Below are 63,542 nucleotides of genomic sequence, written 5' to 3'. Positions count from 1 at the left end.
TTTGTGACCCAAGATATGATCTATCCTGGAGAATGTTCCATGAGCACTTGAGAAAAATGTGTATTCTGTTGTTTTTGGGTGGAATGTCCTAGAAATATCAATTAAGTCCATCTTGTTTAATGTATCATTTAAAGCTTGTGTTTCCTTATTTTGTTTTCATTTTGGATGATCTGTCCATTGGTGAAAGTGGGGTGTTAAAGTCCCCTACTATGATTGTGTTACTGTCGATTTCCCCTTTTATGGCTGTTAGTATTTGCCTTATGTATTGAGGTGCTCCTATGTTGGGTGCATAAATATTTACAATTGTTATACCTTCCTCTTGGATCGATCCCTTGATCATTATATATATATATAGTGTCCTTCTTTGTCTCTTGTAATAGTCTTTATTTTAAAATGTATTTTGTCTGATATGAGAATTGCTACTCCAGCTTTCTTTTGATTTCCATTTGCATGGAATATCTTTTTCCATCCCCTCACTTTCAGTCTGTATGTGTCCTTAGGTCTGAAGTGGGTCTCTTGTAGACAGCATATATATGGGTCTTGTTTTTGTATCCATTCAGCCAGTCTGTGTCTTTTGGTGGGAGCATTTAATCCATTTACATTTAAGGTAATTATCTATATGTATGTTCTTATTCCCATTTTCTTAAATGTTTTGGGTTTGTTATTGTAGGTGTTTTCCTTCTCTTGTGTTTCTTGCCTAGAGAAGTTCCTTTAGCATTTGTTGTAAAGCTGGTTTGGTGGTGCTGAACTCTCTCAGCTTTTGCTTGTCTGTAAAGGTTTTAATTTCTCCATCAAATCTGAATGAGATCCTTGCTGGGTAGATTAGTCTTGGTTGTAGGTTTTTCTCCTTCATCACTTTAAGTATGTCCTGCCACTCCCTTCTGGCTTGCAGAGTTTCTGCTGAAAGATCAGCTGTTAACCTTATGGGGATTCCCTTGTGTGTTATTTGTTGTTTTTCCCTTGCTGCTTTTAATATGTTTTCTTTATATTTAATTTTTGACAGTTTGATTAATATGTGTCTTGGCGTGTTTCTCCTTGGATTATCCTGTATGGGACTCTTTGTGCTTCCAGGACTTGATTAACTATTTCCTTTCCCATATTAGGGAAGTTTTCAACTATAATCTCTTCAACTATTTTCTCAGTCCCTTTCTTTTTCTCTTCTTCTTCTGGGACCCCTATAATTCGAATGTTGGTGCGTTTAATGTTGTCCCAGAGGTCTCTGAGACTGTCCTCAGTTCTTTTCATTCTTTTTTCTTTATCCTGCTCTGCAGTAGTTATTTCCACCATTTTATCTTCCAGGTCACTTATCCGTTCTTCTGCCTCAGTTATTCTGCTATTGATCCCTTCTAGAGTATTTTTAATTTCATTTATTGTGTTTTTCATCATTGCTTGGTTCCTCTTTAGTTCTTCTACGTCCTTGTTAAAGGTTTCTTGCATTTTGTCTATTCTATTTCCAAGATTTTGGATCATCCTTACTATCATTATTCTGAATTCTTTTTCAGGTAGACTACCTATTTCCTCTTCATTTGTTAGGCCTGGTGTGTTTTGACCCTGCTCCTTCATCTGCTGTGTGTTTTTCTGTCGTCTCATTTTGCTTATCTTACTGTGTTTGGGGTCTCCTTTTTGCAGGCTGCAGGTTCGTAGTTCCCGTTGTTTTTGGTATCTGTCCCCAGTGGCTAAGGTTGGTTCAGTGGGTTGTGTAGGCTTCCTGGTGGAGGGAACTAGTGCCTGTGTTCTGGTGGATGAGGCTGGATCTTGTCTTTCTGGTGGGCACGTCCACATCTGGTGGTGTGTTTTGGGGTGTCTGTGGCCTTACTGTGATTTTAGGCAGCCTCTCTGCTAATGGATGGGGCTGTGTTCCTGTCTTGCTAGTTGTTTGGCATAGGGTGTCCAGCGCTGTAGCTTGCTGGTCGTTGAGTGAAGCTGGGTCTTGATGTTGAGATGGAGATCTCTGAGAGATTTTCACCATTTGGTATTTCGTGGAGCTGGGAGGTCTCTTGTGTACCAGTGTCCTGAAGTTGGCTCTCCCACCTCAGAGAAACAGCCCTGATGCCTGGCTGGAGCACCAAGAGCCTTTCGTCCAGACGGCTCAGAGTAAAAGGGATAAAAAATAGAAAGAAAGAAAGAGGATATAATATAGTGAAGTAAAATAAAGCTATTATAAAGCAAAGCTATACAGACAAAATCTCACCCAGAAGCATATACATATACACTCACAAAAAAAGGAAAAGGGGAAAAATTAATATATCCTGCTCCCAAAGTCCACCTCCTGAATTTGGGATGATTCGTTGTCTATTCAGGTATTCAACAGATGCAGGCACATCAAGTTGTTTGTGGAGATTTAATCCGCTGCTCCTGAGGCTGCTGGTAGAGATTTCCCTTTCTCTTCTTTGTTTGCACAGCTCCCGGGGTTCAGCTTTGGATTTGGCCCCGCCTCGGCGTGTAGGTCGCCTGAGGGCGTCTGTTCTTCGCTCAGACAGGACGGGGTTAAAGGAGCAGCTGATTCGGGGGCTCTGGCTCACTCAGGCCGCGGGGAGGGAGGGGTACAGAGGACGCGGGGCGAGCCTGCGGCGGCAGAGGCCTACGTCACGTTGCAGCAGCCTGAGGCGCTCCGTGCCTTCTCCCGGGAAAGTTGTCCCCGGATCACAGGACCCTGGCAGTGGCGGGCTGCACAGGCTTCTGGGAGGGGCGGTGTGGAGAGTGACCTGTGCTTGCACACAGGCTTCTTGGTGGCGGCAGCAGCAGCCTTAGCGTCTCATGCCCGTCTCTGGGGTCCGTGCTGATTGCCGCGGCTCGCGCCCGTTTCTGGAGCTCGTTTAGGCGGCGCTCTGAATCCCCTCTCCTTGCGCGCCGTGAAACAAAGAGGCAGGAAAAAGTCTCTTGCCTCTTCGGCAGCTGCAGACTTTTTCCCGGACTCCCTCCCGCTAGCACCGAAGCCCGAGCCTCAGCTCCCAGCCCCGCCCGCCCTGGCGGGTGAGCAGACAAGCCTCTCGGGCTGGTGAGTGCTGCTCGGCGCCGAGCCTCTGTGCGGGAGTCTCTCCGCTTTGCCCTCCGCACCCCTGTGGCTGCGCTCTCCTCCGCGGCTCCGAAGCTTCCCCCCTCTGCCACCCGCAGTCTCCGCCCGCGAAGGGGCTTCCTAGTATGTGGGAACCTTTCCTCCTTCATGGCTCCCTCCCACTGGTGCAGGTCCCGTCCCTATTCTTTTGTCTCTGTTATTTTTTCTTTTGCTCTACCCAAGTACGTGGGGAGTTTCTTGCCTTTTGGGAGGTCTGACGTTTTCTGCCAGCGTTCAGTGGGTGTTCTGTAGGAGAAGTTCCACGTGTAGATGTACTTCTAATGTATCTGTGGGAAGGAAGGTGATCTCCGCGTCTTACTCTTCCGCCATCTTCTCTCATCCCCTAATAATGGCAGGTGGATTCTTAACCACTGCGCCACCAGGGAAGCCCTGAATATCCTTGTGTCTGTATTTTCTTGTTGTTACTGGTGTATTTTAAGAGGAAGGCCCTAGAAATGGTACTGCTGGGTCAAAGGGGAAATAACAAATCTAGTTTTGCCAGATATTGACAAATTCACCTTCCATTTTGCATTCTCACAATGTTTAAGAGTGTCTGTTACCACACAGCCTTGTCAACAGTATACTGTCAAGCTTTAGAATGTTTGCTAACCTCATAGATGAGAAATGGTATCTCACTGTAGTTTTTTTAAACAACAGCTGTATTGAGGTACAATTCACATACCATACAATTCACCCATTTGAAATGTACAATGGTTTTTAGTGTTTTCACAGAGCTGTGCCATCATCACGGTAATCAACTTTAGAACATTTTCATCACCCCAAAAAGAAACCCCGTACCCATTAGTAGTCCCTCCTCATTGTCCCCTCGCCAAAGTCCCTGGCAACCTCTCAACTCCTTCCTGACTCTAAGGAGTTGCCTATTCTGGACATTTCATATATGTGATATTTTGGTCTGGCTTCTTTCATTTAGCTTTATGTTTTCAAGGTTCGTCCATGTGGTAGTGTGTGTGTCAGTACCTCATTCCTTTTTATGGCAGAACACTTCTACAATGTGGAAAGACCACATTGTGTTCATCCATTCATCAGTTGATGGACATTTGGGTTGTTTCTGCTTTTTGGCTATTGTGAATAATGCTGCTGTGAACATCTGTGTACAAGGTTTTTGTTTTTTTGGTTTTTTTGGTTTTTTTAATTGAAGTATAGTTGATTTACAATGTTGTGCCCATCTCTGCTGTACAGCAAAGTGTCTCAGTTATACCATGTAGACATTCTTTGTTTATATCCTTTTCCATTATGGTTTATCACAGGGTATTGAATATAGTTCTCTCTGCTGTACAGTAGGACCTTGTTGTTTAGCCATCCTACATATAATAGTTTACATCTGCTAACCCCAAACTCCCAGTCCTTGCCTCCCCTCCCCACCCCTTGGCAACCGCAAGTCTGTTCTCTATGTCTGTGAGTCTGTTTCTGTTTTGTAGATAAGTTCATTTGTGCCATATTTTAGATTCCACATATAAGTGATATCATATGTTATTTGTCTTACTCTTTTTGACTTCACTTAATATGGTAATCTCTGGTTGCATCCATGTTGCTGCAAATGGCATTGTTTCATTCCTTTTTGAGTACTATTCCATTGTATATATGTACCACATCTTCTTTATCCATTTATCTGTCATTGGACATTTAGGTTGTTTCCATGTCTTGACTATTGTGAATAGCGCTGCTGTGAACATAGGGGTGCATGTATCTTTTTGAATTATAGTTTTGTCCAGGTATATGCCCAGGAGTGGGATTGCTGGATCATATGGTGATTCTGTGTTTAATCTTCTGGGGAACCTCCATACTGTTCTCCATAGTGGCTGCACCAACTTACATTCCCACCAACAGTGTAGAAGGGGGTTCCCTTTTCTCCACACCCTCTCCAGCATTTGTTATTTGTAGACTTTTTAATGATGGCCATTCTGACTGGTGTGAGGTAGCGCCTCATTGTAGTTTTGATTTGCATTCCTCTAATAATTAGTGATGTCGAGCATTTTTTCATGTGCCTACTGGCCATCTTTATGTCTTCTTTGGAGAAATGTCTATTAAGCTCTTCTGCCCATTTTTTGATTGGGTTGTTTTACGTGGTTGTATGTTTTCACTTCTCTTGGGTAGATCCCTAGGAGTGGAATGACTGGGTCATATGGTAACTCTATGTTTAGTCTTTTGAAAAACTGTCAGACTTTTTCCAAAGTGACTTCAATGTCTGACATTCCCACCAGCAGTGTACGAGGGTTCCAATGTCTCCGCAGCTTCAGTAACGCTTGTTGTTCTCTTTTTGATCGCAGCCATCCTAGTTGATGTTCTCAGTGTAGTTTTAATTTGCACTCTTAGTATGAGTGAATTTGAGTATCTTTTCACATGTTTAAGGGCCATTTTAGTATCCTTTTAGGTGAATTGTCAATTCATGTCTTTGGCTTGTTTCTATATGGGAATTTTGGACTTTTCTCCCCTCTCATTTTGAAAGTTCTCTCTATATTAGAAATATTAGTACTTTATCTGTGAGGTATGTTGCAAATATTTTCTTCTTTTGTGGTGTTTTTAGCAGCATTACTCATAATAGCCTCACACTGTGAATGGACATTTAAAATGTGGTCTGTCCATTACTGGGATACTGTTCAGCAATAAAAAGGAAGGAACTATGGATACATGCTATGACGTAAATGAACTTCAAAAACCTGATGCCCAATGAAAGAAGCCAGACACAGGAGACCACATGCTATATGATGTCGTTTATATAAAATATCCAGAAAAGGTAGATATATAGAGACAGAAAGTAGATTAGTGGTTGCCTGGCTCAGGGGACCAGAGTGCAAAATGGGATCAACAGTAAATGTGCATGAGGGATCTTGGGTGATGAGAAGGTTCTGAACTGATTTGTGGCAGTGTCGCACAGCTCGGTAAATTTACTAAAACACCATTGAACTGTACACTTGAAATAGGTATGTTATATGATATCTAAAACATACCTCAATAAAATTTTTAAAAAATTATATTTTTAGATAGTCAAATTTATCAACCTCTTCTTTCATTGCATCTGGGTTTTGAGTCAAGTTGGGAAAGCTCTTCCCTACACTTGGGCCATTGAAGTAATTCACCCTGTTTTCTTCCAATACTTGTATGGTTTCTTTCTCTCTCTTTAAAATCTAGATCTCTCACCCATTTGGAGTTTGTTCTTGCGTGTGCTGGGAGATAGGGATCTAGTTTTATCTTTTCCCAAATGGGTATCCTGTGGCCCCAACATTTATTCAAAAGTTCACCTTTGCCCAGTGATTGATTTGAGATGCCACTTCTACCATATACTAAATTTCTGTATGTACTTCAGTCTATTTCTAGACTTTCTGTTCTGTTCCATTGGTTTGTCTATCAGTGCATCAATACCATACTGTTTTTTTTTTTTTTAGTGGGACATTTTATTTTTTATTTTTTTAATAGATCTTTATTGGAGTATAATTGCCTCACAATACTGTGTTAGTTTCTGTTGCACAACAAAGCGAATCAGCCATATGCATACATATATCCCCACATCCCCTCCCTCTTGAGCCTCCCTCCCACCCCCCTATCCCACCCCCGTAGGTCATCGCAAAGCACCAAGCCGATCTCCCTGTGCTATGCTGCTGCTTCCCACCAGTCAACTATTTTACATTCAGTAGTGTATATATGTTGATGCTACTCTCACTTCGCCCCAGCTTCGCCCTCCCATCCCATTTCCTCAAGTCCATTTTCTGTGTCTACCTTTTTATTCCTGCCCTGCAACTAGGTTCATCGGTACCTTTTTTTTTTTAGATTCCATATATATGTTAGCATAAACCATACTGTTTTAATCATAGAGGCTTTATGTTTTAATATCTGGTAGAGCTAGTTCACCCTTGTAACTTTTCCTTTTCACTGTTTTCTTAGTTTTTCATATATAAACTTTAGGATCAACCTGTCTAGCTCCATAAAAACATTTTTATTTTCATCAGGATCAGATTAAATTTGTTAATTAACTTAGGAAGAACTGACATTTTTATGATGTTGTTGTGGGTTGAATTTTGTCCACCAAAAAGATATGTTGAAGTTCTAACCCCTGGTACCACACAATGTGACCTCATTTGGAAATAGGGTCGTTGCAGATGTAATTAGTTAAGATGAGGTCATACTGTAGTGGGCCCAGTACTAAGGGTGGGCCCTTAGTCCAATATGACTGTTCTTATAAAAAGGGATTCTGCCTCGTCTAGCATACAAATACAGGCTTGAGTTTCCAGCCTGCTGGCCTGTGCCCACAATCACATGAACCAGCTCCTTAAAACAAATGTGCATGTATATATGTGTGTGTATATGTATTTTTCATATATTCTCTGGAGCACACCGACTGATATACATGTTGTTTTTCTATTCAAAAAGATGTCTTTTCATTTGTCTATTTTTGTGTCTTTTAAGAGTGGTTCAAAACTGAAACTTGTTTTCTATAGCCATGGTTTGAGATGTATGTAACATTCTGGGCTTGTATGTTCTTTCCTTGGGTTTCTTGAAAATGCTGTTCCACCCTCGCAGTACTTTGCATATTACACATGAGAAGTCTGATGCTAGGCAACTTTTCTTATTCATATAAATAACTTGACCTTGTGCCTGGAAGCCCTGAAGATCTTTTGTCTTAAAAGTCTAAAATTTTAATAAGATATGTCTCAGAGTTGATAGATTAATGTCAATTTTCTGAAGTACATGGTGGGCCATTTCAATATGTAGATTTAAATTTTCTCTTATTTCTTGGATTAGAGTTTTAAAAAAAGTTAATGTCACCAAAGATTAGACATATTGAGATCATGTGCCTCCTGACATCATGAGCAAATATCAAACCAACAATCTTATAGAGAGACATTCTATAAAATCACTGGCCATTACTTTTTCAAAAGTGCACCAGTGGTCCAGTGGTTAGGATTCAGCACTTTCACTTGCTGGGGCCCCGGGTTCAATCCCTGGTTGGGGAACTGAGACTAGGAAGACAGGACAACTAAATGCGAAATGCGCTCCTGAACTGCATCTGGGGCCAGTAAAAGGTCACTAGAGTAGGACAACTGACATAATTTACTAATCAAAGTTTGTTCCTATTATTTGCAACCAAGAAACTAGCCAGTACATATCAGTGGTACAATGATGGGCCCAAGCAGAGTTCCTTGAATTTGGTACTATTATTATAGTTTATATTAAGCATTCACAAACCTTTGAGCATGTTATCCCGCTGAATGCTGACTTTCACAAACCTGGAGTATTACCATCCCCATTATATAGATGAAAAACTTTGATTCAGAGAGGATTAAGGGATTTGCCCAAGATTGTTCAGCTAGTAAGTGGTGAATCGGATAACTGAATTCATCTTTATTTCAGTCACAGTGCTTCTTAACTAATGCCTTTTTCTGACAACTCCTTATTTTTCCAGGAAACCACTGCATAGTCACTCTGTCATGAAAAGGCTGGAAAGAAACCTACCTGAAGCCAAGGTTGGAAGGCCTGATGCCACTGCATGTTTTGGAAATTGTTGATCACCCATTAAAAAGTAAGTTTATGGCTTCCATATTATTTGGTACTAGTGAAAATGGATTCAGGATAGCATTCCTTCACAAAAGACAGCCAAAGAAAGTAAAAAATCAATTCTCTATTATTCTTAACAGAATTAGGCCATAAGCAGTATCTGCCACATGTAGAATCTCAGATATTTTATAAACCTGGAATATTCCACCAATTAGATATAAAGTGACTGGGTTTTCTCTTTCAGTGTCAGTGGAATAGTCTGCCATGAGCCTGACTTTCCTGCCTCTCACACAAATCTTGACATCATGATTTATGTTCCTGAACAAATTAGACTTAATTTAAGAGCAAATCATCAGCAACAGGTATAATAATCTTGGCAGAACATTTATTTTAATTAATTGCTTTCTGCCTACCATAGATGGAAGGGTGCTGATGCCATTTACCCTGTAAGGATTAGTGCTGTCATGTTATTAATTTTTTTTCTTCTAGAACATAGTCTCATCAGTTTTAAATTACAAAGGCACTGGTTTACTTCATATTTCATCATAACAGTCTAACTTCTGTGGCAATATTTATGTAAGAAACTTGTGAAAGAAAAATGAATTTTAACTGCTCTGCAGCATTGTAGATCCCTGTTCCCCAGACATAGGCCCTGTTGGGTTCCGTGGGGGTCAGAGTGTTTCCGGGCTAGGTTGCTGAAAATGCCCTCACCCTCATAAACTTGGCAGGGGGTAGTGATGGAGGAGAACACTTGAGTGATTTTAGGACCATTAGTTTTTCTCTCCTGTGGAGTTATTAGCTTCACTATTTATAGTTCAATGAGAGGCAAAAAGAAAACAAAAACTTCCTCCACTCTATGGAAGTTTAACACTGTAACTGTCAATGGTATCCTGCAGGATAAATAGACTCCGTCTTCTCAAACATGTTATTTAGAAATGATTTGATGTTCTTTGCAAAGAAGAGGCAGACACAGCTAATACTAAACCCAAGTAGGGGGTTCCCAGGGGCAGGGCAGCACAACTCTCTTACTAAAGTAACTTAGCTACATAATCATGAAGTTTAAAATTCTAATTGGGTAAGCTATAAGAATTTAAAACTGTATCCCTTAAGCCTTTACCTTATTAGTTCTTCATACTGTAATCAATTAGTTGTATATTCACCTTTTTAAATGCTATAGGAAAATTTAAGCCTTCCTTACCTGAAGTCTAGTGTGAATTTATCACATACTCTATATAAATTCAGTAACAAGCATAGTAACTGAAACGTCTTCCTCAATTGGTAATGAATCTCAGGAGGCAGTGAGAATAATAATAAAAGTTTGTGTAACAAAACAGCCAATTTTAATTAGATTAAAACCCTTTTCAGTTAGGTTTTTACAATATAAAATATAATAGATTTAATATTGAAACGACACAAATTTGGAATCATTATTAACTTTATTTGCCACTCTTTATAGACATTGGTCCACTTCCACATGAAAAGTAGGGAGCATCTACTTCCACTTAACATTCTATAGAACGATGTTGTACTGCAAACCAGAGTAACTTACTTACAAAAGGGGAAAAATTAAATCATGCCCCAAGATGTCCCCCAAATGTTTTTGTGTGTAACTCCACAAAGCTAGTTCCTTCTTAGATCAATGTAGTATCTTTAATATCCACACCTGACCATTCGGATCACCAAACTTTCAGAAGAGGTTAAAAAACAGCTATAGTCTGTCAATCAGATGGAAGTCCAAATCTAAGTAAGTGACTATATAAGCACATACATAGACATACGTAGTTTAGAGCTGCTTGAAGTTAAAAACCTTTACTTTACTCGTTTCAGATTAAGATGTTTATGTTCATAGTATATAACAGTCCAGTTATCACTTTCACCTGTCCTGTGTAAGGAAGTAAGTTAAGCATTTCAAAGTCAGTGCATTTTCCCAACATAAATAACACAAACTGTTATTTCAGTGCATGTTTCCAAATATTAAATGGAATGAAATTCCTATTAAATGGTTATAGCAATCATAGTATTTTGAGCATATTATGGAACCTGTATCACACAAATCAACTCACATCAATACTATATGATTAATTCACTCTAAAAGAACATCATCTCACAGGCACATAAAAGCGAGAACACAATCTGCTTTTTTATAAATTTATACTATCTACTTTACACTAAAAGATTTATTATAACGAAACAGCCAATTTCCAAACCCCTTTTCTAAGTTGGCATAAGGAAAGTTCAATCCATTCGAATCTTCTGGTTTGTCATCCTATAAATGATGCTATCATATCCAGGATCCATGTTCCAAATATTGTAAGAGGTGATAATCACAGCCAAGGCCAAGGCGATCATTATCCAGAGTATCATGTTGAAAACCACTGGATATTCAAAATTATACTTATATGCGAGGTTATAGGTACTTGATGGGTCCTTCTACAGTAAAGAAAAGAAAATCACAGAGGGAAGAATGTTAAGTTAGGAAATTATCCCAATTTGCTAGCTATGATTCATTTATCTAACAAAGTATATTAATAAGTGGCATAAGAGCTCCCTATATTAGGAGGAACCAAGAAGGGGGAGCCTTCAAAGAGAAGGTTAGCACACTGTTGGTGGAAGTATATACAGTGCTCCAACTGCTTGCAACGCCAGTAAACTTGACAGTGTGCGTATACTGTGATCCAGCCAGTGCATGCCCTAGGGAACACGTCTAGATGTACCAAGACATGTGCAAGGACATCCAGCAACGGGATGAATAAATGTGGCACATCCAGTGGAACATATAGTAGTAGTTCAGGTCATTTTACTGCTATGTTTATCAACTTGCGTGGCTCTTAAAAACAATACTGAGCCTTTGCTCAGAGAAAAATACATATAGTGTGATTCCATTTATAGAAAATTCAATTACAGGCAAAACCAAACATTATTTAAGGATAAATACATATGTATTAAAACTGTAAAGAAAAGCCAGGGACTGGTTAACATAATATTCAGGAGAGCAATTACCTCTAGATGGGGAGGGTAAAGGAATAAGACAAGAGGGAGCTTCAGAAGAACAAGTATTCTCTTCAGCTTTATAACGTTAAATTTTTAAAATTCTTTAACTAGTATTACATGTTACATACTTTGTACGCTGTGTGTGGAGGGTGTGTCCTGCCAGGGAGGTTTTACATTCGCTTCCGCTGGAGGCCACCGGTCTTACCAGCCTGGGGCTGAGGTTTGTGTTAATTTCTTGGCCTGAGGCTTCCTAGAACTTGCGGATAGTATAAATTTGAGCCTCAAACCCACATGAAGGTGGCCCTGTGGTTAAGGATTCCCTAGGAGACATTCCACCCCCAGCACATACCCCGACTGCACAGCCCCCAAGCTGCCTTCCTGTCTCCTTCTGCTGGCAGGCGGGCTGTTTTCTAGTCTCGCTGCGGGCACGGCCCTTTCAGGGTCCCAGCTTCACGGGGAGGCGTCAGTTCCAACTCCCCACAGAGAGCCAGTTGCTCAGTAACCCAACTGGAAATGTTCCCAGGGCAGCCTGACTAACAAACACAGTGCTCCAGTTCCCTTTCTGCAGTTGCTCCTTAAGAGTTTCCCTTACTTTCTGGAGAGTTAAACTGTGCACTCAAGAGGGTGTTTACTTTTTATCCACTAATTCTAGATGCTCTGTAGTCCAGAAAATTTTTCGGTTTGTCTAGCCTGCCATGCTGTCTTAAACAGAGGTCCTTCCGCTCCTGTTAAGGATGAAAACAAGTCACGTCTAGATTATCTTGAACACATTACTTTTGAGCATCTCACTCTAAGTCCCACACAGCGATTGATAAAACTGAGGAGAGTGCTGGCTGCAAAATGGACCCAAAGGAGAGTGTCCATAAACGACTGGGAATCCGCCTGCTCTGAGAGATGAAGCCAGCTGAAGCCAGCTGTAAGTAATGTTCTTGGCCGTGCGCGCACACGCACTTGTTATATATACTAGAGCTGGCACCCTTGCCTATGATCCTCTAAATGCTTAAAAATCAAAGCAAGATCCAGGTCAAAAAATTGTATTATAAAGAGTGTACGTAGCTGGAAAATGGGAGACTGTACCACAAAGACGATGTACCTCTGAGAAAAGCAGACTCCACAAGTTGAGAGCGCCACACCACTCCCTCATGTTAACTTCTGAGGTCTCCTTGTAATACCCATATTTGAATTATCTTATGGGCTCTGACACATTTGCTTTTATCCCTAACAAAGTCTCGCATCCCTAACAAAGTCTTGCATTATCTGATTACAACCCCAAAGAACTGAGCATCACTGGCAAAACACACATACCTACGTGAATAAGAAACCTACGTTTTAATTGTTTTTTCAGATTTACTGACTGCTCATTCATATTGCCCACAAGTGATACAGGATTTAGTGGGTTTTTTAGAGTTAATTTTACAATTTTAAAGCAGGATCTAAAAACATACTCACCGCTTGTTTTGCCTCAAGGATAGTCCTAGTCTTCCTCGCAAGGGATGTGTCGAACGATCTGACAGTCACTAACTCTACCACTGCATTCCCACTGTAGAGATTGTACATGTCATCTGCAAACTGAAGAGTTACTGACATTACTATGAATCTCAAAATACACACCTATTAAAATTTTTGTAAAGCTGCTGTGCACCTACAAGAACAAATACAATTACCTACTGGCTCATGAAATACACTGTGTCTTAAAATAGGCAAGTCTTAAAGGTTTTGATGATGTTAAAATATTCAGAAAAGTGTTAAGATTCAACATATAAACGTTCAAAATAAAATTACTTCCAGAAAGAAGGGTCACTGAATTTGTTGGTGTATAAACTGGGGGCAGGGAAGTAGGAAAAATGAAATCTTTGTTGTCTCTGGTTGATCACAAACATCTACGAAGATTTAACTATGAAGCCTCACTGAAGAGCTGCAGGTGAATAACGTCAAGGGCAGAAGAAAACTAGCATTTACTAGTATCTACTAAATGTCTGGTACTGTGCTAAGTGTTCTCCTTCGATTATTTCATAGGGATTAGAGTTTCAGGGAAGATGAAAGTTCTGGCGATGGATGGTGGTACAGTTGCCCAACAATGTGAATGTACTTAGCGCCACAGAGCTGTACACTTAGAAATGGTTAAATGGGAAATTTATGTTAGATATATTTTACCATGCCAAAAAGAAAAAGAAAAAAGTACTGTGCTAGAGTTATTGATCATTTCCTATGCTGCCTATGCCAGCATTAGAAAGAGAGACATCCCTGGGATTTCCCTGGTGGTCCAGTGGTTAGGACTTGGCACTTCCACTGCCAGGGCCCGGGTTCAATCCCTGGTCGAGGAACTAAGATCCTGCCAGCCGCTCGGCAAGGCCAAAAAAAAAAAAAAAAAAAAAAAGACAGACATCCCAACATACACCTGTGACCTACTCCATCCTCGGTCACTGAAATTAGAGGGCCCTCAAAGAAGGTGAGTAAAAGACTTCAATCAATAGTATTTCACTAAGCAGATTTTTCCCATTAGGAGGCTAAAAGTCAAATGCTCATACTCTAACTGCTCACACCCCATTGATGGTTTACCTTTTGTAGAGCATCAACAAGGATCTTAGAAGCATCTCTAAATTGTTCGGAGTCTTCCCCGTAACGTTTCCCAATTTCGTCCAAACCTGCCAGCTCCAGTGAGTATAAGTCAGGAGAATGATCCTTGGCTAGATGCTTATGTCGAGACAACTTAGGAGAAAAAACAAACAAAAGGAAATAGATGAAGAATTGTCAAACACAGCCAGTTGGAGTTTTACACCTAACTAAACTAGGCAGAAGCACCCCAGGGTACCACAATAGTCTAGAACGGTGGCAAACAGAACTGGTTTAAATGGGAGTTTCTGATAAAACAAATCCAACACAAATCTCATTTTTAGGAGCAGTTATAATAAAAGCTCTTTTAAAAATTTCTTAGTTTAAAAACCTCAGATACGGGCCAGGGTATGAGAGAACAGATGGTTGGACCAGTTTGATCCCAGGAGAGATGAGCCATCAGTGCTCACAGAGCAGACATCTCCCACACCACCAGCACTGCTACACTTCCACACTCCCCAAACCAACCCCACTGAGAGTTTGGCCAGCAACTTCAGAAGATAGCACACGGGTAAGATTTTCTATTTCATCATAGGAGGGTTTTTAAAAAAAAATCACCAAAAAAAAAAAAGAATACACTACAGGCATATATATTCTCTTCCTGACTTGGTCGACTGTGTTATTAGTCCAAACTGTTTAAGTCTTAATGTCTGACAAGAAATCAACAGGTCAGGACCACAGCCAGGGTGGCCTTACTCCTAAGCCTGTGTTCTTGGAAGATATATTAATACTTACTATCCCTCCTAAAGGTAGAAATGCAAAGTAATTTGTTAACATGAGATGAGTTCAAAATTCCCAACACCACCACTGCTTTCTCAACTTTCATGGAATCATAAATCTAGGGCATACTTAAACTTTTTGACCGGTTTCACTATCATTCAAGGACTCTCTAGAAATGTCTTCTGGAACCAGAATAAATGGAACGGAAAAATTTGAGAAGCCTACTTACCAAACTTGAAATATCATGTAGCACTTGCAGTTCAGAAAGAAAAAGCAGATCAACCTGCAGAGAGCAGAAAGAAATGAGCATTATTTTAAATATGCATCTAAGATCTATATTTGCCATCTATCAATCAAATAAGGCACAGGATATTACAGACATTAAGTACATGAGTGAATTTATGCAACAACTGTCCTCCATTTGCTAGGTTCATTTCAACTGAAAATGCTTATAAAACAGTATTTCCTAACAAAAAGGTGATAGTCATTCTCCAGCACAGTGACTACCACTCAAATAGCTTTATTTTTTTTTAAGGAATGCTTTTTTGTGTGTTTTATTTTTTTTTTAATTTATTTATTGTATTTATTTATTTTTGGCTGCATTGGATCTTCCCGGACCAGGGCTCGAACCCGTGTCCCCTGCATTGGCAGGCGGATTCTTAACCACTGCGCCACCGGGGAAGTCCCAGTAGCTTTATTTTTGATAAAGCTGTGAAAAAGCATCTAAACTGGTTTTCCCTCAGGGCATCAGAATATTCTGGCGCACTGCAACGAGGTCCTGCCAATAGCCTACTTTGCTCACATCCCTTGAAGTATAAAAGATGGTGGTCCTGGTCATCCAGAGTAGGTGAAGAAGGGAGGCTACCACAAAGGTGGCATGCCATGTGGTTAAGAGGGTGCATGAACAGGTAGTGAAGCTGACATACAGGAGTCAAAAGTAAGGGTGGTGCCCTCCACTGTACAGTCAAGAATGAATTAGAAAAATGAGGCAGCACATCAAAAGTGGCAGTGAATAATGGCTCCCACATTACCAGAGCCACACAGCTCTACCAACTACCAACTAGTTACTGTGATTTCTGGCCTGTCAGGATTAATTGGTGGCAACCCTTGCGCTAGAATGTAGTGCTATTTATTACTACAGATCAGCTCACAAAGAGATGAGATTCATTTCTTAAAAATTACACTAAAGGAAAAAAGAATCTACTCCAAGCAGTAAACTTGCAAAACTTTTCATTTTCTAAAATTTCAAGTTTGCTCTAAAGTCAGGAGCATAAGAAATGGCAAGTTACTAATGATATTCATTTATTCATTCAATAACTGCACTACTTACTTCATTGTTCCTACTCAGAGAATTGAGGGGAAGTGAACTGAGAACAGAGTTTTCTTGAAACAGTCGATTGCGGAGCTGTCTTAGTGTTACTGAGAGATCTTCAAAAACCGAGTTTGCCTTCCCCACCATGTACACTCTCTGCAAGAATCCAAAATTTTGTTACATTCTACAGATTAATTCCAATATACAGAGGTCTGTCAGCATTTTTCATAAAATTAGTTTTAAATTTTCATTAAATAAAGAAAGCTTATTTTTTAAAGCATTTAAAATAAAAACTGTATCACACTTACTTCCTCACTGGGAGCCAACTGTAAAACTACAGGAGTTTCTTCAGAAAATAAGGAGTGAATGGAATTTGCAACGCTGTCAAGACTGAAAGGAACTGCCTGAAATTTAATAGTGAGATCTTAATTATTATCTGAACCAAAATGGGAAGAAAAATCATTTACATAGTTATTAAAAAAGGAGCCTTAAAAAAAAAAAAAGTACCAGCATTTTCTATGGAAATTCAAAAGACCTAAATCATATCCAAACGCAAAGAGCCCGTTTGAGGGCACAGAAGATTAAACAGCCCCCTAGTGGGCCAATGAGTTTGTGTCTCCAAATGTGCCTAAATGAGAAAAAAACGTGCAAAATGAAGGAGAAAACACTACCTTGCACAAACGACCATTTTCTGGTGGTCATTCAGGTATTTTAAGCAGCAATACATCTGGTTTCAATATTGATAAAATGTGCCACAATGAATGTATATTCTACAATAATGTATTAACTTGCATTTAAGAGAGGGTCAAAGGAATTTGAAGACTTGAATATAATTGAAAGAGAGACCTCATTTTCCATTTCAAAATTTTAAAAATAATAAGATGTAGGGTTTGGTCTTCAGATAGACTGAAGACTCTTAGGCAAGGCATAAAGTATGTCACAAGAGTTCTGAATGTGAAATTTATCTTGGGAACACATGATATTAATAAACTGAAATAGCTAATTGTGATAAAATGTATTTTTCCGTGAATTTATTATTAAAGTGTAACACATATAATACGGTGCACAAATCTTGGAGTAACAGCTCAAGGAATATTTACAGATGGATATGCTCATATAACCCAACCAGAGCAAAACAAAACATCAGCACTCTGCAAGCCTCTCTACCCACTCCCTCCATCCCCAAGGGTAACCAAAATTCTGACTTCTATTCCCATAGACCTGTTTTTGCCCCACATTATTTTTTAAAATTATGGTAATTTTTCCCCTCAAAAACTTATTTATTCTCAATATTATTACAACAAGCAGTACAGTAGTAATGTTTTTGTTTTAATGGAGATTTCGTACAGTGATTTTTTTTTTCCAGTAATTCCCTTTACTATTAAAAGGTTCATATATATAAGTAGCTCGTTAATGTGGGCCAGGCAGAAATAAATGTGATTAATAAATGTGAAGTGTTATCTATTTTTACTCTTAACACAAAATGCATATTAACTCTTCCCCAAATTCTCTTAAAATAAGTTAATGAGTAACTGAAGAAGGGGAAGAGTTCCAGCTTGCAAAAGCATCCTGTTACAAGCTCCCTGAGTCAGCCACAAGTGCTCCTCCTTTTGCAGGCACCCACTTCACTTCCTTGGGCTTTGGAAGGAATATGAGAACATGTAACAGAAACTCTCCAGCCTCATTTCACCTCAGTGGCACACACAGCAGGAAAGTTGAAGATTAAAGGTAATGTGTCCCTAGCAATCAAATTGGAGAAGCTATTGAGTCAGGTGAGCGCCAAACTGTGAAGGAAAAGAAAAAATTATATAGACTGCTATACTCAAAAAGGAAAAAAGGTCATGCTTAAAATCCCATGATTGTTTTCTTCTACTACATTATAAGGATACACGTTTGTCCTGGGAAAAATGGAAATTCTGTATCTACAGGACTTGAAAATCTAATGATAACAGCTAGCTAATCAAATAGAAGCTTTGTTAAGTGGAATTCTAAGGCTTTTTTTTTTTTTTTTTCTGGTGGATTTTTCCCTCGGAGCCTTATATCTATCTTTCCACCTACTGCCAGTAAAAGTATTAGAAGCGGTCAGTCAGGGTCAAGCAATAACATGACCTCTTTTCACAGCTTCTACTCCTGTAAAATGAGGCTAGTCTGTTTTAAAATGTTTAGTTTTGGATTGTAGGCTAATGAAAATCTTAATGGCATATTGGATTTTTAATATACTTTTTTATTTTTATTTTTTGGCTGTGCTGCGTGGCATATGGGATCTTAGTTCCCTGACCAGGGATGGAACCTGTGCCCCCTGCAGTGGAAGCGTGGAGTCTTAACCACTGGACCGCCAGGGACGTCCCATATATACTTTTTTAAAAGAGATCTTCTACAGTGCTTTTTACAGAAATCACACAACAAGCTACTTAATAATCTTTGAGAAGACTAAAAGTATCTTTTTCACATGTCTTTCATTTTTATTGTTCCATTCCTTCCATTTACTCTGAAATTCTTCTGGTTTCTTTAGCTCATTAATTTCCAATCTTTTAAATTATCTAACATGTGCATGTAGGGTTATAAATTTTCCCTCTTCTTACCACTTTAGCTGTACCCTTTAAATATATGGCACATTTGTGATATTCAGTTCCAAATAATTTCAACACTTCCACCATAATTTTCTCCTCAACCAATGAATTATTTAGGACTGTGTCTATTTCAGCTATCTTTTCTTATTGGCTTTTTAAAAATTAATTTTTAAGAGTTATATATACACGTAGTTTAAAGAGACAAACAATTCTTTAAGACTTTCTATGGAAGATAAGGTTGCCCGTCCATTTCCTATTTCTCTGAGGTACTCACTTTCTTTCCTCCCCCATCTTTTTTCTTCCTCACTTCGAGTTAATTTTTCCAGTTTTATTGATACAGTTGACATACATCACTGTGTAAGTTTTAAGGTATACAACATGATGGTTTGACTTACATATACTGTGAAATGATTACTGCAATAAGTTTAGTGAACATAAAGAAAATTTTTTTCCTTGTGATAACTTAGAGTTTACCCTCTTGACAACTTTCATATGTATCACACAGCAGTGTTAACTACAGTCATCATGCTGACTGACTGAACATTACATCCTTAGTACCTATTTATAGCACTCACCTTCAAATCCTTTGTTTCCTTTTCTTTTTACCACCACCTCTAAATAATGTTTATACTACTCCATCTTGATTTTTCAATTTTAGGCATTATGTATTTATCGCCCATTATAGAAAATGAGGATCTAGCTCTCCCACATTACCAACCACAGCCCTATCCCCTTACAAGCACTCTGTTTCTCTCTCTCCACCCTCCCAATAGTTATAATTTTCATTTCTGTATCATTTTATTATAACTACTTAAACAATATTCTCAGCCTAGCTTCATACTGTGCAATTCCTGCTTTTCCTTTCTTGCGCTTCTGGTCCCTAATGGCAATGATGAGAAATCTGCTACCATTTTACTCTCATTCCTTTGTCATGACAGCGTCTTTTCTCTCTGGGAAGATTATTAGCGTCCTTGACAGTTCTTCAGTTTCACTATATTTAGGTGTTGATTTGGCTTTAGCCTACCTCAGTGTGCTCTAAACCTTAGGAGTCGTATCTTGTGTTTGTTTCTACCACTTCCAAGCATTTTTTAAGGTATCATTTTGTTATTGTATTCAGATTTAACTGCATTGTGGTCAGAGAGGGTGGTTTATATGATACTGATTATTATCCATTGAGATTTGCCTTGTGGCCTAGTACACGGTCATTTTTTGTAAGCATCTCATGTGTGCTTGGAGATAATGTATACTAGACCACAGGAAAAGTGTGAAACCCCCCACCACCACCAAAATCAGCATCATATAGACCAGTGTTACAATGCAGTGAAATTAGAAACTGAAAAATTAAAAATTATTTTGAAAGAACCCGTATGTTACAACACTTCTAAATAACTCATGGGTTAAAGAAATCAGTATAAATTACAAAATATTTTTAAGTGAAAATGAAAGCACCACATATCAAAAATATCTTTTAACTGCCTCTGGTTTCTATCCCTTCCTTTCTCTCTTCCACAATTTTAATGTATGTATTTTTAAATCTCTTTTTGAGGCTGGTCTATTATCTGTAGTAGTTCTAGGGGGATGAATTCTGTTTGTTGCACCTGCTGACTTTCTCATGGCATTTTTTCCTTCAAGTGTTTGGTAAATTCAACTCCTCTTCAGTTCTTTTTTACCGAAGGAGCCCTGGGCTGGGGAGGTGTCTGTGTGGGGTGGATTGTGTGAATTTGGAGCATGTGACTCTGCACAGCACAAGCCCATAGTTCCGATTTCTCTTAGGGGGGGCTCTTTGGGCCCCACAGCTAAGGGTGGCAACCCAGCTCCTTCATGGTAGCCCTGGGGCAGCTGGGGTTTTAATAGTCCTCCTTTCAAGAACGAGACAGCATTTTATAGCCCCAGGCTTTCTGTAGGGAACACAATTTCACCTTCAGCTCCTGCTCACCATTGTGGCTTTTGAATTCTCTATTCATATCTGGCACCTGTGTGTATCCCTTCCTCGCTTTCAAGTTTAGTGATACATGTAAAGATGTTTGGTGACTTCTATATGCTTACAGTATACAGGGCCTCTCATAACAGCTCAGCCAGCCATATTGCCTGAAAGGCCAGTGAAGTAGTAAGTGAGCCAGCAAAATTGCCTCCAGTCTCCTTCTTACACAAAAATGATAAAATTCTGAAGGGAAGGTGACAAAATAATGCCCTAGAAAATGTCAGCAGGTTACACCCTCAACTGGTTTCTCTTTTTTGAGCCTCTGACTATTCTGAGAGTGGGCCAATTTCTCTACCTTAGAAAGTATTCTCATCCATAGCAAACAGCCAAGTCTCAATAAATTTACAACCATCATATAATTAAAAAAAAAACAACTATTTTACTTATCAGTGCATTAAAAAAAAAGACGAGTGCTTAGAACACAATCCATAATGACAGCTGACAAGACAAAATTTTAAATGCATCCCTTTAATTCTTTATAATAAATACTCACATTTTCCAAAGGGTACGAAATGACACTGCCTGGGGGTAGAGCAAGCTTGTCCACTCCCTTCACCGTCACCATAACGGTAGCCCGAGGACGGTGGAATAGGTTACCCACTGCAAGTCCCGGCCAAGAAAGGTCCTACACGTTGAAAAGTGTGAAACTGTGCCAATTATCAACGCAGGAAACCATTTCCCTAATAACATCTAACAAGCAGAATTAAGGGGTACTGGGATGACACTGGCAATGAAAACTCACAGGGACAGCAAATGTCTTATTTAAAGCAGTAGTTGCAATCTCCTAATTGAGGATGCTGATTTCTACCTTCTTCATTTTCTTAAACCTTTACAGACTTGAAACAATAAAGTCTAATAACAAGTCATCTCAAACCTTCTGTGGAAAAAAGCAGGCAAATAAACAAAATGTAGGTACTTTTCAAATTCCAGATTACAAAACATTCTCTTTTCCATATAACCATGGACATTTCCTTCCCTCACATCATTCTTTGCCCTTACCTACAGCATCACTTTTCTCTTTCACAGTGACACAGCAAGGCTTCCATTACAACATTCTCTTTAGACTAAGTGCTTTATAAATAAAATTCCTGCTGAAAGTAACTCATAGTAGTTTATTAATAATTATTTCTAAAGGTTACTTTGACAGCCATTTGTAGTCAAAATTAAGTTTGTAAAGAACTAGGTGCAAATTTCATCCTAAAATGTAAACAACCCATCAGGTTCACGCAAGGAATGCAGGGGCTCCACCCAAAGGCCCAGCAGAGAGGCAGTTCCCATGCACTGCTTCTGGTTTCAAGGGCACTCAGGACCTAGGAAGAATGTTCCTTTGAGTGACTGATGATATCTAGAGACCACCTCAAAAGCACCAAAGTTTAAAGTGGGAGGAGATAGGAAGATAGAGCAAACTCCATCTCCTTTCTTCCAGCCCTGAGCTTTATAAGATGTCTCATACTGACTGGACCTAGGCCCCCTACGCAACAATCATGTAAGCAGCCAGATATTACAACAGGTTATGGCTACTGACCACACTATTTTCCTAAACTCAGGTAAGATGCATATACATTTTATCATGCATAACAAATTGCAATGGACTGAATGTTTGTGTCTCCTCAAAATTCATGTTGCAAAAATCCTAATCCCTCCAGTGTGACGGTATTAGGAGGAGGGGCCTTAGGGAGGTAACTACGTTATGAGGATGGAATCCTCATGAATGAGATTAGAGCACCCTTATAGGGGGGACCCCAGAGGGCTCTCTCCGGCTCTCTCCACCATGTGAGGATACAACAAGAAGTTGGCAGTCTGCAACCCAGAGAGGGCCTTCACCAGAACCCTACCGTGCTGGCACCCTGATCGCAGACTTCCAGCCCCTAGAACTGTGAGAAATAAATGTTTATACAGCACCCAGTCTATGGTACTTTGTAACAACAGCCTGAACCAAGACACAAATCTATCATGTGTACTGGAAAAACACAATAAAATTATACATCCTATTAATAGTAGGACAGATGCATTCTCTTATATAACAAAGAACGTCACTACTATGAATAAACGATTACATGGTTAATGTTTTATAATGATTTGTTTTCATAATCGAGCTTGGAACACTTATCCAAAATCTCCCTGACTACAAATAAGCTTTTTACTTTTGTAATCTGTACCTGTGTTTGCCCGTTGCTTTCCTGGCCTATTAGCAGAAATCAACAAAAATGCTTTCAGAAGCAGCTCCAAATATTTTTTTTAAATACACATACTTCTTTCACAGAGAAGCCCATGGACAATGCAGCCACGTCTGGGATTCGCTCTCCTGGTATGGGCCAATTTCCATCCCGGAAAACAACAGACCCTGGTGATCTTAATATACTAAACTCGTCCCCTAAGACACCTGAAAGGAAAACAGATTAATAAATGATCACCATCATAAATCTTTTGCACCCACATTGAAAATTATTAAATATAATACATACTTTCCCATTCTCCATCGACTTTAGCATACTAAATTTTGATTGGACAAAATGCCGAAACCTAAACATCAACAAATTCTTTTTCAAAGTATCACTGTAAGAATTTAAGTCCACACATTCTGCTGTAACAAAGTTACAACTATGAAACAAGATTCTCCTAATGACCTAGGTGCCTTCCTACAGATGGCCCTTAAACAGGGGCATGTGGCAATTTTGCAAGAATTAGAAATCAGCAGCATTTCTCCAGATTTTTAAAAGAACAAAAACCAAAACCTTGGCCCAGACCAGAAAGGAAGAAAAGATACTTGAAATCTCTAAATTATTTCTACCATCAAGGGCTTCCCTGATGGCTCAGTGGTTAGGAATCCGCCTGCCAATGCACGGGACACGGGTTCGAGGCCTGGTCCAGGAAGATCCCACATGCCGCGGAGCGACTGAGCCTGTGCTCTAGAGCCCACGTGCCACAACTACTGGAGCCCGCGTGCCTAGAGCCCGTGCTCCGCAACAAGAGAAGTCACCGCAACGAGAACCCCACACACCACAACGAAGAGTAGACCCCGCTCGCCGCAACTAGAGAAAGCCCGCGCACAGCCGTGAAGACCCAACACAGCCATAAATAAATAAACAAATATTTCTACCGTTGATCCTCTCTTGAAAATGCAAATTCATAAAATTCCTAGTATATCATGCCAAAACTTCAGCAGGTTAGTATATCTTAGGATAGATCATAGCTTCCCTTATGTCCCACAGGCAAAGCTAGTGAAATGAGTACTGTCAAATGGGGGGTCCACGTTACCAGTCAGAATGTAAAATACTTCAGACTCTAGAAACAAAGTCCAGGACATAGTATTTCCAATGCACATATCAAGAGGCTGAGAAAAGGTATTCTGTAATAATAAAGTCAACTAGTCTAGGGGTATGGGGCCTGGGATTAAGAGGTGAGAATGAGAGTAAAGGGACTATGTTGTAGGCCCTCCAAGGCTAAGGATGAGGTATCTTGCTTCTTCACCCATCGTGAGTTAACCCAATCATGTCTAGATTACACAAGGACAAGTAACTAATGGAAACTTTCGAGTTCCTATGAAAAGATTAGTTCCAAGTCCAAAACAAATCTTGGTCACGCCTAGTACAGGAAAATTAGACTTTAATAAAGCATCACTGTTACTCTCTTGACCTAAGGAAAGTACCGCTTACAGGCTATGGGAATAACGTTGGATGCAACAGTAAATGTTTCGGTGTTGCAGTATTGACAGTAAATAAAAGGCCTCAGGATGGTGCTGATACAACGTGAAGAGTTACGAGTTTCATTCAGCACAGCCACTAGAGCAGGAATTTCCAAACTGCTCTAGCCAAAGGCAGACAAAAAAAAATTAGCAGAATGGAATGGCAGTTTGTAAATGACAGACATCTTGGTTCGCTGAAGTAGTAGTTAACTGCAAACTCTAAGGAAAATGGGGCAGCAAGGAAGGCATACTTTCTGAATACCATACACACTTAAAGAACAAGATCTGGATCTGGAGATTGCCTTGTTTGAGATGCAGCCCTACTCACTCGACCCCAGCAGAGCTCTACTAAGTTACTTTGCCTCAGCTTTACACTTAGAAGCCACTTCCACACCTGTACAACAGCCCTTCAGGAGCCTAGAGCTTTAGAAAACCTTACAGAGACTCCTGTACTGAGAAACTGCTGCTTCACGCAGGCATCTCCGGGATACCTGAAAGAAGGCCACCCATCCTCTACCTGAATGTGACCAGCGAATGGGGATGCCACCTCAGCACTACGTTTGCCAGCAATCATCTCCATTGTCCCAACATTCTAATCCTTTAAAAAGTTTAAGCAGTTGGCTTCCCAACTTCTCTCAACTTCCAGTTTTATCACTCCCAACTCAGTCTCACCAGATAACCTCATCTCCAGCTTCAAGAGAAAGCACAGGAATTCCTCCAGCTTCCTGCTTCCTCTCCCCATCACAAGTTTATCTGCACAAGCCCCTAGCCTTATCTCCTCTCCCTCCAGGTGCTGGCAGGGATGTCCCTCCTCCGGTTGAAAATATCCCATGGTTCAGCCTTCAAGGGACCTTCATTCATTCACCTACTGAATTATTCATTCAGGGTTTATTAAGTCTCTATTCTGGAACAGACGATGTATCAGGAGTTAGGTGGCTATATGGTTTGGGGCATACGAAGCTGGCCCTGTACAATATGAGCTCCACGAGGGCAGGGGTTTCAGTCTGTCTTGTTCACACAATATCCCCAGGGCTGAAAACGGTGCCTGGCACACCGGTGCTCAATAGATACTTGTTGAGTGAATGAATGAAGCCACACGTTGCACTAGCCGTTTCCCCTCTCAACTGGCTCTTTCGCTTCAGCATAAAAATACGCGTAGGATGCTCCCATTCTAAAATCCAAACCACAAAACCCTTCCTTTGGTCCTACCAGCCTCCACCTACCTCTGCTTCCCTTCAGACGAAGAATCCTGGAAGAGTTGTCAGCCATCACTGGCTCTGCTACTTCTTCATCTCCTGTTTGCTACCTAACCCACAGCTTCTGACCCCACCATGCCACTGAAATGACTCACCAAATCCCAAAGACAATTTTCAGCCCTCAATTTACGTAACTTCCCAAAGCAACTGATACTGACAACTCCTGCCTTAGCCTCCATAAGCCCGGGCCCCTAGTTTTCCTTCCAATCCCTCTGGCTGCTTTTCTCCTCAGTTTCTTCCCCTTCCCATCCTTTAAAGCAGTGAGGTCCAAACTTTTGAGATTTCAACCCTCTCAGTATAAAGTTTGAAAGTATTCCCAATATACATATATTTACTTATAAAGTATACATTTGTAGTATAAAATAGATATTCATAATATATTACAGAACACACAAAATAGAAATTTTTTAAAAGGATGAGACACCTTAGTATTCTTCCCAATTTAATCATGAGAAAATAGCAGACAAGCCCAAATTGAGGGACATTCTACAAAAATATCTGACCATTACTATAGACAAAAAAGAGAGAGAAAATAAGAGACAAATGGAATTTCCAGTACATTCTTCTGGCATCCCAATATCACTGGGCACACTCCACTTGGGAGATCTGCAGCTCCATTCCTGACCCTCACTGCTTTCTATTCTACACTGTTCTACAATGGAGTCTCCCCCTGGCTGAGCCCATCTACTCCCTAAGACTGTAAACACCAAAAACACACTAATGGCTCCCAGATTTTTATATTCAGCCTCGATTTCCCTTGAGCCTTAGGCCTACAGTCAGCTGAGCATTTCCTTCTAAGTCCCATGGGTCCTTCAAACTCAACAGGTTCAGAACTGAATTCACCATTTTTCCATACACGCCTCCTACATTCTCTGTATCAAAGGATGACACCACCTTCCACCCAGCTGCTCGAATTAGTCATCTTTAAATCCTTCCTCAGCACCACAGCTAATCAACCAATGAATTCTGTCCATCTTTTGTTCTTCTTCTTATCTCACAACCCTTTCCCCTCCATGTCCAGGGTCCTCATCAGGCCCTCCCCACTTCAGGCTCTCTCGAGGCTTGCTAGAACTGGCCGCCTTATGACCCGTCATGCCACTCTCGGATCCAGCCTTCCCAGCACCTTTTCAAACTACAGATCTGAACATTCACCCTTCAGCTCAACCACCTTCACTCGATGCCCGGAGCCTTTGAGACAAAATCCAAAATGTAACACCCAAAGCACTTCACCACCCTTCCTTCTGGGATCTCCCCAACTTAACTCCTATACGTTTCAGCTCCACCAAACTATTCACTCTTTTGCTCTCACACCTCTGTGCTTTTACACATACTGTTCTGTCAAAAATGCCTTTTCTTCCCACCCCAACCTTTCACACATTTGCCTGTGAGGCACCCTGCCTGGGGAAATTTCCCCCAGCCTCCCCAGTCTGGGAGAGAGGTTAAGAATCCTTCCCCTCTTTGGGAACTCCCACCATACTATGCTGTCATCTATGAATGGGGATGGAATCGACAAGTGAAAAAATAAACAGGTCCTACTTTCGACCTCTGGGGCATCAGTGACCAAATTGAATCCCTCTTCAACATGACATCCCTTCAAATTCCATGTGTTCACCCTTGGCCTTTTCTCTCCAAGCTAAACATCTGAATTTTTTTCAAATACTCCTCATGAGCTGGTATTCATAACCCTAGATCCCTTCCCCTGGTCTCTGGTTTGGTAACACCATTTTAAAGGACTCACATTTTTTTCTCAAATAGAGAAGTCAGATCTCTTAAAGATGTTTTCCATTAAATCACATTTAGTCATTGTGGAAAATAGTAATTTAACCTCATCTGACAAGACCATGCAGTGCAGAAGGTGACAGGATCAGATTCCTGATCTGTATGAACTAGACTATTATAGTTAGGAAAGCAGGTTCAAACCATATACAGAAGCAATTATTTTGCCTCAGACCAAAACCTAACAAAAACCCCTAAACCTCACTGAATCAAAATAATATCAATCATAACATTAAAACATGGAATTTCAGCGAGATGTTCAGCTAAATCACAGTATCAAAGGGAAGATCTTTAAATTTCAAAAACTGAATTGAAAAACTTAAAATAAAAAATTCCCCCAAAGAAATTGAGTAGATAGATCAGAACGACCTTGACAGAGCCAGAGACGAAAGATACAATACAACCTTAAAATTTGGGGGTCATTAAAGTAAGTGTAACTATCATCAACACACAACACTGGGCACCTCCAGGGATGGAGAAAACCTGCCGATTTCAAAAATATCAAAGGTCTATACCTTCATGTAGAATTAAACCACCATTCCCAAAGTGGGGCATCTCAGCACCTCACAGAGCAGGGGCACAGGCGTCCTACAGATTTTTAACGTCTAGGTTTTAAATCGACACACTGGGGAACAGGGACCCATTCCTCCAAACTGTTCTCAAGTCGGCCTCTTGTTCACCACTGTGCCGCTAGTCCCAGCCCCCATCATTCCCACATTCTCACACCTGTGCCACGACACGTATAATGGGAAAGGCCCACGCTTTGGAACCAGCTGATCTGGGTTCAATTCCAGCTTTGCGGCTTACTACTTGTGTGCTGTTTGGGTAATTTATCTAGGCTTGACCACTCTGTAAAACGAGGGTGATATCCTCGTCTAAGGATTGGTGTAAAATTAACCGAATTACATGATACACGGTAAGAGGCCGATTATGAGCTGACTTGCATTCCCCTTGTTGAATGCTAGGGAACCTAGGTTCCACGGAGAAAGCTACCATTTATTTGACATGTGACCCTAAGAACGTGACTCACATCTTAGTTTCCAAATCCTTAAAATTGGGAACTATTGCAAACTACTGAGAGGAACTTTAAATTCTCCTTGAGAAATAATCATACAAAAACAATAATCATACAAATTCAATTTCCGTATCCTGAAACACTGGGGGGAGTGGGGAGATTTCACCAATTACTGATGACAACCGCTAGAAATGAAGACACCAGAAAAATGCAAAGAAAAGCAGCAGCTGATGGCAGCTAAGAAGTCTGCCTTCGCTTCTTTGCAGAGGGCTGCGGTTCAACAGTTGACTGAGGAATGCATCCCCGTCCTCCGAAGCGCCTCCCGAGCCGGAAGAGGCCGGAGCAAGACAGGCGGACTCGCCTTTCTTGGAAGAGGCGGAGGGTGGAGGCCGGCTCAGGTGCCCCCAAGCAGCCCAGCCCCGCCCGGCCCCAGCAAGCCCGCCAGGCCGCGCCGCCACAGGCCGGCCCGGAGAGAAGGCGGAGAAGGAGGCGGCTGGGGCGATGCCATCGCCAGCTGCCCGCACTGCGGCATCCGCCCCACTGCCGCCCACCCGCGGCCGCCCCCGAGTCCCGCGGCCCGGGGCCTCACCCGCCACCAAAAAGGACAAGAGCACGACGAGCACAGCCATGGTTCCGCGGCGGCCGCAGCAGTGCAGGACGACACGGAGCGGGCCGGCGGGACGCGATCGACCACCGCAGCACGAGGGGGTGACGAGCTCGGGCTCGTCCCGACTCCCTGCTCGCCTCCTCTGGGACGGCTGCCACCTTCTCCACCAACCGCCAGCTACGCCGCGGCCTGGGGAAGAGAGGAAGCCTGGGAGACGTAAGCATCATGGGCGGAGCCTAACGTGATGGATGGAAGGCCCTGCCAATGGCAGGCAGCGATCGAAGAGCCGGGCTGTTCCTCCCCCGGCCCGTGACGACCGGTCACGGGATGGAGGGTAGGGCGGGTGGTCGGGGGCTGGGGGGATGACGGAACCTGTCGAGGGGTCTAGAGAGCCCACAGGGTGGGGCTGCCTCCCGGGTGCGGACCCTTTCGCCAGTCTCGAGCGACGGTCTCCAACCAGGGTGTCTGTCTGTCCCGGTCGCGTGGCCCCGCCCCGCTACGGGTGCAGCTGTGGAAGCTGCAAGGCCGGTTTGGGTTTCGCTGTAACAATTACACAGATGCCGAGCACCTGCTGGGAGGAAGCCAGGCGCTTCGGGGAAACCCCTGCTCTCCAAGTAGGGGTGCTAGATAAACTACAGGACGCCCAGTTACGTTTGAATTTCAGATAAACAACGAATACTTTTTAGCATAAACATGTGAATATTCCATGGGACGTACTTATACTAAAAAAAAGTATTGTTTATCTGAAAAGTTGTTTATCTGAAATTCACATATAACTGGGCGTCCTGCATTTTGATTTGCTAAATCTGGCAACCCTATCTAAGACTTTCTGATCCACCAGGAGTTAATTACATTAATTACTTCCTTCATCCATTCACTCAGTGTTACGCGAAGGCTAGACATAATAATTTGACCAGGATCCTTCCTTCTCACACCTTATGGGTTTTTTTTAATTATTATTATTAAACCTATGATATGAAGCAAGAAATGACAGTGTATCATCTGTGGTCAGAAAACGATGCCCCAGCCAATGACCTTGAAAGATGGATGTGGTTTCAGTACGCAGGAGATGGGGAGGTTCTTTCAGGTAGCAAAAACTAAGCTATGACAGGGAGAAAACCCATCAGGTTAAGCATTAAATGTTTAGTTTAACCAAAGAAGAGGGGCACAAAGTGCTAAAAATTTCAATTAGGGACATGTTTATTGAGGATGTTGAATGTTACATAAAAGAACCACGCTTCAGTTGGTAGGAAATGGGGAGCCACTCAAAGGTGTCTGAGCATTGTTCAGTGCACAAATGCAAGACCAAATTGTTGGGGCGGTGGGGGGGGCGGGAAATGCCCTACTGTTTCCTCAGTTTCCAATCTCCATTTTCTTCTTGGGATTAATAGAGGGAGAAAAAAAGGAGAGTGGGTTGAAAGCAGTGACCCCAGCAGTTTCTCAGGTATCCTAGGAAAATACTCAGGTTTAAACTGTCTAGAACCTCTATGCTTACCAAAGCCACTCTCAGTTTAGGGAATGGAATCTGGATTTCCTCACTCAATTTCAGAAAACCCTTGGACTCTCGAATTTGTGTTCTTTCAGAGGAGAATTTGCACAAATGTGATTTTAAAGAAATCTGAAGGGGGAAGGGATATTTTTTCATTAGGAATGTGAAATTATTAGATTACCAAAACTATCTAAAGCAGCTAAGTTCAAAACATCAACTCTAAAATGACTGGCTTGAAAAAAATAAATATCAATATAAGAATTTAATCATTTTTTTAAAATTCATTTTCAAGCACGATGGAATCATTTCTCTTCACATCAACTAAAATTTCATTCTTTGTGCATCTTGCTACATATTGTAGAACAGGTTCTAGACAAAGGCCCTGAAAACGTTTGTCTAGATAATCAGCTAAAAGTGGAGCACAACTCCTGCAATTTCATCCAGCCTAAGAAACAGGGGAAGGAGGGAATTTTTTTGTTCTTGAAAGAGTTCTAGGACGTTCTTATTTCTATTAATTTGAAGTAGACTAAAAATATTATAAATAGACTGGAACATAAAACAAATCCTGCCTCTTCCCCCCACCCCCAAGAAAACCTCAAAATCTCACAATCTTTCATACTCTATGTCTTGAGAAATAACATCCTTTTTTGAGCTAAGGGTGAACAGCTTATCCTTTAAACCTAAGACCCCTTTTCATCTGGGGTCTCAAAGGGGCACTGCTGCTCCTTATAGCCTTGAAATGCAGCAGGATAAACGCTGTAGGAAGCCTTCTCCTTGTTTCATAGACTGAGAGATTGAAACCTGGGGGAGGGCATGTGTACTCAAGGTCACATTCTGAATCGTCAGCAGTTCTGCTTTATGAACACAGCCCTTCTGATTCAATCTTTAGCGCTCAGTAAACAACCAGTGATGTGCAGTTAACTTTTCCATTGAAGCATTTCGAGGTGGATATGTGTGTGGCAGGATAATATTTGAAGTAATGACCCATGTGTTAGCCTAAAAGAACCTCCTCCCCGACTCTTGCCACACCTCTCCTCCCAGGCCAAATAGCCAAGATTCCAGCCATCCATTGCCCTGAGGGGAGGACTCTTGGAGAAGAACCAGAAAACAAAAATGTCAAATTCCTGGTTCTTGAGTTCCCAAAGGAGAGGTCCAGATAGAAGATTTGAAAGAATATGTAATATAGTTTGCTTCCCTAACTCTGCCCCCTCCACTCCTTATTAATTCCAGCAGTAAGTTCTGAGTGATCCCAGAGAGACCACGGTGAGATGGTCTGGTCCCTGCAAATCAGCCATCAGGGAGCCCTGTGGAGCCCCACTCAATTAAAATTAAGGATTTCTGTTCAAAAGACACAATATACAGAATGGAAAAGTGAGAGAGAAGGAGAGAATAACTTTACAGAGGAGAAACCTGACAAACACTACTGCAGCCCGGTGATCAAGGTCAACATCCACAGTGACAAACCATGTTGAGAGTACATACTCTTGATATGATGGGATGAGAATGGTACCCAATCTCTGTGACCTTCCTCCCCAAATCCATAACCCCAGTCTAATCATGAGAAAAACATCAGACAACTCCCAATTGAGGGACATCCTACAAAATATCTGACCGGTGTGCCTCAAAACTGTCAGGGTCATCAAAAACAAGGAAAGTCTGAGAAACTGTCACAGCCAAGAGGAGCCTAAGTAGACATGACAACTAAATGTAATGTGGGATCTTGGATGGGATCCTGCAACAGAAAAAGGAAATCTGAATAAAGTATGGATTCTAGTCAAGAATAATGTATCAGTATTGGTTCATTAATTGTGACAAATGTGCCATACTGATGTAAGTTGTTAATAATAGGGAAAACTGAGTGTGAGGTATATGGGAACTCTCTGTAGTATCTTCTCAATTTTTCTTTAAATCGAAAACGTTCTAAAAAATAAAGTCGATTAAAAAAAAACCCCATAAGGTAAGTGAAAATACAAGTCACAAAATGGGAAAAGATCAATTATATCCAGAAAGTGGAAATCACTCCTACAAATCAATAAGACACCACCTGATAGAAAAATGGGCAACTGACTTGAATAGATACTTTACAGAAGAGGAAATAGGAAAGACCAGCAACTATATAAAAAGATGCTCAACTTCATTAGTAGTTAGGGAAATGCAAATTTGAAACCACGAGATACCACGACACACCACTAGATTGGCAAAAGCTTAAAAGTCTGACCATGCCAAGTGTAGGCAAGGATGTGAATCAACTGAAACTCTCATAACATGCTGGTGGGAGTATAAATTGGTATGATTTTTGAAAACATTGCCTTGTCTATTAAAGCTGAAGATATACATACCCTATGACCCAGCAGTTCCATTCCTTGGAAGAAATACTACAGGAATGTGCACTTACATGTGCCAGAATGCATGTACAAGAATGTTCATAACAGCACTGTTCATAATAGCCCAAAACTGGAAGCAATTTAAATATCCATTAACAGTAGGCTGGATAATAAATTGTGGTACTGTATGTTTCATACAATGGCGTACTATATCATAATGAAAATGAATAAATATAAATAACAGATTATGTATTATATATCACATTTATATTGTATTGTATATTATATAGAAATAAGAAATGAACAGTATGATTCCATTTATATAAAGTTCAAAACCACACAAAAAGAAAGTATGCTGTTTAGAGATGCAGCACAGGTGGTCAAAGTATAAAGAAAAGCCAGGAAATGCTTACCATAAAAATGCCATAGAAGTTACCTATGGGGTGGCAGAGAGGGGTATACGTCTAAAAGGGACATGCATGCAGAAAGATTTGGGGATGCTGGTCATTTCTTAATGACTTAGGTGGCTGTTGTTACACTAGCGTTCATTTCATTATTATCCATATTTTGAACATTGATGTTGTATGTTTATTTGTGTGTTATATTTTACAATAAAAAAGGTTTTTAAAATCTAGTTTGCTTGTTTGAATCTTGAGGAGCCGTATCTCCCTTTGACTTGGTAGGAATTATTTGTATGCGATTTCAACTTGTGTTTACAAAACATGTGTTCAATGAGGGTGGAAGTTTCCAAAGAAAGGCCAGAGTTGTGGTTGGCATGTTAACGGCTGTCTTACAAGAGATCTTAGAGATGGTATCTACTATAGGTATTCACCACAGGGCAAAATCCAGGCTTCAGCCTCCCAGCCTGAGAACACCAGTTCCGTCAGTGTCCCAGAGGGAATCTGACACTGTGACATTGACCCAAAACAATAAAGTCATAAGTTCTTAATGTTGCAAATAGCATTTTGACATATATAAGTATGTGGTAGTCTGCATATTCATGACAACCTGGTGAGTGTTTTCTCTCCAAAAATGCAAGTGACACAGGAATCCTAGTTACTCAAAATCAACTTGGTGAGTATGAAACCACAGCAAATATTTAATGAATCAGGCTCTGTGGTACCCATCTCCGCAGCTGGAACACACCCGCTGGGCAGACTAGATAATTGTGTCAGACTGACAGGGCACTGTAATAAGCCCCCTTTGGGTTTGACTGCACAGACCATACCTCTCCATTCGTGAGAGCTTCCAACCCCCTTCCATGGTCTTCGCCATATTTGTTTTCCTGATTAAACCCTGACTGAGACAGAGCGCAATCTTATTTCCAAGTTTTAGTGGGCATTTCATCTCATGGAGCCACTGGATACTGACTTCAGTGACTTTGGGTTAGTTTCTCTCCAAAGCCCCCTGAAAAACCTAACCAAAAGCACCATGTCCTCTGAACCTATGATGACAGAAGTCAGAATGTTCGTAATCTGAGGGTGAGGGAGATAGACTGAGAAGGGGCACAAGGGAACTTTCTGGGGTGATAGAAATGTTCTGTATCTTGATCTCGACTGTCGTTACATGGGGGATATACACAGATGAAAACACAACAAGCTGTTCACTTAAGACCCGTGCATTTTACAGTAGGCAAACTACACCTAAAATATTTTAAGAGTATTCTCAGATTGCACCTAGTGGATCAGCATATTTAAACTAACATGAATAGAAGTTGCATATGAAGGGGGAAAGGGGAAAAAGCTTCTTTTCATATGGTTCAGCTCCAAGTTAGCAGGGCCCAGTGTTGACAGAGCGCATTGTAAACACTCAACATTGGATATATGAATGGATGAATGAATGAATGAACAAATTAACAAATGATGGTTTCTAGTCATACACAGAGTGTATAAGGGAATCTTCTGCTAGTGAAGTGATCACAGCAAGTTCACTTTCCAGATAATTACAAAAGGCAAGAACAAGGTAAGACCATACTTTGGCGACAACTGTTTTCAAGACAGCTTCTGAAGCTGACAAGAGCTGGCGGGGATGCTTGGCCACCTGATAAGGCCCGTGGTCCTCTATTTCCCCCATTGATTCCCCTTCTGTCTTTTTTTTTTTTGGCCACACTGCACAGCATGCAGTATCTTAGTTCCCTGACCAGGGATCGAACCCGTGCCTCCTGCAGTGGAAGCGTGGAAGTCCCTCCCCTTCTATCTTTTCTGCCATGCTCATTCCGCTTTGGACCCATGGACTACCCCTCACTCTTTCTCTTCGCTACGCCCTGATTTCCTTGCCTCTCAGGACTTCTCTTGGAACTACTGGACAAAACCCAGACCCCAGAATCATGTGGCTGCTCGCATTCTCTCCCTATAATGGGCTGCTGTGGAAATTCCCCTACCTCTGGGGATTGGCTCTCAGCTGGGCCCCCAAAACCTGCCCAATCATCCTTTCTCCTCACCCAGTCACTGCCTCCTCTCTCCCTCCCCCACCCCCATAACTATTTAAAGCTGCCAGCAAAAGTCTTCCAGCCCCTATCTCCCCTGCTCCCTGCCCTCCCTAGCTCCAGTCCGCCGTTGGGCATCCGTCCTGCTGCCCATAATGGGAAAGAGTCTAGACTCAGGAGTGTGCATTGGTCATTACCGATCCATTACCAGCATCAGGAAACCAACTGTCTCCAGATACCCTCCCTCAACCTCAGAGGGCAACACCAGGAACCCTGCACACAGCAGCCTGCGGGGGTGTCCTGCACTGACCCACTCCCGGTTGTTAGTGAGATTAGTGAGAGCCGAGAGGGGAGCGTGGGAGCCTGGCTTTGCACCGTCGCTGCCCTCAGGCATGCACCCCCCCATCCCCCCCCACACACACATTCTGAGCGTCCTGAGTTCCAGTGCACGCTGGATGGGGTGCCCAGGGCTGGGGAGAGAAGGGCAGGTCAGACTCAGCCTCATGTTCCTAACCCACCCGGTGTTCAGACTCCTGCTCTGGCCTTTGCTTCCTCTTCTGTTCACTGTCAGACTGTCTCTTGGTGCCTGGTTCGGCCTTCTAGCTACAGATGGTTTGCTTGTTTGAATACATTTTAAATTTGAGAATAGTTTCTGTACACAGAAAAGTTGCAAAGATAGCACAGAGAGTTCCCACATACCCCGCACCCAGTTTCCCCTATTGTTAACCTCTTATGTTGGTTTGGTGTATATTTGTCACAACTAATGAACCAATATTAACACATTATGATGAACTAAAGCCCATACTTTATTCAGATTCCCTCAGTTTTAACCTAATCCAACTGGAGCTTTGATTCATTTCCTTCCATCGTCTTCTAAATTTGCCTTGGCCTGAGCGTGGATGGTCTCCGCCTGCAGCCCCACCCCGACTCCACTCCTGCGCAGCCGCAGTGCTCTCCGTCTCAACCAGCAGCTGAGCCTCAAGCCTGGAAGCCCCAGTGGCTTGCAGTTCTGACCTGCATCTGTATCTGGAGCTATCGCATTGTCTCCTGCAACCACTGCATCCTTCCCTCTGGACTCCTGTTAAGTCTATTTGTATCAAGTTTTACCAAACTGGAACACTTCCATACATATTTGGCTTGATCAGAAGCGATTTGTTTGCAAGTGACCTTAACAAAAACAGGGAGTCTTTATTGGCAGGATGTAAGGGTATATAACAACAGTGTTGGATAAAGAGTTCCTGTTATCCAACTGACTGTGATCTTGGACGAGTGACTTGACCTTTCAGGGCTCAGTTTCCTCATCTGTAAATGTGGATAATTGTGGTGTCAACCCCGTAGGTCATGCGAGGATTGAAGTTAATATGCATAGGGCTTCCCTGGTGGTGCAGTGGTTAAGAACCTGCCTGCCAATGCAGGGGACATGGGTTCAATCCCTGGTCCGGGAAGATCCCACATGCCACGGAGCAACTAAGCCCATGTGCCACAACTACTGAGCCTGCGTGCCACAACTACTGAAGCCCGCGCGCCTAGAGCCTGTGCTCTGCAACAAGAAAAGCCACCGCAATGAGAAGCCTGCGCACCGCAACGAAGAGTAGCCCCGGCTCATTGCAACCAGAGAAAGCCCGCACGCAGCAACGAAAACCCAATGCATCCAAAAATAAATAAATAATAAATAAATATATAATTTTTAAAAATTAAAAAAAAAGTTAATATGCATATAGCACTTAGAACTTGGCGTGTGAGCATTCAGTCATCCTTAGCCATAATAATAAAGGTGACGATGATGATGGTTATAAAGGTGTCTCAAGGAAGAAACAAGGAAGAGCATCAGAAATAAGATAGAAAAACAGGAAAGGAGGTTCCTTTTTTAAGGCTACGAGGTCTCTCTCTTTCCTGCTTTTCTCTAAGTGTTTGATTCCTTCTTCTGTCCTCTGCAGATTGGGACACAGGCTACAAACTGAAGCTGAAGTTCCTAGTGCCTTCAAGCTAGGAGGCTCAATGTTGGTGTTCACGTTGCAAATTTCCGGAAGAGAAAAACAGAGAAGTCCCGCCGGGGTAAGGCAGCCTCCAGGGGTCCTGTCACTGGTGGTATGTGTAGGGGCGTATGGAGCCAATAGATTCCTAGGGCTTCCCCTCCCAGACTGAGGAAGTGGCAGGTTCTCTCAGGGGGTGTCACAGTTATCTACTGCTGCACCACAAATAGCCCCCAAATTTAGTGGCTTCAAATCATTAGCTTTTATCATCTCTTAGGGTTTCTCTGCATCAGGAATTTGGGAGCAGCTCAGCTAGGTGGTGTCCTGGCTTGGGGATCTCTCATGCCACTGCCGTCAGATGGTGGCTGGAGGTGTTGTCATCTTGAAGGCTTCTGCACTCACATGTCTGCCACCTGAACTGGGAAGACTCAAACAGCTGGGAGTTGGCACAGCTGGGCATACTGGGTATCTTCCTCTCTCTCTATTTCTATTGATACGTGATCTTTCCACATGAAAAGATGTCTACATGATCATTCCAGCATGGTGGCTTCAGGGTAACCAGATGTCTTACATGATGGCTCAGGACACCAAAGGCTCAAGTGTGTGTCCCAAGAGGGAGAGAAAGCCAGGTGGCAGCCATCTTGCATTTTATGACCGGGCCTTGGAAGGTCACTGAGCATCAATCACTTCCTTGCTGACTTGCTCATCACGTCACTTGCTTGGTCAAGGCAGACAGAAAGATCTGCCCAGATGGCCAAAAAGCACATGAAAAGATGCTCAACATTGCTAATTGTTAGAGAAATGCAAATCAAAACTACAATGAGATATCACCTCACACTGGTCAGAATGGCCATCATCAAAATGTCTATAAACAATAAATGCTGGAGAGGGTGTGGAGAAAAGGGGACCCTCCTACACTGTTGGTGGGAATGTAAATTGGTACAGCCACTATGGAGAACAGTATGGAGGTTCCTTAAAAAACTAAAAATAGAACTACCATATGATCCAGCAATCCCTCTCCTGGGCATATATATATTTAGAAAAGATACATGCACCCCAGTGTTCACTGCAGCACTATTTACAATAGCCAGGACATGGAAGCAACCTAAATGTCCATTAACAGAGGAGTGGATAAAGAAGACGTGGTACATATATACAATGGAATATTACTCAGCCATGAAAAAGAATGAAATAATGCCACTTGCAGCAACATGGGTGGACCTAGAGATTATCATACTAAGTGAAGTAAGTCAGACAGAGAAAGACAAATATCATACGATATGACTTATATGAGGAATCTAAAAAAATGGTACAAATGCACTTATTTACAAAATGGAAACAGACTCACAGACTCTGAAAACAAATTTATGGTTACCAAAGGGGAAAGGTGGGGGAGGGATAAATTAGGAATTTGGGATTAACATATACACACTACTATATATAAAATACATAATCAACAAGGACCTACTGTATAGCACAGGGAACTCTACTGAATATTCTGTAGTAACCTATATGGGAAAAGAATCTGAAAAAGAACAGACATATGTATATGTGTAACTGAATCACTTTGCTGTACACCTAAAACTAACACAACATTGTAAATCGACTATAATATAAAAGAAAAATTAAATTAAAAAAAATAAAGAGGGACTTCCTTGGTGGCGCAGTGGTTATGAGTTCACCTGCCAATTCAGGGGACGTGGGTTCGAGCCCTGGTCCGGGAGGATCCCATACGGGCACCCAACTAAGCCCGTGCACCACAACTACTAAGCCTGTGCTCTAGAGCCCACGAGCCACAACTACTGAGCCCACGTGCCGCAACTACTGAAGCCCACGCGCCTAGAGCCCGTGCTCCACAACAAGAGAAGCCACCTCAATGAGAAGCCCACACACCACAACGAAGAGTAGCCCCCGCTCGCCGCAACTAGAGAAAGCCCGCACGCAGCAACGAAGACCCAACGCAGCCATAAATAAATAAATGAATGAATGAATAAATAAATAAACAAAACAGTAAGAAAAACTAAAAAATTGTTAACACTTTAATAAAAAAAAAGAAAGCAAGAAAGGTTTGCCCAGGTTCAAGGGGAGGGAACACAGACAGCACCCCCACCCCCACCCCCACCTGTCAACAGAGGCCTGTCAAAGTCACACCGGAAGAAGAGCTTGTGCGTTGGCATATTTATCGGCGTGACCATCTTTGGAAAATACAATCCCCAACAGGGGGGGTTGCACACAGATGAGGAGACAATGGCTGCCATATCTAATATAATACTATCTAATGTATTTTAGCCAAGAATATATTATAAACATTTCTCCACATAATTATTCTTCCCCAACATCCTTTTCTAACAAGCTTTAATTTTTAAAATTCATGTTATCAAAGTAATACATACTCATAAAAAATTCAAAACGCAGAAACGCATAAAGAAACAATGGAAGGTCTCCCCTTCTCTTCCTGCTAATTATTCTCTAGGGGTAACAATAAATTTTATATCTGTTTAGAATTTCCTTTATACCTATTAAATCATATATATGATTTTTTTATAGAAATAAAAATCATGTTATATATTCTTGCTTATTTTACTTTAAAATGGTTTAGCTATCTTGCTGTGTAGCAGAAAGTGATGTGTCATACTCTTTTTAACTGGTGCATAGTATTCTGTTGTCTTTGTTATGATGTCTCTAACTTACTTTAAAGACGGGCAGTGTGTTATAAAGTGTGTGTTATTTAGTTTAAGCTACGCTTTCAGGGCCAGTGAGCTGCTCTTTACAGGAATTCCCACTCCAGGAGCGGCGGCCAACTTTAATCAGAAAAGTCACCCTCCACGAGCTTCATCTATTTTTATCTCCCATCAACACTAGATTTTGCTAATTAGCAGAGTGATTGTTCAAGTGAATCTGCACAACGGATATTCCCAATGGGCTCTTATTGTTGAATTGAGAAGTATTCAAGGTATATGGCTTGGCTGAACTATTTTAGAGACGCTCTCCAAACTTGCACAGACAGGGCAGTTGAATCTAGGCGGGCATGTAGCCTGTGCTCAGGGGCACATCCGGCTAGATCTCTAAGGGGGCCTTTGTCCAACCATGAATTTGAATATTCTGGTTGCCTGATGCTGCCTTCAAGGCTAATAGAATCCTGCTTCTAGAGTACTGTAGCCTCCGCCTTAAATGAATTTTGCATGCAAGGACCGAGCTGGGACTCCTTTGGGTACACAGAAGAGGTTGTACCACTGTTGGTTAGGCCTGCTTGTTAATTTCTACCTGGCTGATCTGGGCCTGAGAGCCGCTCTTGTTACAACCTGGTGGCTAGGTGGGGAATAGGTAGGCCCCACATACCTTGGACTAATGGCAGCTACAAGAGAGCCTCATAAGACTACCTGACCAAATTGACCTTGGTCAGTTCACAACATTATGGATCATAATTTATTTTTCCAAACCCATTTCAACAGACATTTAAAATGCTTCTAATGTTTTGCCTTTACATTAAACATTGCAGTGCCATCCATTTCACAAAATGTTTGCATAAAATTTTTTAACATAATAATTGCAAACTATTTCATTGAGGGGACACACCCAAATTTATTGATCTAACCCCCTATTTTTTTTTAACATCTTTATTGGAGTATAATTGCTTTACAATGGTGTGTTAGTTTCTGCTTTATAACAAAGTGAATCAGTTATACATATACATATGTTCCCATATCTCTTCCTCTTGCATCTCCCTCCCTCCCACCCTCCCTCTCCCACCCCTCTAGGTGGTCACAAAGCACCGAGCTGATCTCCCTGTGCTATGCAGCTGCTTCCCACTAGCTATCTATTTTACGTTTGGTAGTGTATATATGTCCATGCCACTCTCTCACTTTGTCACAGCTTACCCTTCCCCCTCCCCATATCCTCAAGTCCATTCTCTAGTAGGTCTGTGTCTTTATTCCCATCTTACCACTAGGTTCTTCATGACCTTTTTTTCCTTAGATTCCGTATATATGTGTTAGCATACTGTATTTGTTTTTCTCTTTCTGACTTACTTCACTCTGTATGACAGACTCTAACTCCATCTACCTCACTACAAATAACTCAATTTCGTTTCTTTTTATGGCTGAGTAATATTCCATTGTATATATGTGCCACATCTTCTTTACCCATTCATCCGATGATGGACACTTAGGTTGCTTCCATGTCCTGGCTATTGTAAATAGAGCTGCAATGAACATTTTGGTACATGACTCTTTTTGAATTATGGTTTTCTCAGGGTATATGCCCAGTAGTGGGATTGCTGGAACCCCCTATTTTTGTATCTTCGGTTTTGGCAGAATCCAAATCAGAACCTGGGTCTGGTTGATGGAAGCCCAAGTCTTTTCTAATGCTTTTAAACAGAATTTTCTGAAAGATGGAACCTGGGAGTAAAGTGCCAAGGAGCTAATAATGGATGTTGTTCTTTTCCCAGTTCCTATTTGGGGATTCCATCCAGGACCTCAATTGACTTTTCACCTCTCTGGGTCTGCTTAAAGTGATTCCCCACCCTCGTTACAGGTATGATTTTCTGAACAAACGTAAGAAATCCTGTTGTTACAGAATCTAATTTTCAAACCCAGGAAGGTGCAAAGCTCAGATCGTCAGTATATGGAGTTAAATATAACCTCATGCACTGAGCTATATATTTAACGTCCTAATTAATAATTCAGAGCATCAAGCGCAGTGTGGAAAGATATTATGTCTGCACTGCCTGTTTGTGGGAAAATCTGCTACCTTAACTGCATTCCACTCACCTTTCACCCACCAACCAAAAAGCAAACCAGAGACATTTGCCAAGAAGTGGCAAGCATATATTAATGACAAAGGGCAGGAAGATAATTATTCTCATTTACCGGTGATAACACTACTGAATAGGGAAGGACTTCTTTAAATTCTATTTTCTGAGACAATGGAGATTTGATGTGGATTTTTGCCTTTGTTATAGTGTTTTATAGTCTGTGTTCCTAAGAACTGGGTCAGATTTTGCATTATGTCTGTAATTTATTTTGGAGTGCCTGATATTTACATTCCTATAATGCCATGCTAATACAGGAGTTTTTAAGTTAGAGGAGGTTTTTTTTTTTTAATTGAAATAACAACTCTCCCCCCTCCATACCATACATTCTATACACAGTTCAATGTAACTTAGTTTTTTCAAAATGAATTCATCTGTAATTTCCCCTCCTGCAGATTTCATTCTCCCACTCCACATACCTTTTCTCCCCTGGCCCAAGGCAGCCAAAAGTACATTCCATCTTTTCTGATCCTCCAGAGTAGTTTATCATTCTTTATCTTATACAGCAAGGCGCTTCCTTAGTTGGGATTTTAATTTGTTTCTAGGTAAGAGAAGTTGCTTGTTAAAAGCTGTCTGGGTCCTGTTTATAAGTTTATCCAGTACAGCTTTATTTGTAATTTTAAAAGATTGCAAATAGCCTGAAAGTCTACCAATTAGAAGACTTTCGGTTAAATAACTTACAGTACATTCATGCTTTGGAATACTCTGCAGCTGTAATAAGAGCAGAAAGCCCTATGGATTGATTGTAAAGATATCCTGTTAGGTGAAAAAAAAAAAAAAAACAGGAAAAGATATCCTGTTAAGTGAAAAAAAAAATCAAGGAGCAGAACACTGTGTATTGTATGCTACAATTTATGTAAAAAGGAGGGGAATATATATATATATACACACACATAGAGAGAGAGAGAGATTGGCTTGTATGGACATACAAATATTTCTGAAGGAAACACAAGAAACTGATAAAATTGGTTGCTTTTGGGGAGACGATCTGGGTGGCTGAGAACAGGGGTGGAAGGCTTTCTCTTATGTATCCTTTGACAGCTTTTGAATTTTGAACCATGCAAATGTATGAGCTGTTTGAAAAATAAATGAACAAGATGAAAAGTAAAAAGCAAACAAAAGGAAGGTGAAACAACACGGGCTGTGTAGGGGGGAGGCAGCAGGTCACTTTGGTGTTGACTTTGGTTCCAAGGGGTCCTCAAGCCACCTCTCCTAGCTATGTAGATGCGTGGTGACAGATAGCTCAGGGGAGGGGTATAACAAGACCTTTCTTTGTGGCTGGATATGGCCTCTCCCAGGAGGCCTTGGTATGCAGAGACTATCCCAGGGCAAATCTGTGTGGCACTCAAGAGATTCCTGAGATTATAGGGAACTGGCTTGAGTCCTTCACTTTTGAGGGATCTCCCTTCTCTGATGGGTTGAGAGGGTCCGGGCGGGGGGCTGCTGGCTGGGGAGGGGACATGGGAACTCTTGGGGAAGCGCACCAAGAGGGAAGAAGCTTGACTAGGTTCAACACCTTGGCATTGACCATGGCTGGGGAAGGTAGATTCTGGTCAGGGGTGGGGCTGGGCCTGCAGGCCCCCAGGTCTGTTGTGGAAACAAGGGCCAAGTGTTTCAGGGGCAAGTGAAGAGCCATATACTGGGATCCAGCTCTTGGCATCTTATCCCAGGGTCCCCCCAAGGGAGGGGGTTGGCCTTCCTTGGAGAGCCACTGGGGCCTGGACAAGAGCTGGACTCGCAGTGAATTAGGGTGGTTGGACTGAACCAGACCACTGGTTTTCATCAGCAAAACTCAGGGGCAGCCATGGCAGTAAACAAAGATGGTCCCTGCTGGGGGACTGCTCAGATTTCTCTAGTTCTTTCTCCTCCAGGTGTCTGGAAGCCCGGCTAGGATGGCACCAGACTGGCATCTTGGATAATTTATCAGGAGAGGGGCCCCAAGAGAGAAACTGGGCTTTTTATTAATCTGGGTATGTGAACACTCAAGCAGTTAATTTGAATATATCAGTGACTTGAAGGGGAGAATTTGTCACCCCAAAATATGTCTCTTTGGCATAAAAATTATTTTAGACTGATTATTTTTAAGAAAGAGCAGTCATAGGAAAAACTCTGAAAACAGAGTAGAAGTCACCTTTTTGTAAGAGATATTTATAAGGGAAATGCCCATGTATAAGGGTGTCTCCCTCTCTGTACCAGCAAGAGAAGGATGGCCTAAATCTTTACAAACTCTTATCAAAGGAGAAGGTAAGGACCTAAATCTGGGTAACAACCTTCCCCTTGTTTTCTTTTCTTTTCTTTTTTTTTTTTTGGCTGTGCTAGGTCTTCGTTGCGGCGCACGGGGCTCTTCTTTGCGGGCTTCTCTCTAGTTGCGGCACATGGGTTTAGTTGCCCCACGGCATGTGGGATCTTAGTTCCCCAACCAGGGATGGAACCTGCTTCCCTGCATTGGAAGGCGGATTCTTAACCACTGGACCACCAGGGAAGTCCCCTTCCCCTTGTTTACTGTGCTTTTCCTGATAATCTCCCATAACTGACTCCCCCCAGCATCTTCCTTTGTCTTCAGCTGGAGATGGGATTTAAGGTGGTGTCTTGGGCCATTTCGGGGAGTTACTCAGTTTTCCTGGGGCTCTCCTATGTACACAGGAGGTATGAGTATTACTAAACTTCTCTTTGTTTTTCTCCTGTTAATCTGCCTTTTATTACAGGGGGGTTCTCAGCCAAGAACCCAGAAGGGTAGAGGGAAAATGATTTTTCCTCCCCTACAGACTGAATGATCTTAAGGTATCATGTTAGTTATTTTGGGAGTGATATTGGTATTGCGGTTATGTTCACAAGGATTCTTTCTCTTTAAAAGATAGGTATTTGTGGATTTGAAGTATTTGTGGATAAAAGAATATGATGGCTGGGATTTGCTTCAAAAAATTCAGTAGGATCCTATAAGGGAAAAGAATCTGAAAAAGTATATATATATATATATATATATATATATATATATATATATATCTATATATATATCTGAATCACTTTGCTGTACACCTGACATTGTAAATCAACTATACTTTAATTTTTTAAAAAGTAAAATGGGTTAGGGAACTCCCTGGCAGTCCAGTGGTTAGGATTCCGCACTTTCACTGCCGAGGACCCGGGTTCAATCCCTGGTCGGGGAACTAAGATTCCACAAGCCACACAGCATGACCAAAAATAATAATAATAAACTTTAAAAAATAAATACAATTGCTTATATATAAAGCCAAAAAAAATTCAGTAGGGAGGAGGTGGGGGAAGGAAAAAGTGGGTGGGGTATAGATGAAGCAAGATTGGCCTGTAAATGGATACTAATCACGCTGGGTGATGGGTACTTGAGGGTTCATTATGCTTGCTAATCTCTCTCCTTTTGTGTAAATTTGAAAATGTTAAATGTTAAAAAAAAAAATGTTAAAAAAACAAAGGCCATGTGAACTTATTTAACCCCAAACTGGTAAAACCTGTCCTACCAAGTTTGCATCTATACTGTTTGTTCCTGGGCTAGGTTGATCTTTTTGATCTCCTCAGCTCCCTGAAGTGAAGAGCTTGCTTAAACAGCTCTCCAGCTCAGCACCTGAGTTTCCCGCTGGGCACATGGAGGCAGCAGAGGATAGAGGTTTAAAGGAAGAGTCCTGGGCACACGGCCAGAGCTCCCATCTGGGCACGGTCATTTAGTAACTGGGCAAGTTACCTAGCTTCTCTCTGCCTCAGTTTCCTCATCTGTGCAACAGGAATAAAGAAAATAATCTACCCCACAGGCTGTTGAAAGGATTAGAACAAGATGCTATACAGAGTCTTAGTATAATGCCTGATATATAAAAAGGCTCAAAAATGTTGATTATTATTAATATTAGGCACTCAAAGAGTATTTATTAAATATGAATGCCTGGGTGAATAAAGGCACGTGAGATACAGGATTATTACCAAATCTATCATCTTGTAATTTGTCTTATTTTAAACAATGTATTCGAATAGCACAGGGAATTATCTTCAATACTTGTAATAACTGATAATGGATAAGAATCTGAAAAAGAATACATATGTATATATATGTATAATTGAATCGCTTTGCAGTACACCTGAAACTAACACAACATTGTAAATCAACTATACTTCAATTAAAAAATTTTTTTAAAACATATTCGATATTTTCTAATGTCTTTAGTTTTCAAAGAAAGCTTTGAAATTAGTTAAAGTTTGCCATCCTATTTTGTGGTTTAACTTATATTTATTTTGGGGTCTTATTGGCAATAATAGTGGGCATCTGGAAGAATCCATTGTGAAAATGTATTATTCAGCATATGCTTTTTGGTCTTCTATAGTCTCAAACTTCAAGAATTTCTTAATGAGAAATGTGAAGTTTATACATTTGGCTACTTTACTGTTGATATTAGATACTTGTTAAACATAAAATGGGGATATATTTTTCCTATGCTTTATTAATTAAAAAAATTAATTCAATTAAGACTCAATTCTGGGAGGAGGGGGAGATGGAGAGTTGTCCATCAATGGATATAAAGTTTCAGTCACACAAGATGAAGAAGTTCTAGGGAATTCACTGGCAGTCCAGTGGTTAGGACTCGGCGCTTTTACTGCCGAGGGCCCGGGTTCCATCCCTGGTTGAGGAACTAAGATCCCGCAAGCCACGCAGCACAGCTTAAAAAAAAAAGAAAAAAAGATGAAGTTCTAGAATTCTGCTGTACAGCATTGTGCCTGTAGCTGACAATACTGTATTGTGCACTTAAAAATTTAAGAGGGTATATCTCATGTTAAGTGTTCCTACCACAATTTAAAAAAAGAGACTTAACTTCAAAGCTTCCAGGCAGAAGTCTGTTCATTCTTAAGTTTTGCAGTAAGCAGTAAGCATCAAGACAGGTGTTGGGCTCATGAAAATACTTTCACAAACATAAGATTTCTTAGTCTTGGCCAAAATGTTGCAGCTGAAGAAATGTACAACCTCACAGGGGGTGGAGTCACTTGGGCCCTCAACCCTTCCGAATGACCAGGATAGCGTCCCTCCTCTAACCTTTGTGCTAGGAAACCAGCCTTCAAAATAAGACAGTGGTTTTCTGTGACCTGCTGCTGCCTATCAAATCATCTCAAAACTTAGTGACTTAAAATAACAATTGGGACTTCCCTGTGGCGCAGTGGTTAAGGCTCCGTGCTCCCAATGCAGGGGGCCTGGGTTCGATCCCTGGTTAGGGAACTAGATCCCACATGCATGCCGCAACTAAGGAGCAGGCGAGCCGCAACTAAGGAGCCCGCCTGCTGCAACTGACTTGGCGTAACCAAATAAGTAAATTTTAAAAAAAAGAAAAGAATGCTCAGCTCTCTGAGCCTCAGTTAAAAAAAAAAAAAAAACAACAATCATTTTAATATTATTCCTCATGGTTCTGGGGGTTAACAGGGCTCAGCAAAAGCGGGGTATGTAGTAAGGATACACAGTACAAGCATGACAATAGAGGGGCAACATTTTGGAATGAGGGCAGAGTTGCCTACAGAAGTGACATGGGGACTTCCCTGGTGGTGCAGTGGTTAAGAATCCACCTGCCAATGCAGGGGACACGGGTTCGAGCCCTGGTCCAGGAAAATCGCACATGCCGCAGAGCAGCTAAGCCCGTGCGCTCTACTGAGCCTGCGCTCTAGAGCCCATGAGCCACAACTACTGAGCCCTCGCGCCACAACTACTGAAGCTCGTGCTCCTAGAGCCCATGCTCCGCAACAAGAGAAGCCACTGCAGTGAGAAGCCCGCGCACCGCAACAAACAGTAGCCCCCACTCGCCGCAACTAGAGGAAGCCCGCACGCAGCAACGAAGACCCAACGCAGACAAATATAAATAAATAAATTAAAAAAAAAAAAAAAAAGAAGTGACACGGAAGCCTGGGAGATGCTGGCAAGTAGAGATTACAAAGAAAAGCCGAGGGGCTGGAGATGGGGCCAGAAACACACGCCCACGTCCTTTCTGCTCTTTAGACACATTAGGCTGGTGTGGTGTGGTTTTAAAACAGGTTTGCAAATCCTCGGACACACTGAGAGATGGAATCTAATTCCCCTCTCTTTTAACATGGGCTGGCCTTAGAGATTCGATTCTAATGAATAGAATTTGGCAGAAGCGATGCTGCGTGACTTTTGAGGCTAGATCACGAAAGTCTATAAGACTTCTGCCTAATTCTATCCCTTTTGGAACACATGTCTTTAGAGTCCTGAGCCCCCATATAAGAAGTCGGTTACCCTGAAACCACCATGCAGAGAGACCGTATAGGGATAGAGGGATGCCCGAGGATCACAGCCATACCAGCTGCCAGGTGTGCTAAGTCTTCCCAGTTCAGGTATTGGACATATAAGCAAAGAAGCCTTCAAGATGTCCCCAGCCTCAACAATTAATAGACATAGATAAAGCATTGTGCCCAACAGAGAATACATATTCTATTGAAACAACTGTGGAAAATTTATAAAAATTAACCAAGACTTAGCTTTCAAAGAAAATCTGAATATATTTCCCAAAAGATATCACATAAGCCATATTATCTGACCATAATACAATAAAATTAGAAAGTAACAAGAACAAATAGGCCCTAACACAACATTGTAAATCAACTATACTTCAATTTAAAAAAAAAAAAAAAAGAACAGCCCAAATACCTCTATCTTTTGGAGATTTGAAAATATCCTTTCCTTCACCTAAATCAGCAAGAATAAGCAAATGTTTATGTAGGAAGGGGAAGATGCAAGATTAATGATAACTGAAGGGGAATCCTTAAAACAGGAAGAGGAGTTACTAAAACAGGGACTGAATGAAAACTTTAAAAAACAAGTAAGGATAATGTATTTTTTAAATTCTCTATGATGGTTGGTTAATTTGGAGGCTCAGTGACCAAGCTTCTTGCCACATTTCTGCTCTGTCATCCTCAGTTGTCAGTGCCTCCCCTCATGCTCACAAAATGGCTGTATCAGCTCCAGGCATCACATCCTCACACAACATTCCAAGGCCAGAAGGGAGGAGTCTTATCTCTTTCCTTGTGCTCCTCTTTGAAAGGAAAGCCTCCCAGCAGACCTCTCCATCTTAATCTTTGGTCAAAATTGCATCACACTTCCTTTCCTGAACCAATCCCAGGCAAGGGGAATGGAATTACTGCGATTAGCTTTGATTTGTCAGGATTCACCCCCAGCTCCACTCCTGGGATGGGGAGGGGCCCAGCTTTTCCTGAGTCACAAAGCCTTCCATAAATGAAAAAAATCTGGATTTTGTAAGAGAATGGCTGTGGGGTAAGAGACCAATAATGATAGTCATAACCTGCCCCTTGAGACTGCCACTTGCATCAAAACTTAATATATTCTTTTTCCTTTTAAAGTATTTCACCTGTATGAATGAACAAAACCTTCTCAAATATTAATAGATTTTTTTAACATTTGTATTGGCATATAATTGCTTTACAATACTGTGTTAGTTTCTGCTGTATAACAAAGTGGATCAGCTATATGTATACATATATCCCCATATACCCTCCCTCTTGTGGCTCCCTCCCACCCTCCCTATCCCACCCCTCTAGGTGGTCACAAAGCATCAGGCTGATCTCCCTGTGCTAGGCGGCTGCTTCCCACTAGCTATCTATTTTACATTTGGTAGTGTATATACGTCCATGACACTCTCTTACTTCATCCCAGCTTACCCTTCCCCCTCCCTGTGTCCTCAAGTCCATTCTCTACATCTGCGTCTTTATTCCTGTCCTGCCCCTAAGTTCTTCAGAACCATATATTTTTTTTAGATTCCATGTATATGTGTTAGCATACAGTATTTGTTTTTCTCTTTCTGACTTACTTCACTCTGTAGGACAGACTCTAGGCCCATCCACCTCACTACAAATAACTCAATTTCGTTTCTTTTTATGGCTGAGTAATATTCCATTGTATACATGTGCCACATCTTCTTTATCCATTCATCTATCAATGGACACTGAGGTTGCTTCCATGTCCTGGCTATTGTAAATAGTGCTGCAATGAACATCGTGGTACATGTCTCTTTTAGATTTATTAAATAACATAAATCAAACAAATTAAACTTTCAAAGCCAGTGAACTTAAAAATTTCCTGGATATTCTGGTACCATACAAAGACTGTACAATTTCAACTTAAAATTCTAAGTCTACATCAGCTACATATTTTAAGTTAGAATCACATGGCTTTTACTTGAATAGGCTAAATCTTCTTAAACATTACAAGTACATAAAATGCCTGATTTGCCCAGATTCTTTATAAGAAAATATGGGCTACTTTTAAACATTTCTAAAGTTAATTAGAAATTTTTGCTGGGTCAAAAGATGTTATCCACTAAGGAACAAGGTTATCATCCCAGTGAAATGAAGTTACTTTTGACCAGAAATTTTGGCCACACATGAGCTGTGGAAAGGCAGAGAGCAGGGCAATTCCGCTCACACCCACTAAGGAAACCATTATATCATCTTCTCAGCATGTTTGAGGCTGCAAAAAGAATCTGCATTGACATTTAGAGTTGCTATGTCAATGATTCTATAACTCCAAGGGGTGGTCATGGGTCCCTGACATTACCTAATTCTTCAGTTTTCTCACCTAATTCAGCAAGCACCCCCCTAGGCTGAGTACCCCACTAGAGTCTTTGTTTCTTGAACGCTTAAAAGGTATGTTCATATTTTCCTGCCTAGGTGTAAAGACCTTTGAACTTTACAGGAATTCTGCATTCTTTCATGGTCTCAGGACCACTCAATACTTCCAGATATTAAAATGATATTCAACTGAATTCTGGAAATCTCACATGGTTTGTCTGATTTGTGATCACAGCACACAAGGTCCATTCTACTGGTATTAAATACCATTGGATTGTGTAGAAAATATTTTAGAAAGGTGACTAAGTTTGTGATCAGAGTAGATCTAGTGTTGTATTATAAACGAGGAAGAAAACAGTAAGGTGGGAGGAAGGGATGGGAGAAGAGAGAGTGACAGACACAAGGTTTGTGCCTGATTAGGGTTTTACCACCTAGAAGTGGAAACAGGTCTTGATTCTAAGCATCCCAGGGCAGCTTGGAGAAGGGAGAGATGCCATCTCCTTACAACTCACAGGGCTCACAGGGTGTGCTTGCACAGACGGACAGGCCACCCACCACTCATCTCTGACTGTGGGTTCTGATTGATCTGTTTCTCTCGCCTCCCTGGAGATAAGCAATTTGCTAGCTGGTCTTTGGCAGGCTTCCTCTGCAAGCCATCCTCCTTGTGATCCCTTAGTGTGCTAGCCAGGGGTCATTCGAGTTTTCTGTTATTACCCAGGAATATGTGCAGCACAAAAAGAGAGCCTGAATCTTGCCACAGAGAACCTGGCTCTGGCGGTGACTGTCTGGTGGGCTTCAGGATGCTGTGGCTGCGGATGTGGGTTGCTCTTTTAGCATGACAGTTGCTGCTGCTAAAATATTCCTTCTTGCGTCTCAGACCTTCCTTCCTTCCTGCAGAAGTACGTCCCTTAAGGAGTTCCTTAAGTGAGGGTCAGTTGCTGGTAAAACGTCTCCATTTTTGTTTTCTAAAAATGTCATGTTTCCACCTTTCTTCTGGAATTATAATTTATCTTGGCATAAAATTCCAAGTTGATGGTTATTTTCTCTCAGCACTTTAAAGATAGCATTCGGTACAAAGAAAATTCAATGGGGAAAGAAGCATCTTTTCAACAAATGGTGCTGGGACAACTGTATATCCACATGCAAAAGAGTGAAGTTGGACCCCTACCTCACACCATATACAAAAATTCACTCAAAATGAATCAAAAGACTAACTGGAAGAATTAAAGCTATAAAGCTCTTAGAAGAAAAATATAGTGGTAATTCTGCATGACCTTGGATTTGGCGATGGATTCTTTGATATGACAGCAAAAGCATGAGTAGCAAAAGAAAAAATAGGTAAACTGGACTCCACTAAAGTTAGAAACTTTTGTGCTTCAAAGAACACCATCAATGAAGTGAAAAGACAACCCATAGAATGGGATAAAATATTTGAAAAACATATACCTCATATGGGTCTAGTATCAAGAATATATAAAGAACTCTTACAACTCAATAAAAAGACAACCCAATTAAAAACAGGCAAAGTATTTAGAGAGACACAACTCCAAAGAATATACACAAATGATCAATAAACACATGAAAAGGTGCTCAACATCATTAGCCATGAGGGAAATGCAAGTCAAAGCCACAATGAAATATTACTTCACACCCACAAGCATGGTTATAATAAAAAAAAAAACAGATAATAATAAGTGTTGGATGTCCCTGTGGGTCCAGTGGGTAAGACTCCATGCTCCCAATGCAGGGGGCCCGGGTTCGATCCCTGGTTGGGGAACTAGATCCTGCATGCATGCCACAGCTAAGAGTCCACATGCCGCGACTAAAGATTCTGCATGCTGCAACAAAGATCCCGCGTGCCGCAACTGACCCAGTGCAGCCAAAATAAATAAGTGAATAAATAAATATTAAAAAAAATAAGTGTTGACAAGGATATGGAGAAATTGGAACTCTTTTTTAAAACTATAGAATACGGAATTCCCTGGTGGTCCAGTGGTTAGGACTCTGCACTTTCCCGCCAAGGGCCTGGGCTCAGTCCCTGGTTGGGGAACTAAGATTCCACAAGCCATTCTGTGTGGCCAAAAAAAAAAAATATGGAATATTTCATGAATTTTCATGTCATCCTTGCACAGGGGTCATGCTAATCTCTGAATCATTCCAATTTTAGTATGTGGGCTGCTGAAGTGAGCACAAATTAGAACTCTTATATATTGCTAGTGGAAATGTAAAATGGTGTAGTTGCTTTGGAAAACAGTTTGGCAGTTCCTCAAAATGTTAAACATAGAATTACTCTATGACCCAGCAATTCCACTCCTGGGTATATTCCCAAGAGAAATGAAAACATATGTACACACAAAAACTTGCACATGAATGTTTATAGCAGCATTATTTCTAACAGCCAAAAGGCAGAAACAATTCAAATGTCCACCAACTGACAAGTGGATAAATAAAACGTAGTATATCCATGCAATGGAATATTATTTGGCCATAAAAAGGAATGAAGCACTGATACATGTTACAATGTGGATGAACCTTTAAAATATGCTAAGTTAAAGAAGCCAGTCACCAAGGACCACATATTGTATGATTCCATACATATGAAACGTTCAGAATAGGCAAATATATAGAGATAGAAAGTACGTTAGTGCTTGCCAGGAGCTGTGGGGAGAGGGGAATAGGGAGTGACTACCAATGGGCAGTGAGCTTTTTTTTTTTTTTTAATTTTTTGGCTGGACCGTGCAGCATGTGGGATCTTAGTTCCCTGACCAGGGATCGAACCCACACCCCTTGCATTGGAAGCATGGAGTCCTAACCACTGGACCGCCAGGGAAGTCCCAGTGGGTTTCTTTTTAAGGTGATGAAAATGTTCTGGAATTAGTGGTGATGGTTGCACAATTTTATGAATATACAAAAACCACTTAGTTGCACACTTTGAAAGAACGAATTACATGGTATGTGATATATATATATTTATCTTATTTTATCTTTTTAAATTTTTTTTTTAAGTATTTGTTTATTTATTTATTTATGGCTGTGTTGGGTCTTCGTTTCTGTGCGAGGGCTTTCTCTAGTTGTGGCAAGCGGGAGCCACTCTTCATCGCGGTGCGCGGGCCTCTCACTATCGCGGCCTCTCTTGTTGCGGAGCACAGGCTCCAGACGCGCAGGCTCAGTAATTGTGGCTCACGGGCCCAGTTGCTCCACGGCATGTGGGATCTTCCCAGACCAGGGCTCAAACCCGGGTCCCCTGCATTGGTAGGCAGATTCTCAACCACTGCGCCACCAGGGAAGCCCAAAATATTTTTAAAATTTACTTATTTATTCATTTTTTTTGGCTGCGTTGGGTCTTCGTTGCTGCATGTGGGCTTTCTCTAGTTGAGGCAAGCGGGGGCTACTCTTCATTGCAGTGCATGGGCTTCTCACTGCGGTGGCTTCTCTTGTTGCGGAGCACGGGTTCTAGGCATGCGGGCTTCAGTAACTGTGGCGCATGGGCTCAGTAGTTGTGGCTCGCAGGCTCTAGAGCGCAGGCTCAGTAGTTGTGGTGCATGGGCTTAGTTGCTCCGTGGCATATGGTATCTTCCCAGACGAGGGCTCGAACCCGTGTCCCCTGCATTGGCAGGCGGATTCTTAACCACTGTGCCATCAGGGAAGCCCCTATATTTTTTTTTTAAAAGGAGCATTTTACAGTCTTCTGGTTTCTACTATCGCTGTTGGAAACTATGCTGATATTCCAATTGTCGTTTTTTTATAGGTAATTGTCCTCCCCTCCACCCAGGCCACTTTTAGAATCTTTTTGGTTTTTTTTTTTTTTGGTTCTACAGTTTCACTGTAATGTGTCTCAGTGTGGATTTCTTTTTATCCTATTTGAATATGTTGGGCTCTCTGGATCTGAAGATTCATATCTTTCATTAATTCTGGAAAATTGTCAACCATTATCCCCTCAAATATTGCCTTTCTTCTATTTTTTTTCCTTCTGAGACTCCAATCAAACATTTATGAGACTGCCTCATTCTGTCCTCCACATCTAGTAACCCCTCTTTTATATTTTTCTTCTCTCTTTCTTTGCTGCATTCTGGGTAATGTCTTGTAACTTTGTATTAATAACTTCAACTGCTTTGTCACTTGCATGCCTAATAGCATCTCAACTATAGCACATCCAAAACTAAATTCCTACCTTCCCCAACCTGCTCCTCCCTCAGGCTTCCCCATCTCAATAAATGGCAATTCCATTTTTCTAGTTGCTCAAACCCAAAGCCTGGTGTTACCTTCCCCTTTGCCCTTTCCCTCACACCCCATATACAATCTATCAGCAAATTCTATTGCCTCTACCCTTATATCTTATATGTAGAGGAGAAAATGCACCCATCTGTTTCAGAAGGAAGAGCATCAGCCAAAAAGTGAAATTGAGACCTAATTTCTTAGCAGCAGAACTAGAGGTAAGAGGAAGCTATGTTTTTGACTAGATATTCCTCTCTGGGTCCTGAACACAAACCTTTGATCTGCATAGGACATTCTTCTGGGGTTGCAGGAGGGGTCTATCTCCTCAGTAGACCAAACTACAGACCAGAGAACTGTTTGGGAAGCAGAGAATTAGAATAAACAAATTCCCATCAAGCTACGGAGGCCTGATAGACTGGTATTCTTCACACCAGACCTCTGTCTAAAGAACTCGGACCAATCATCCAGAATTAGTCATCTTCAGCCTCCCATCTCAATATCTAATTTCTTATATCCCAGAATTCTGCTTGAATCTGGTCTCTTCCCTCAATCCTCACACCCATACCTTGGTTTGAGCCTCATCATCCCTTTCTAGGACTCATGCAGTGGCCTCCTCCTTGGCCTGCCTCCAATCTTTCCCCTGCTGCTTCATCTTCCACCCTCCCACCAGAGTCATTCTCCTAGAAAGACTTTGTCTCATGCTGCTTCTCTGTTGGAAAACCTCCTTTGGTTCCCCAGGCTTTGGCATCAAATCAAAACGCCTCAGCCTGGCACTCACATTGCACACACCCTATGCTCCAGCCACTCTGAACCTCTCTCCACAACCTCTACAACATTTGGTGTCCTTGGAGATGTGGCTTCCTCTGCCTGAAAAACTCTTCAGCCCCCTGTCTGCTTGGTAAGCACTTACTTGCCTTTTAAGAGCTAGCTCATATGTCACTTCCTCCAGGAAGCCCTCTCTGGCCTCCTCCAGACAGTGCTCCCCTCTCTTAAAGGAATGAACACACTATATTGCAATTATTTGCTTGCACCTACCTCCCCTTTGACATCTGGAGCAAGCACCTTGAGGATAATGACCCTGCTTATTTGTCTTTTCATCCCCGGAGCCTAGCACAGTGCTGGGCTCAAGCAAGGTGCTCAAAAAGGATTTGATGAACGAATGAATGAGTGCATGAATAAATGAATGACTGACCATTGTGGTAGACTGCCATTTGGTGATGCCTAATGAACCTCACCCCACTGTATTCATGCCCTTGTGTAGTCTCTCACACATTGACTCTGGGCTGGGAAGTGACACCTGTCAATTTCAGCTCACAACTCAGTGGGCAGAAGTGATCACATGGCCCCGTCCAACTTCAAGACCGAGGGGAAAGGGGTGGCAGGCAAGTGTGATGCCAGCGCTCTAAGTCAGGACTGATTAAACATTAACAAATTCTTATTCTTTGGCTCTCCTAGTCCTAGATTTCTACCTTTCTAATAATGACAAACATTTGTATAGAAATTGGCTTCATGCAAAATATTCTCACATATGTGATCCTTGCCAGAATACTCTGAGATAGACAGCATTGTTGTCACCATATTTTATAGATGAGGAAACTGAGACATGGAAAACTCCTCAATCCCCCAGCTAGGTAATGAGGAGGTTGGGGTTCAAGCTTCAAAGCCAGACTGTTTCCTTAGCCACAGCAGCCTTAGATTTGTCACAGTCCAGGCATGTTATCAGGAGGACTTCTCTGGAAGAGCAAATACAGTGAACAGACTGGGCCTGGGTTAATTTTTAGGAACATCCCCAATTACTCTTTCTTTCTCTTTCTCTTTCTCTTTCCTTCTCCCTCTCTCTCTCTCCTAATTCACTTAAATAATTACAAGACAGGGAATTCCCTGGATATCCAGTGGTTAGGACTCCATGCTTCCACTGCAGGGGGCATGGGTTTGATCCCTGGTCGGGGAACTAAGATCCCACATGCCACATGGCGTGGCCAAAAAAAAAAAAAATTACAAAACATAGAAAGACAGAGAAGGAGAGACAGAATCTGCTGATTGGCCAGCTTGGGTCATATGTCCATCCCTGTAATGAGAGGACAAGGTCACGTCATTGGCAGCCGCATAGAAAGGAAGGGTTCACTCATAAGGAAGAGGAATACTGTTACCAGAAGAAGATGGCCAGGCATGCTGTGCAGACAAAACCCAGAGATGCCCAGTCTAAGTTTGGAATTATTTTTTTAAGATTTATTTATTATTTATTTATTATTTTATTTATTTTTGGCTGTGTTGGGTCTTAGTTGCAGCACGTGGGATCTTTCGTTGCGGTGCGCGGGCTCTTCACTGTGGTGTGCGGGCTTCTCACTAGTTGTGGCGTGAGGGTTTTCTCTTCTTTAGTTGTGGTGCGTGGGTTTTCTCTTCTTTAGTTGTGGCGCACCGGCTCCAGGGTACGTGGGCTCTGTAGTTGTGGCGCACGTGTTCCAGAGCATGAGGTCTCTGTAGTTTGCGGCACGCGGGCTCTAGTTGTGGCACGCAGGCTTTAGTTGAGGCACGTGAGCTCAGTAGCTGTGGCACGGGGGCTTTAGTTGCCCTGCAGCATGTGGGATCTTAGTTCCCTGACCAGGGATCAAACCTGCGTCCCCTGCATTGTAAGGTGGACTCCTTACCACTGGACCACCAGGGAAGTCCCTAAGTTTGGAATTAGAAAGTGTTGTGGGGACTTCCCTGGTGGTCCAGTGGTTAAGACTCCATGCTCCCAATACAGGGGGCCCAGGTTCGAACCCTAGTCAGGGAACTAGTTCCTGCATGCCGCAAGTAAAGATCCCACATGCCATAACGAAGATCCCGCGTGCCGCAACTAAGACCTGGTGCAGCCAAATATATATATAAACAAACAAACAAACAAACAAATAAATAAATGAAAGTGTAATGGTTTGAATTGTGTCCCCCTCACCCCAAAAGATATATTGGTGTCCTAACCTCCAGAACCTCAGAATGTGACCTTATTTGGAGATAGAATCTTTACAGAAGTAATCAAGTTAAAATGAGGTCATTAGGGTGGGCCTTAATCGAATATGACTGGTGGGGACTTCCCTGGTGGCGCAGTGGTTAAGAATCTGCCTGTCAATGCAGGGGACACAGGTTCGATCCCTGGTCCGGGAAGATCCCACATGCCACGGAGCAACTAAGCCCACGTGCCACAACTACTGAGCCTGCGCTCTAGAGCCCTCGTGCCACAACTACTGAAGCCTGTGTGCTCTAGGGCCCAGCGTGCCATAACAACTGAGCCTGTGTGCTGCAACTACTGAAGCCCGCACGCCTAGAGCCTGTGTTCCACAACAAGAGAAGCCACTGCAGTGAGAAGCCCACGTACCGCAACGAAGAGAAGCCCCCGCTCGCCGCAACTAGAGAAAGCCCAGGCGCAACAACGAAGACCCAAAACAGCCAAAATAAATTTAAAAAGAAAAGAAACTTATAAAAAAAAAAAAAGAAGAATATGACTGGTGTCCTTAAAGAAAGGGGAAATTTGGACATAGAAACATGCATATAGGGAGTTGGCCATGTGAAGATGAAGGCAGAGATGGAGGTGATGCTTCTACAAACCAAGGAACGTCAAAGAGCGTCAGCAAACCACCAGAAGCTAGGGGAGAGGCCTGGAACAGATTCTCCCTCTCACCCTCAGAAGGAACCAGCCCTGCCAACACCTTGATCTTGGACTTCTGGCCTCCAAAATGGTGAGACAATACGTTTCTGTTGTTCAAGTCACTCAGCGTGTAGTCCTTTGTTACAGCAGCCCTAGCAAACGAAAACACCAGGCTGGACAGCGTGGGATTCTGACAATGGCTGTTATCGTCACTCTCCACCTCTGATCCATTTCTGCCTCTTCTCCTGTGCCCTTTGCCCATCAGCTCCTACATCAGTATTCTTCCCCAGCCGCTCCCTCTCTGTCCAGCCTCTAGCCAGCAAGACCACTGTTCCCAAACACTGCTGTGTGTGTGTTTGGATCCCAGAATCCTGCTCTCTCCAAAGCAAAGAGCAGCCCTTCCCTAAGGAGGGGCGGGAGAGAGTGTGGCTGTCTGGGCCTTACCCATGTGGGTTGTCCTCTGTGTCACTTACCTCCAGATGGGCTGGGGGTTGAGGGGGAAGGCTGGGAAAGGGGGGGTGAGTAAAAATCTGAGATGGGAAAAGGGGAGACTGTGAAGCAGGATTTCGATTCGGCTTCCTGATGCCTGGTAAGCTATCACAGGATGAGGAAACCACACTTTCTAGTGTCACTATGCACTTCGAATGCTCTTCGTTTCCCTTGAGAATCTCCTTAGGTTTTGATAAAATTCCTTTGGATAATTACAGCCCATCTGAAAACTGCTAAAGAATGTAGTGGGGCTGCAGGTGGTGATGGGGACGGCAGAGGGCAGAATGGCCCAGAACGGATAGGACCTTGCACTGTCTGACTTAGTTGGGGAAAAACTGGAAAGATCCCATGGCCTTAGGAACATAGAGTTGTTGGAAGGGGTGGAGGCGGGGGAGGCAGGGAGCTGCTGGAACAGCCTTGTTACCTAAATTTCGGAAGGGGCTCACTCTTTTCTAGAAGGTCTAAGAGAAGACCCAGTCCAGGCAGAGGACCAGGGCTGCGTGAGCCCAGAGGAGGCCATTTAGCCCAGTAGCCGGGCAGAAACGGCAGATATCGGATCGCTTGCTTTCCGTGGCAGCTCTGTCACCCATTAGCTGAGTGGCCTTGGTGTGGTGGGCACGGTGATGTGAAGGGGTCCAGGTCCCCCTTCAAGGGAGGATGTGTCACCCCGGCTGCTATCTGCAGCGCTACTGGCAGACAGCCCTCAGCCTTTCAAGGTTTCCTTGGCTCCAGAGACCTCGCCAAGGTCACGGCCTGCTGGGGCGGTCCCCATCCACTGACTGACGGCTGCTGGAGTAGAAAAGTCCGGCCACCTCGGGGCAACTTGGGACAACTCTGAAGGGCCATTCTCACTCCAGAGCTTCCCATGGGGGTGGCTGAGGCTGCCACGGGACCTGCATCACAGCTGACTTCGGCCTCTGGCCTCCCTCCCCGGCTTCCTTCTCCTCCTCTTCCAGGAGACTTAACAAACACCCCACGTGCTCACCTCTGTCTCAGAGTCTCCTTCCTAGGAACCCAACACCCAACACTTAGGTGAGTTAATTTATCCCCCCTCGCCTGGCTTCCTTCATCTTCGATGTAGCTGTGGCACTGCCTTCTTGGAGGTTGATTACTCAGATTAGATGAGACACCGCCTCACCGTCCTGGTCCTGTTCGGGGCGGGGCGGGGTGGGGAGCCGCCAGGACCTGGGAGTGAGTCTCATTACTATGCTTCGAGGCTGGAGCCCGCTGGCGGGAAATGACAGCCAGCTGCTGCAAGGGGATCGTCTCATGCTTTAAACCTGTACCTAAGTGAGGGCTGCCAGGCTACGCGTGTTCCTCTGGTAACATGTCCTGCTGTGGTTGCCCGAGTCCCTCCTGCTGTGCTAAGGCTGCTGGTTCAGCTGCGCGAGCTCACTTGGGGGTGTGACAATCCACAGTGGCCTGACAAGCTACAAGGTGGCCACCGAAGCGCCACCACAGCCCTGAAGGGAGGGGGCAGGGGAGCTCTGTTCCTCAGGGGGCCCAGCAGGATCGGGGCATCTGTAAGCACCAGCGCCGGCTCTAAGCACCCCCGATCCCTTTGAATGTGGCAGCCACGAGAATGTCACCTTGTGCTTCAAGCAGAGCACATCACGGCCTCCTCTTAGGAGGTCCTGGAGGGCAGGGGACTCGAGAGGGGCCTGCGACTCTTCTGGCCTGGGTGATCACCCCGTGGTGGGCTAGCACTGGCTTACAAAATTATTATTTTTCTATTACGAACTCATACAAAATTCACCTTCAGTCTGGCCATCGGAGAAAAAGGTAAAAATACAGATAAGTGTATTACGCACACGCGTGCACACGCACACATGAAAAGAAAAAGACAAAAGAAAAAAAGTAATTTGCTATCCTGACACCTAGAGATAAAAACATGACGTTTGGGGGGCATCCCCTTACATACTTCATTCTTTATATTTTCATGTCAATATGCAACAGAGTCACCTATACCCCTTTAGAGTATGTCAACTGAACGCTATACCTTCCCAGAGCAAGAGAAAGCAGTTTCAATAACAGAGGCGAAGATTAACAGAAAATTACCAGCACCCCAGAACTCTCCTCCCCTAATGCTTCTGGGAGCAACCAATCTCCTGATTTCTAATGCCATTGATACAGTTTTGCCTATTTTTAAAGTTTATATAAATAGAATCATATAGTATAAAAAAAAAATAGAGACGATTTGGTCCACGAGTTCACTCAAAGAATGAACTTCAGATGGAAGCCACAAATCTATTTCCTCAGTTGCTTTCCATTCAAATGTGTCTCTCCAATCTTGTTAAGTGATACCAGTGTCGAGGGTACCTCTTTTTCACACTGTATGGCCCCGACACGCTAGCGAACTACTACAGCAGGAACTCACCACGAGAAACAGGGACCTTGCTGTGGAGGATTTAGCGTTGAGATTCCAGGATGTTGCTGTCCAAGTTATTTTCAAGGGCGATTTTGTCTATTGGTGATTTTCTCTCATTGCCTGTCTTTAGAAGCCACCTCCTCCAGAGGGTGCAATTCCACTGCACATCTGTTTACAACACTCAGGATGTTTTCAATGTTCCAGTAAGAACTCAGATGCTGAGACGTACATCCTGGTCCATAATACAGGGGCCCTCTTGGCCAGTCATTTCGTCAGGATAAATTGCTAGAAGTAGATGTGATGGTTCATTTCATGTGTCAACTTGACTGGGCCCTGGAAGGGCCTGGATATTTGGTTAAACAATGTTTCTGGGTGTTTCTGTGAGGGTGTTTCCAAATAAGATTGGCATTTGAATCGGCAGACTGAGTAAAGCAGGACCCATCTCTCCCTGCAATGTGGGTGGGCCTCATCCAACCCACTGAGGGCCTGAGTAGAACAAAAAAAAAGAGAGAGGAAGGGAGAGCTTGGCTCTCTGCCTGATGTGAGCTGAGACATCGGTTTTCTGCCGTGGGATTGGGGCTTACACCATGGGACTTCTTGGCCTCAGAATCATGTGAGCCACCTCCTTATAATAAATCTCTTTTATTGGCCCCTCTGTGTTCATTCTCCCTATCTTTGTCCACTACCTTTGAAGTCAGAGAGAATCAGTTCCAACTCAAGTCCCACCTCTTACTCGCCCCCAGTTTCTGAACCTCTCAGAGCCTTAGTTAGTTTCCATGTTGTAAAACGGAGCCCCCAACACTTTCTACCCTGAGGTTTTTGTGAAGATTAAAAGCAATTAGCACAGTGCTGATATAGTAAAAACACATTTAAATGTAATTTCAATGACTATCGAATGAATATATATATATATATATATATTCTCCTCCTATTGGTTCTGTTTCTCTGGAAACCCTAACACTGACCCTAACCATTCCCCCCAAGAACAGTAGTATGGGCTTACAGTCCCACCAACTGTGTAGGAATGTGTCTTTTTTTTCCTTTTGCTTGCCGACATTGAGTTATCACTCAAAACAATATCAGGGTATGCTGTCTTTTTAAAAAATATGTGGTCCACATACTTGGTACATCATTCAAGCAGTGCAAAAGGGTTTACGGGTGAAAGTAAGGTGGCCATCTCTATCCCCCAGTCCCTTAATTCTCTTCCTGACAATTAACTGTTAACCTGCACTGTCCATGTGGCTACCGAGCATGTGACATATAGCTATTTCGAATTGAGATGCACTATCAGTGTAACATACACCCTAGATTTCGAAGACGTAAAACACAACACAGAATGTAAAATGTCTCACGAACAACTGTTCCTACGGATTAGATGGTGAAATGATATTTTGATATACTGGGCTAAGTAAATATCTTATTAAAATTCATTTTACCTGTTTCTTCTTTTTTTTTTCAATGTGTCTACTAGAACACGGTTCCCCAAACCCTGGGCCGCGGACTGGTAGCGGCCTATTAGGAACCGGGCCGCACAGCAGGAGGTGCGCAGCAGGCAAGCGAGCGAAGCTTCATCTGTATCTACACCCGCTCCCCATCGCTCCCCATTGATCCCCATCGCTCGCATTACCGCCTGAAACACCCCACCCACCCCGTCCCTTCCGTGGAAAAATTGTCTTCCACAAAACTGGTCCCTGGTACCAAAAAGGTTGGGGATCGCTGTACTAGAAGATTTTGAGTTATCTCTGTGGCTTGCAGTCTACTTCTATTGACTAGAGCTGTTCCATGCATACTGAAGTGTTTGCTTATAAGGCCTTCCTCCCCCTTTTATTTAACCCAAATGGTGGCATCTCAGGCATGTGGCAGGAGAAGCACCCAACCGAGGCTGTGATTTGTACATTGCTGGGTGCGGCTGGGCAGCTCCACTGGCTAAAGCTAAACCTCTGCGGGCTGGGTTGCAGGCGAGATCAGAAAGCCAAAGCACTGGGGGAAGTTCCCTGCTGTCCTTGGGCCAGGTCACCAGGGGCAACTGTCCCCTCCCAGGCTAGAGGGCCTAGAGGGCACCTCAGGGCCAAGGTGCAATCTTGCCTTTGGAATATCTGTAATATTTAGCTGCCCTAACTCACGCCTT

General features: G+C 42.3%; 1 protein-coding gene and 1 long non-coding RNA gene across 3 annotated transcripts; one reads left to right on the top strand and one right to left on the bottom strand.

The window, feature by feature from the left end:
* Positions 1-9,983: 9,983 nt before the first annotated feature.
* On the bottom strand, positions 9,984-29,316 carry ATP6AP2 (ATPase H+ transporting accessory protein 2). Of its 2 annotated transcripts, none has more exons than XM_082446627.1 (9): positions 29,075-29,312; positions 23,006-23,136; positions 21,247-21,378; positions 16,511-16,606; positions 16,221-16,358; positions 15,120-15,173; positions 14,117-14,266; positions 13,007-13,126; positions 9,984-10,996 (listed from the first exon to the last, which is right to left on the bottom strand). In XM_082446627.1, the coding sequence occupies exons 1-9, from the start codon at positions 29,112-29,114 to the stop codon at positions 10,802-10,804; spliced, it is 1,056 nt and encodes a 351-aa protein (XP_082302753.1). In that variant the 5' UTR covers positions 29,115-29,312; the 3' UTR covers positions 9,984-10,801. The 2 variants fall into 2 exon arrangements, with proteins under 2 accessions (XP_082302753.1, XP_082302754.1); XM_082446628.1 differs by lacking the exon at positions 9,984-10,996 and adding an exon at positions 11,034-12,282 and having other exon boundaries at positions 29,075-29,316.
* LOC309652658 lies at positions 16,613-22,335 on the top strand. Its single transcript, XR_014258860.1, has 2 exons — positions 16,613-17,974; positions 21,589-22,335. It is a non-coding gene; the product is annotated as an uncharacterized lncRNA (long non-coding RNA).
* Positions 29,317-63,542: the final 34,226 nt, after the last annotated feature.

This window comes from Balaenoptera physalus (genome assembly GCF_965194825.1).
Source record: "Balaenoptera physalus genome assembly, chromosome: X".
NCBI lineage: Eukaryota > Metazoa > Chordata > Mammalia > Artiodactyla > Balaenopteridae > Balaenoptera > Balaenoptera physalus.
The sequence above is the reverse complement of the archived record's forward strand: the minus strand, read 5'-3'. Positions and strand labels throughout refer to the sequence as shown.

Excerpts from the sequence above, each read along its gene's own strand:
- ATP6AP2 (XM_082446627.1), bottom strand. The coding sequence starts at position 29,114 with ATGGCTGTGCTCGTCGTGCTCTTGTCCTTTTTGGTGGCGG. Across the intron at positions 23,137-29,074 it reads CTTGTCCTTTTTGGTGGCGG|GTGTCTTAGGGGACGAGTTT; the intron begins GTGAGGCCCCGG and ends TTTTCCTTTCAG. Across the intron at positions 15,174-16,220 it reads CTCTGAGTAGGAACAATGAA|GTTGATCTGCTTTTTCTTTC; the intron begins GTAAGTAGTGCA and ends TGCTCTCTGCAG.